The 72,089-nt window shown below is 40.9% G+C and overlaps 2 protein-coding genes across 8 annotated transcripts; both read left to right on the top strand.

Annotated features, from left to right (window-relative positions):
* Positions 1–25,289: 25,289 nt before the first annotated feature.
* Positions 25,290–33,851, top strand: LOC125902182 (phospholipid hydroperoxide glutathione peroxidase-like). Of its 2 annotated transcripts, none has more exons than XM_049598345.1 (7): positions 25,290–25,387; positions 27,874–27,968; positions 28,154–28,298; positions 28,385–28,536; positions 31,307–31,331; positions 31,456–31,515; positions 33,288–33,851. In XM_049598345.1, the coding sequence occupies exons 1-7, from the start codon at positions 25,295–25,297 to the stop codon at positions 33,324–33,326; spliced, it is 609 nt and encodes a 202-aa protein (XP_049454302.1). In that variant the 5' UTR covers positions 25,290–25,294; the 3' UTR covers positions 33,327–33,851. The 2 variants fall into 2 exon arrangements, with proteins under 2 accessions (XP_049454302.1, XP_049454303.1); XM_049598346.1 differs by having other exon boundaries at positions 25,305–25,387; positions 27,856–27,968.
* A 1,890-nt stretch (positions 33,852–35,741) lies between these two features.
* On the top strand, positions 35,742–62,087 carry LOC125902616 (phosphatidylinositol 4-phosphate 5-kinase type-1 gamma-like). Of its 6 annotated transcripts, XM_049599100.1 has the most exons (18): positions 35,742–36,541; positions 40,851–40,879; positions 41,066–41,149; positions 42,761–42,891; positions 43,002–43,119; positions 47,401–47,553; positions 48,726–49,025; positions 49,335–49,546; positions 49,629–49,712; positions 51,976–52,024; positions 53,360–53,444; positions 53,538–53,711; positions 56,454–56,610; positions 56,738–56,806; positions 56,897–57,437; positions 58,257–58,331; positions 60,528–60,614; positions 60,747–62,087. In XM_049599100.1, exons 1-18 carry the CDS (start codon positions 36,448–36,450, stop codon positions 60,747–60,749), a joined length of 2,445 nt encoding a protein of 814 aa, XP_049455057.1. In that variant the 5' UTR covers positions 35,742–36,447; the 3' UTR covers positions 60,750–62,087. The 6 variants fall into 6 exon arrangements, with proteins under 6 accessions (XP_049455057.1, XP_049455059.1, XP_049455058.1 ...); XM_049599102.1 differs by lacking the exon at positions 58,257–58,331 and having other exon boundaries at positions 60,531–60,614; XM_049599101.1 differs by lacking the exon at positions 58,257–58,331.
* The last annotated feature ends 10,002 nt before the right edge of the window (positions 62,088–72,089 follow it).

The raw sequence follows: 72,089 nt of genomic DNA, 5'->3' as shown, positions 1-72,089 counted from the left end.
CATTCATGGCCAGTCTCAGCTGAGTTGGGCAACCCAATGTGGCCTAGCTTATTTCTTCTGGTGTGCCAAGTTTGGACCGATACTGAGCCAGATCAAATCTGACATTGGACCAGTGTTGGCTATGTGGGCAGCTGGAATTGGGCCAGTTTATTTGGCCCAAATCTGGGTCGTCATTCATGCTGAGTCAGGAAACTGGACATGGCCCAACTTATTTCTTTCGGTGTGCTACGTTTTTGCTGATGCTGGGCCAGGTCAGATTTGACATCGAATCAGTGATGGCCATGTCAGCAGCTGGAATCGGGCCAGCTTGTTTGGCCCAAATCTGGGGCGTCATTCATGCTGAGTCTCAGCTGAGTCAGGCAACGAAACGCACCTGGCTTATTTTTTCCAGTGTGCCAAGTTTGGGCTGATGCTGGGCCAGATTAAATTTGACATTGGACCAGTGACGATCATGTCTGTAACTGGAATTGGGCCAGTTTATTTATTTGGCCTGAGTTCAGCCACATCAGGCAACTGGATACAGCCTGATTTATTTCTTCTTGTAGCGTCCCAGTCAAAATAATGCAAGTCTGGACTGATGGTTTAATGCAGTTATTTCAGTTTTCAGTTTACTCCACTGATTAACGTAAGAGCTGAACAGAAATTAAATAAACAGAAGACAAAACAATGCATTAGACTTAGCTTTGGAAGTAAGCAAATATACCAAAATCTCAAAACTGAATATTGGGGTCATTTACACTTCTGGGCTGATGCTGGGCCAGGTCATTTTGGCTACCTGGGCAGACAAGTTGAATAAAGTGACTTTAAGGAAATCTCACTATACACACATATACAACCATTTAACATTTTTTATCCCTCCCCTAAGCTAGTTCCCCAGTGCTTAAAAAATATCTAACATGCCTCCCACGCTTTGCATCACCCCCTTCAAACAGTCCCTAATTAAAAAAGGGAATAAAGGGATATTTTACCACGAGAAGAAGAGTAGGAGATGCTTCTCCCTGTTGCTAAAGCAACAAGGAGAAGTCATGCCTATATACAGTCTACTGAGCTGAAACTGAGGAGAAAAGAGAAGAAGATCTCATTTACATTCACTGTATCTACTGTGTCTGTTCAAACCTGACATCTCCACCTGTCAGAGTGCTCCATCCTTCCACACTAGTCTTTAATATAATGTCAACTCCGGACAGTTACAGAGAGAGAAGACTGTTTGATTAGCACTCTTCTCCAAACATTTCAAAAGTCTGACAATACCGTCAGAGGAGGGCCTGTTTTAATGCATGCACTTGTATTTGTTCGCTGTGATGAAACTCCCTGCCAAACAATTATCCCTTCAATCAAATTTTATTTATAGCATGGAAAATATATGCCACCTTGTTATGCTTCATAGCCACAGGAGCGTGTAATTACTCATGTCTCGTGGTGGTATGTGTCTAATAGTTTCTGCAGTAGTCCTCATTTCAGTCTGAGCAGATGACAAGTAAGAAACATCTTTCTTATGGAATTATAATAAAGCCATGAGTGCAACAGACACATCGGCTCATTGTGGTCACTGAAATGGAGAAATGTGATCCTGTGTGACCCTTAAATAATGGGCTTCGATCTCTCTTTGATGGAACAGCAAAGGTGGAAGAGAACAGATACTTTTTACTCAAGTAAAGGTACGGCTTGAAGAAAGCTCATGTAAGGACACTCACAACAAAAAATATAGAAATTAAATATTTTGGAGATTTGAAAACAAAATTAGCAAACAGTTTTGTCATTGGGTCATGGAATTTCCACGTCGAGATACAACATGCATGAAACCCTGGGTGCACTGGGTATTGACGTTCTGGGGCGCCGTGTAAAGTTTTGCCTGTTACATGCGTTGTGTTTTCAAAATACACTTTTGTTTTTACAGGGAATGTACAGTTTGCATACTGTCTCTTTCAAAATAAATGCATTACATCGGTAAAACACGCAAATTGACACGTGGTTATGTTTTGTAAACACGCACATGGCTGGGTTTAGTAAAAACAAGAGGTTGGCTTTACAATATTACGGAACGTGAACACCGGCCTCCCGGGTGAAAGTTGGTGGTCGTTGGACTGATCCACCACCCCTCAGACCCGCTCTATTCGTACTTCCACAATCTTAACTTTCATCGTTGTCCCACTGTGTTTGCCCCTGATGCCACCAAGTGCTGTTAATCAATGACGGATCATGCCAACGTAAAGGACGGCTTTTTCCTTGAAATCTGACGCCGGAAGTCACTAACTAATCACCACATTTCGACGACTTCGGAGTGAGATTGGATTGCCCTTCCACTTAGGTTTTAATTCTCTCTTTGGCATGTTCACATCTCGGGGTAGGGTGTCATGATTCTTGCTGGGATAGAGGGGGTTGATGTGTTTGGGCTATGGTCCTCCAAATGTAGGTTTTTCAGGGACGCACATGAAACTGAGTACTATGGGAAATTTTCAGCAAGATGGCTCCATAAGCAACTAAAGAAACCCACAAAATGTGTTTTGTTGTTGTGTTGTGTTAACAAAGATGTAAAAATTATGATAGCTATTGTATTATCTTACATTATGTTGTTTCAATGTGTTATGGTCCATTACTTTATAACAAGCATAACAAAAGAAATCACTAGTATGTCAATGTCTCGGTAGCTAAGTGGATTGTGCATGACAGTCCCACATTTTGACATATATCCATGTTACATTCTCCCTTTTGACGGCATATGACACTCGAAATTTAACTTACCTAGAGCAGTGAAGTTGTTGCATTTGTTCCGACCTCTCAAATATCAGCGCAGACTGGCAGGATTGGAGCATGGGTTGCTAACGAAGCAATGTTCTTTTTATTTGATGTTTGATCGACTGATAGCGTGAAACTAAAATGTGAATGAATCACGAGCATCCTGACAACCGCAAAACGATACCTATAGTCCACACAAGAGACATCAGCACAGCAGAAGACGGCATATTTCCACTGTCCAGCAACACTCGTCAATTGTTTATGTAAACAGCAGCATTGACGACTGCTGATGACCTATCAGGGTCCTCAAGGGTTCTCCCATCTTATAGGAGAATATTTCGACCCCTAGCCCTTGGAACGGTTCTGAGGGGTATGGTAGCCCTTGAAAATGGTTGTAGGGGTAAATATACGAAATGGGATTGGGCCTTAGTTTTCAGAATAAACTTCCTCAATAACTGTGATCATCTACATCTGCATTACATTATATAGACAGACAATGTGTCAGTCATGGTTCTAGCTTTCTCTTGTCTTTATCTTTCCGCCATAGTGAGCACAAGGGAACCTTCTCTACATAAAGGAGCTTGAGGACCTTTAAGCCACAGAATGATAAAAGTCACAGCTGGTTATGTGTTGAAAAGGCCTCACGGGTCTTTTTGATATTTACCAAGTTAATTCCTGTAGGAATATCCAGAAAGGTCTTAGATGATTGCAGACGATGAGGAGAGGTGGAATTTACTGAGATTACTTTTCCCTGCTATGTGTCAGTATATCATCTAAGTCTGTGTGAAGGAGCCAGTCTATATTACAAAGAAAAGGAGCATTTCTCCTGTACCTATTATATTCATCAGCTATTTTTTTCAGTCTGAAGTACATATTAATGTTCTGTTGTGTGTTGGCAGGCAACAGAATAAAGGAAGTCTTGCAATAGATCAACGTCGGGTACACTGCTTATAAGTTGTTGGGTTTTTGTTTTTGCACATCACAGGAAATCACAGTGTTTTATCACATTCTTGCAGGGTGATATGAGCTGATGAAACAAACAAACACACACACGGGCGTCGTGGCAGTTCCTCGCACAAAAGCTAATTAAGCATTTCTTTGCGCATGTGTTTTTGCACTTGTGTATGCGACTTGTGTGCAGGTGAGGAAGAGGAACCATTACAGAGAAACTAATTTGCTTGAGGGAAAGACAGGAAACACAGCAGGGTGTGGACTGCGAACGAGAGAAAGTGGGAAGGGGGAGGGAGCAGAAAAGACAGGCGCAGGGAAAGAGAGAAAAAAAGACGAGGGACTATAATAAGAGAAGCTAAGGCAGAATAATAGACGGACATGAAAGAGAAAGGTCCCTTTTAAAGACAGCTGCAGAGGTCAGGCTTGCTGTGAGGGAGGAGGTGAACAGATGTACTCTCCCCTTTGTGATACTGCTGATACACTCATTCCCCTTTTGAAAGCACATCTAGAGCAGAGGTGCCGTCCTGTGTCAGCCAGCAGGACATCACGCGCCTTGATAGTCCTAAAATCACATGAATCCAAACTAGTACATTTCCAACTGAGGCACTTTTCACGATTGTTTATCCGCATGACTCATGTTCCCTCTTTGAACCAGTAATACTGTTGCTCTTCAGACTACAAAACCTTTGTGAGTAGCCAATTCATTTATTTATTGACTGTTAGGAAGTAGATGCAGCCTCTGTTCCTTGAAGTCAATTTTCTATAACAAGCTGTAGCAGAGCTGCTGTTCTGCAGCAGCTTGTTCTATGCAGCAGTGTGTCAGTTTCATTGTGTGAATGTAAGAAGTGGAGCCTGGAGAGTGATCTGCCAATCAGCTGAGATCCAAAATTACCATCCTGCCTTCACCTTTAGCCAAAGTAAAAATGAGAATCAAACGCAGCTCATTTGGCTTGTTCCATAACAGTGCAGTTACTGCCTGTTTGAGATTTTGTGAAAAACCTCCACAGGATCACAGATTCATTTTTACACTCAGCTGAAGCAGAACCTTTTTAGAAGCCTTTGATAAAATTTTAAAAAGGCATGACATTTTACGGTCCTGTCAAATGGCTCTTTTTCATTGCCTAACAGCTGAGAAGTGACTGTAGACATTTTGAAATGTTATCTACCTTACCTCGGTCTCCAGAAATGCCATACCCGTCGCTCAGGTACGAGTAGAGTGCCTCCAGAAGACTTTTGTGCTTGTCAGGGACATTTCCTCAAATTAAAACAGATCACCCAAGATTTTTGTTAAAATGTGATGAAAAAAATCCAACATATCCTCATACAAGTTTGTATGATATCTTACGAAAATGCATATTCACTGGTTTAAATGATATTTAACCAATTAGTGCCCACAAATAATGGTACGTACTTTAAGTGCTTTTTGTGATCACATTTTTATTTAGTTTCTTTGCAAAATATTAATAATAAATCCTATATACATAGGAGCATTTCTTCCGCATGTATTCATATGTTCCATAAATTTTGCGGTTGTTGAAACTCAACCTATTGTCTAACCCTTCCCTCCCCTCCCCAGCCAGCTGGCTTAGGATGACCTGTGATGGTAACAGGAGAAGGAAAAATAAATAATAAATACATGCAGCAATAAATAAGACAAAAAAAAAAATCAAATAACTACAAAAAACTAAAAAAAATATATCCATACATATATGCACATATCACCACATTCAGCAAAGTGAACCACAGAATAATGACCAACCTGATCCATATGTGTAAATGTTGCCTGACCTTTTCCATTGCCTCAGCCTGAGCTCCGATGTTATTTACCATGGCCCTATTTGACCAGGCAGTAGAGAGTTCCAGAGATGTTATGTCATTCAGTAGGTTAACCCATTGAGTAATGTGGAGTGTATGGGGGACTTCCACCTCTGTATTAGCATTTTCTTTACAGCTGTTTCTGAAAAAGTTTAAGAGATAATGAAAAATCAACATTTAAGAGTAAAAGAAGAACAGTTATGTAGGTAAGGTTTAGGAAAAGAAACATGGTGATGACCTGCCTAAACGTAACTCAGATTTCACTTGGTTATAACACAGGACACAAACAGAGGTCTCTTTGGGAAAGTCCTATGTTGTTTGACCCATCCACCATACTAACCTGCCGTCTTACATGGGCTTTTCTTTTTTATACTACTTCCTTCTTTACTCCAGTCAGTGCATTGGTTGTATGATTGCAGCCTTCCCAATTACACAGGTTATACGCCAACTGTTTTACATTAGTTTTCGTGTGTAGATGTATGAACAGTGCATGAGAACAGCCTGAAAAATCATGTATTAGGAGGGGAGGTAGATGAATCCAACAAACACTGGACCGAGGTTAGCGTTGTTAGAAAACAACAAAACATTGGTTATGGTGTTTCTTAGCACAACCCGGTCTCACCCAGAAAAAGCCGTCCTATAACGTCAGCATGATATTGCCGTATAGTCGGGGGATACACGTCGAGACAAGAATGAAAATTAAAGTGGCGAAAGTCCAAGTAGAGCAGGTGGGATTTGTTGTGGATGGGGGAAACAAACATTGACTTTCACCCAGGAGAATGGTGTTTGCGTCCTGTAAGATTATAAAGCCAACCTTGTTTTTTTTCCCTAAACCCAACCACGTCACGACAAAAAAAAAAAAAACAGTCAATTTGCGGTGTTCTCAGGATGAAGTCCTGTTGGGCAACAGCATGCCGTCTCAGTCAAGTCTTCAGCACTTTAAGTCAGCTTCTCCCAAAGACTTTTCTCACATGTATTACCATTTATATTTCGCCTCCCATTCAGGAGTCCCAGTCCCTGCAGCTCTCAGCACCAGCTGCCTCTCAGGTTCATATTAAATGGTTAATGAGCTGTGCCTGCTTTCTTCCAGACCTAGCACTTTGAGTTACAGCTGAAGAGTTCAGCTCTTGTTTTTTCATCAGAACACAGAGTTTCTTACTGTTTGTGCCAACTCCAGGCATGCTGTTTCTGAATGTAGTACAGCAGAGTTATAAAGTACTTCACAGACTTTTGTTTTTCCACAAAGATCTGCCATCACAACCAAGTTAATCTGTAAAATACATTTTAGTTTTTGACATTGATAAAGGAGATCTCTCTTTAGTTACTGACCAGTTTGGTCCAGTAATGACCTCAAGGAACAGTCCCGACAGTTTTATATACTGTACGTTCATTTCCAACCCAATTGTCAGAGTAAATGTTGGCATTTTTCTGCAAACCATGAATACATTACATTTGTATATTATTATGTAGCGGATACGTGGAAAGTTTGTGTCTTTATGTTGCAGCTGCACTGTGGTTAATGTGTGGTTAGGTGTAGACACAAAAACACTTGGTTATGATTAAAAAAAGATCATGTTTTAACCCGTTTTGGTGGCCCAATCCTAACTAGGAACACAGCGATGTCTTGGTGAAAACCACCCACCTTTCGAGGCACCATCCCAGCAGGAAACACAGCAACAGGTTGCTAAGAAACACCCTCATTGGCTAAAACCCCATCTGAAACATAGTGATTCACAAAACCAACCAGTGTTGTTTTTTGTTGGTCTCTAACAGTGGTCTGTAACTTGGCAGGCATCTTGTCAATATGATGTGTATGTAACGTACAAATGTAACGTATCCTTGGCCGGTGACTTGCGGTGTCAGACACTGACAAAAAAAAGCTGTCTTTTAACATTAGCATGATTTGTGGCCAGTTGCCATTATAGTTTAAGGAGCCGTACACATGCTGCGCTTTTTTGTGCCTTCAAATTCATAGTTCTCAATGTAGCTGCGCGGCAGGCATGCTCAAACCCCAGAATGACGCCATCACAGTGCCCACGTGTTCCCAAGCGCCCATTTTTCAGGGCGTGACGCCTGTGCTTTAAAATAAACCAAGTTCAGCTTCTGGAATGCGGCAGCGTGCACCGCATGTCATCTGACAAGGAACAACCAATCACAGCCGTCAGATATCTTTCCCTTCTTCCATAAATGTCAGTTGGGATAGATATGGAGGAGAAGTTGATCATTTTAGTGCAGAGCTGCCAGAACTTTACATCTGTCCCACGGATGATAGACCTACACACGTATAAACAGCACCTGGAAGAAGATCAGCTTTGTACTCAGGATTTCAGGTAAATGGGATATCGTACCGTGCTTGTTAAGGTTGCTTAGCAATCTCAGACGCTACCTGCCACCGCGCTCTTGAAAGCTGGCACAAAAAAGCAGTTTAAGATGCAGCATATGTACAGCCCCTAACGGTGCTCGGCAGCATCATGGAGAAACATGGCAGGACAAGAATTAAAGTAAAGGTGGCGAAAGTCCAAGTAGGGTTGCTGAGGGTTGCGGTGGATGAGTCCAACAAACATCGACTTTCACCCAGTAGAGCAGTGTTCACGTCCCATAACTTTTCAAAGCCAGACACTGTTCTTTTTTCCTAAACCCAACCAAGTGTTGTTTGAGGAAAAACATCAATTCCTGTTGATGTACTGATGTAGTGCATTTATTTTGAAAGAGCCTGTCTGTCAATAGTACATTTCCTGTGGAAACGGAAGTGTTTTTTGAAAGAAGACACTGCATGTAACAGGCAGAACTTGACACAGCGTCCCAGAACATCGACAACCAATGCTCCCAGGATACCTTTCATGTCGTATCTGGACGTGGAAAGTCCATGACCAAACGTCAATATGTGACAAGGTAGTGGTGTGAAAATGTTGCTTTCTGCGACTAAAGTAAATGGGGTAAAAAATCATCTAGCTACTGCCAGATCACTGAAGTGGGCACCAGTCATACACACTGCCCTGTGTCTGTATCTGGCATTTGGCATTTTTTCCCACGGTACAAATACATCATATGTAACACAGTAAGGAGACATTCTCATTTCTGTAAGATATCTAAAGTTTGGGTCATATTTTTGGTGTGATAGACCATGCATCTGCAAAAACATCAAATTTCCATGAGCTGAGAAAAACAGCTCTGTTTGCTTAATGATGCTTTTCTGAGAATCCAGTGGGTTTAAATGGATTATTTAGCTTAAGAAGTAGAAAAACTGTCTCAAGTCTTGAAGGAATAATCCGTCTGTTTTCTTGGAAAAGTTGAAAATCACCAGAGAGATGATATGTAACTCCACATAGAAACATTTCTCATGTATCAGAGTGCATTTTACCCCCACTGATTATTTAAAATAAGGCTTTAGGAAACATCTGTGGAACAGGAACATAATACTTGGGAGGCAGGTTGAGATTTCTAACTAACCTCAAATATATTTGATTTATTTAAGGCTCAACGGTGGCGGGCAGGTCAGGCAGTATTAAATTGATCTCGGGGATGGATTTGAGAGATATGGGTGTAGGATGTAGTGAGCTGCCAATTGCCTGTCAGCACAACACTGAAGCTTTGCTGTTACTCAAGGAAGATGGAGGGATAAGGAGGCAGATCTGGACTATTGAGATGCAGTCATGGGAAACAGGCTGCAGAATCTGTTGCCTTGCCAACCAAGCCCCTCAGAGCGAGAGGGTTAAATGTAAAAGATTCTCTGCCAATGCAAATATAGGTTGCCATCTGTTTTCATTACTCTCCTTTTGTTTTATATTCTAAAACATGCAGGAATGTGGTGGAGGTGTTTGGATAAGTGGTGCTTTTTGGACTGATCCTGATTTTGTTTTAATGTGAGAGCAATATGCACACCTGGATAGTGATTACAAGACATCGGTATGCCTCCAGGGGTGTTGGGATATGATGGCAGACATATGTAGGCTCCTCATTTTGTATGCCATCACTGCAAGTAATACAGTATAATATTTAAAATATGTGCTGACGGTTTCTTAAATCTGTTGAACTTTTTAATTCAGGAGCAATAGTTTGCACTTGTTGCACTGATTCTTGGACACTTTCAACAACTCTACAGTAAAAAAAAACAAAAAAAACCCTAAACATTTAATGTAAAATGGAGAATTTCTCTGTCCTCAAGTGATCACATGTGGCTCCACATAATCAGAATGTCACAGAGCATATTTATCCTGAAATAAAAGTCACACATCTTTTTTTTAACCACCAGTGGTCCAAACCAGGTGATGCCAATTTTAACTCTGCTCTGAAATCTAAACACAAACTTTTCGGAAAATTGAAAAGTTTTGTGGTCGACTTAATTTCTGCCTCTGACTATTAATCTCCAGCGGCGCCGACAGAGATATGGCGAAGGCAAAGCAAACTTGTTGCTTAGGAACAGTGAGAAATAACCCTAACTTTTCTCCAAGCATCTGATCTTATCTCCCATGGTGCGCATAGCTCCGTATGCGAGTGTGTGTATTTGCGTGTGTGTGTTGTGGGGGGTGGCGGTGGTGGGGGGAGTCAGGTTTAGCAGAGGCTGTTTCTAGGCAACTGTTTTTTTTCTTTTAATATGACACTTGTTTGTTATTCTGTGTTTTCCATCTGCTCCTATTCATTATAGCCTGCTTTTTCATAAATACGATTTCTCATCATTTAGACAGGGTTAACTGGCTCTCTGGTGTATGACCCAGCATAACTCTCTGATGGAAAAAAAAGCCACAATAAAGCTGCTTTCTGCAGTTCGGAACAGGTCCCAACATTCATTAGTATGATAAATGTATTTGTCAGTAATACAGATCAGAGGTAGCCATGTGCTGTATGCAGACTTTCATATTAACCACGCGCTGCACCAGCTGTGTGTGGATGGAATAAGAACACTCATACTCTTAACTCTGAGTTTTGTCTTCTAATTTTTTGGTCTTAAACTTAAGCTGAATATGTATTTTGTTTCATCACACCAGTGACATGTGGGAAAGTGACCAAACAAACCTTATTAGACCTTATTAGATTTTCCAGTGATATCAAACCTGTTGTACAGCTGTTAAGATGACATACGTGTGTCATGCAGCAGTTTGAAATGTCATCCTGTGACCTTAATATCCTCGTCTTTTAATTAAAAATACATTCGTGAATTTGTGCGCGACCTCGAAAGGTCTACTTTCCCTTGATACGCTGCTCTCCTCTGCAGGTTCACTGTGTCCTCTCACCTATTTTAAACATGCTGTACACTTACGGCTGCAGAAGTTCCCGTCCTGGCAGATACATTTTGAAGTTCACACATGACTCACTCGTAGTGAGCCTGTTACAGAAGAGTGATTCTGCTCTTGGTAATGTGGTCGGCCACTTTGTCAAGTGGTGTGATAACTTTTAAAACTGAATTTCACTAAAACTAAAGATGCTGTAAAGTTTAGAAGAAAACCCCACACACCCATTCAGACAGTTATTAAAGGGTCACTTTGGTAGTTTTCAATCTGGACCCTATTTTGCCACGTCTTTGTGTCTAAATGACTAATGATCAACAATTGACCTATGGCTAAGCCCCGCCCTCAAACGCGATGAGCCAATCACAGTGTGTACCGCCATTCCCATACACTCGGACATTTTCTGCCTGGATCTTCATTGAAATGCATTACAGAAAGTCAGTTTTGTTCCGTTTTATGACCTTTTCCTGAGTTTCCTAGTTTCCCGGCGCGGCGCAGGTTGGCGAACCCCGCGCAGAGCTAGTTTCGAGCAGCGCAACCCGAGGTGCGCTCAGTTTGATAGTTTGGCAGACCGAGGTGCGCTGAGATGGGTGTGGCAGCGCAGCAGGTGGAGGTGTCGACAGATCTAGCTTGGCGCAGTGACATTTTCGTGCCAAAAGGCTTCGCCGAAGGTGCGCTAAAAGCTCGCCAGCTGGAACCAAGTCTACTGTCAGCCAACCACCATGAGAGATCGAGCGCGCACGAGAGAAACGCAACATTGATTTACAATTGTGGTGACTTCCTCCCAGGCTACCTTTGCATCATCAGCCCGTGGAGGTCTGCTCGCAGTTCCGTATATTCGGACACTGCGAGCTTGGACCTCCCGGACCAAAACATCAGTTTCCTCATGGGAGAAGTCTGGCCGTCTGACGCTGCTGCTCTCTTCTGCCATGGCAAATTGAGTAAACTCTCATTACACCTTTGTGCAGCGCATTTAAGGGCGAGAAAAGGGGCACATTTGATTGGTGTGATGTGTGTAAAACCCACTCCACGCTTTCTCTCCTCCCTCTTTCCGACTTGCACGGGTAGGAGGGATAGAGGTGGGAAAGAGGAGTAACTGCACCAGGGCGACAGGTGTGCCAAACTTGCAAAATCTGCCTGGCCACACCCACACCCGGTCTGCGAAACTAGAGCCCTTTAAGTTTAAAAATGGTCAAACGGTGTGCATGAGGTACATGCAACTCCGACACAAGGTATCCTGAGAGGCTGGGCGACGGGGTGTATTTTTTACCCTTTCCTAAACCACATCTCAACCGAGAAAAGTGTCTCCTTTGGATAAAGTTGTGCGGTAACGTTAGACAACAACATCAACTCAACATGAGTAAGATTAACAAGGATGTGTACATCTGTTCTAAGGTAAGTCAACATCAGGGCAACATATTGTCACTTTGCTGGAAAGAAGTATAAAGTTATCTTTAACATCTCTAGCTAACTAGTTAGCTACAGTTGGCCTAACATAATTTTAGAGTCTATAGAAGTGGGTGGATTAAGGGTTTATTTGAACCAAACCAGAGCTGGTGATTGTCAAAAGAGTGGAAAGACTTTTTAGAGCCAGCACTCTTTTGTGATTTTGGTTTTGTGTCCGTTGACTTTGAATGAAGTGTGTTTTATGATGATAAAATTGTTATTTATTTAAATAGTGTTTGGTGGGTTTAGCAATAGCCACTTCAGGGCTGTTTCTCCACCAAGCACCAGACCTGGGGCGACAGAGCCTTCTCCATAGCTGCCACCTCCCACTGGAACTCTCTCCTCAAACACATTCGAGGCTGCACCGACCTCTCCCAATTCAAAAGACTCATCAAAACTCATCTTTTCAAAACAGCGTATTATATTGTGTCTTTTACTGTATTCTATTTTATGATTGTTTTTAACTCATGTGAAATGTCTTTGACCAAGAAAAGCACTCTGTCAATAAAATGTATTATTATTAATAACAAATGACAAAAAAAGCACTTTTAGTGGACATGATTGCCCATTAATGTTACATTGAAGCCTGTTGCATGCAGGCTGGCTGCAGCGTTTTTTTGCGCCCTCAGATTTGCATGTCATGTGCTGAGGACCAACCAATCACAGCTGACAGGTATCTTTCCCTTCCTCTGTTAATATCAGCCTGTGATAAATATGGTGAAGTTGATCATTTTAGTGCAGAGCCGCCAGCTGCCAGAGTTTTTCTTCTGTCCCACAGATGATAGGCCTACACACAAACAGCGCCTTGCAGAAGATCAGCTCTGCACTCAAGATTTCAGGTAAGTAGGCTATAATGTGATGCTTGTCAAGGTTGCTTAGCAACCTCATATGCAACCTGCTGCTGCGCTCTTAAAAGCTGGCACAGAAAAAGCACAAGAGTAGCACTGAGTGCCTGACCTAGGCGGTTTTGTGGGTATGGCTCTTAAGACTTCCAAAGTTCTAACAGGCTGAATAATTCCTTTATTTCTCAGGTCACCAAACTCTTAAATGCTCATAGTGACCTGACTGATGATTAGTTCACCATTTACCTACTGGGGGCCGATGATGATGGTTTTAGGCATACTCTAGATTTCCTGTTGTCAAAAACTGCAATTCCCCTAACGGCCACTTGAGGCTGTCTCCAGGAACCAGTCAATCCCTGTAGACCTTTGTGTTAAAGTTCCCAAATAAACATGTTTACTGCCTGGTTCCAAAAGACAGTTTCCTCTCTACAACTTATGTAACCCTTCATGACAACTTTACAGGAGGTCAATTTTATATAACGCACCTGTTTACATTTTATTAAGGCTTAAAGTTACACATAATTAAGGGCGTGGTCGCTTTGAGTAACAAGCTGTCTGCCAATTGTGTCCTCGGTTTCTCAGTCAGATCCACCCCTTGCTCCGCCACAGCTCCATCTTCTCGTTTATATGGTCACTTCTGGCTCCAAAAAACAAGACAGCGACGGATAAAAAAACAAACTTGAGGCTTCAGGACGGGAGTCCACATCCAGTGGGCAAAATCACAGTAGCTATGTCAATTGTTTACAACGTCTATGACATTTTATTATGTTTTAATTTTGTTGTTGTTGTATTTTTTGCGGCAACATCTTCACATGTGCCACATTTTTTACCTGGACGCAAGACAAATTCTCCCTCAGGGAAGGATAAAGTTAAAGTTGAAGTTGAATGGGTGCACGTACCTTTTAACATTATTTTCAGGGTAATTGTACAGCTTTGCATGACTCATTTAGAATAAATGTCCCCAGTTTCATGAAGTATTAATAATAAGTGAGGAGCTGCTCTGCACAGTTCATATGAGAACTTACTGCATTATACCATATATACACTCTGACAGTACAGGCAGAGCAGAAACTAATTACAGCGTCTACCTCCTCCTCACACACACACACACGCACACACACAAACACACAAACACACACACACGCACACACACAGTGCATCGATGGTGCTGATATCTTTTGCAGTAGACCCCCTTTCATTTGAGTTTTAATTGGCGATGTGTGAGGCTTTTAATTAGGGTCTTTGAACTGGATGTTTCAGCTGGAAACCTGTGGCAGTTCCTCTGTTTTCTCAAACCCTAATTAAAAGCCTCTTCCTCAAATGACATGACCCCCACATCACAGAGGACAGACAACCCGCTGCTTCCACTAACAGCGAGTTCACGTGGAGCTTCCATTTAATTATCTCAGGCAGTCGGTGGCCCTCGTGATCCCGACGGTGCGGTGCTTTGCTGCATGTTGGTTTGGTCAAATCACTGTTTGTAAACCTCAGAGATGATGGCGTCCTACAGCATGACATGTAAAACTCTACTTAACAAGCTCATGTAAATCATAAGCAGAGACACGACAGGTGAAAACACTTTTTCATGCACTAATTAGTTTTGAAATTTTGTTGCTGTTGTGCTTCCACAATGTCTTCACTCAGATTAGTGGACAGAAAGGGTCTAAAATGGGCATTTGCGAGTGCATTTTAGTCTAGATTTCTGTATTAAAGTATTTAAAAAGCACATTTTTAATTAGATAGTGCCTGATTTGCATATTTAAACAAACAAATTCAGAAAGTCTGTAAAACTAAATTATTTGTACTCAAGGAAGTAATAAACTGTGGATAATATCAGTTATAAATTGACCCTGTTCACCAGTAGTGTCTTATTTTTGGTCTGTAAATGACAATATACATAAATAGGGGGTTTATTTCTATTTTCTATTTCCTCACATACACCAGACTCTCTGTGTTTATTCCTGTGCCTGTTCTGAAGGTTTTTTACAGAGGGATTTGTCCATATATCATTCATAGCCTGATTTATGGAACAATTTATTCTTAAAAACATGTCGAAAATTGATTTTTTTTTTAAACAGCTGGTGACTAGTGGAGCTAGTGGAGGGGGGCCAAAGATCCACATGTGGCTCATGATGTGATTGCTTTGATATTGTCTACCTTATCTGATTTCCTTTAAAAAACGTATTGATTGATCATATGTTTCATATTTCTAGCTTTTTGTTCCTATTTTAAAATGTTACTTTAATCTTTTTGCAGTCATGATAAAGTTTGATAAACTGTGTTTACACCACAGACAATAATGGCAATAAATCCAGGACGTTACAGTTAGATCCTTGTCAGAGTCTGATTTGTTACACGTTCTAAATACATTACACTGTCAACCTCTAGCAGTAATAAAGTAAGTGCACTCTCAAAAATAATCCATTGGTTCAACTTAAACTTAAGGTAACAATTTGCATGCATCTTTTTAAGCAGTTCCAACTCTCACATTATTGAGTAAATCCTATGAATCTTTTGTATCTGACAAACTCAATTAGTTTAGTACAACCAATATGATTTGCTTTGGCCTCAAAAAGCTGAATTAAGTTGAACCAACTTATATTTATCCAAAAGTTGTGTTGATGTTTAGTGGTCAAACCATTTATTTAAGACATTCTAACTTATTTATTTTGATTTCATCTGACTCAAAAATGTTTTTGATTTTGACAAACTTAAAAGAAGTTGTCACCTGACTGAAACACGTTATGCTGAAAAAGTTCTTTATTTTCAGAGTTATCCATTAACCCCATTAATCATTTTTAGAGTGTGTGATACACCCATTTATTTATTCCCTCTGGACACTTAAACTCGCCTTACTACAGAACGTATCAGCGGAAAACCGCTTGATTTACACTTTGGAGTGATTCCTCTGTGTGTTATGTCCCACTCCAGTCTCCAGTTTCAGCAGGGAATACATCCAATTAAAGAAGCAAAATGCTGTTTCATGGGGACTTTAATTGTGGCACCAGCCTGACGTCAGACCACTGGAGTCTATTTCCAAGCAACGTCCCAGAACAAGGACGAAAGAAGGAATAAGTCCTTGTCCTAATTTACAGTATGTGCAGTAAAAAGAAAAAAGATACTATGGTTCTGATGAATGTGAATAAAGATGTGTCGCCTGGCATCACTGTTGACTCATATCTGTCTTTAAGTCACATTTTGGTAAAAGTTGTGAAGTATGTTAGATAGAATCTGGCTATTTTTCACAAGGCATGTCCACTAACGCAGCCAATTGTTCATGATTACAATATCTTTCCCACACAACACATACTGTCTGACAAGTCAATAAAATCACAGTAAAGCCAAAAGAATCCCTGCACAAACAAACAATAAAAACCCAAGAGGCACAAGGATACCATCATTACAATACTTTAAAAAAGCACAGCTCACTAAGCTGGGAAAACATGTTTAATTACAGTACACTGTGTCTCATTTTATTACACAATATGGCTCCTCCACCACTTCACACTTATATTAAAAACATGCCCGACTACTGGAGCAACAATTAGAGGAAACTGTCTTATTCCAATAAGACAATCTTGGCCTTCTGCTTTTTCTGTCAGAGACTCTCAAGAGAAAGAGAAACTGTGTCGACTCCCATTCTTTCTCCACCACATTAAGAGCCTGGGTTATTAGAAATCAAAGATGTGATGAACCCAAAAAAACTGTAGATCCATTTCAATATATGCCATAGGACACAGTGGACTCCTCGAAAGAAGTATGTGGCCTGGTGCCAGTTTACAGTTTATGGATTACCCCTCTACCCCCTACCAATAAAACGTAAATATGAATTAAGAGCAATTTAAAGATAACTAAGAGTAATTTAAAAGTAATTTAAAAAGTGTTTAAGAAGTAATTTAACAGACTAACAGCACCAACTCCAACTTACAGAGCCCTAGGACTCTAAAACGGCTTGCAGGTTCTTTTAAAATCAGAGGTGAGCAGGCTTAAAAAAACAAGACAGAGGGTAAATGTTAACAGATTTATTACGATAAAACCATAATAATTAAAAAACACAGATGATGTCTGAAAGGTCCATTAAGTCCTGAGGTACCCCTCTGCCAGTCCTTTGCCCTTCCTCTTTTCAGTCGAGCCACTCACTCACGTGAAACGCCAGCAGCTGCAGCATCCTCAACAGCCTTCTCCTCCCTAATCCGTGGCAGCTCCCCGCCTTCCTTGTCCCGCGGCACTTCCTCTGCTGCTCCGGTCACTGGGTTTGGTGGACGGTTGCCAAACTACCAACCCAGGCTGGAGTATTCTCACCGAGCTGCTGCACTTCAGGCTCCGTTGTCTTTGTCATCTAGGCTTTGGATTTCGGTGTGTCGCTGTGTCAAGGGCCTGCTCTCATGATCAAGAGGCCTTTAGCAATACCAATGGTATAACATGGAAACAACAATCATTTATCGTTCCTGTTATATGGCCGTTGATTTTGTCCTCTGCTCGGAGGGCAAGAGCCTCCGGACGACATTGTCTCCCCAGGTTGCAGACATTTTTGGCTGCTGTTCACTTTCTTTGAGTTAGCTGCTAACTGCTTTCAGCTGCCTTTGAAGGGCACATTCAGTTCAATTGGGTGGGGAATACCGAAAAATTTCACACCTTCAGTTGGTTCAGTTCACGTTTTAAAGTGGACCAAACCGCCTGGACAACGTCACGCAGTTACAACAGCTGCTCGTTTGGGGGCGGTGTTGCCTGAAACGACCGCTGACCAGAAAAAAAGCATGAGGAGGAAGAAAACCTGGCTCACTGATTGGCCAGGGCCGAAAACGGAAATCCATCCCTTTCAGCCAGCTTGGTCACCACAAAAGCAATGGTCCAATATGACCATATATCAGTAAGCACCTGCACCTCCTTACTACTCCACATCTGCCCACGAGACATTTTCCAACTTTTCTTTTGTTTTTTTTTACCTCTGTTTCTCTTGGTTTGCGTTGTTGCCTTTGTTTTTTTTCTGCCCAAAATGCACTGTGCTCTACGTCACTTCCTCTCTTTGGTTCGCTGGATAGTATGTTTGCATTTGCCACTATAAGGGAACTGCACCAGGGTTCACTTGCAAGTGATCCGAGACCCCCAGTTTTCAAGCGGACCAGGGTTCGCTCGTTTGGTCCACACCAGAGTTTGAATAAGCGTTCACACCACTCCAAACAAATTTACCTGTGGAAGCGGACCAGGATTCATTTAAAGCAAACCAAATAGCACCAGTGTGAATGCGTCCTAAATCTCCCTGTGGTGGGTCATAGGCATCACATCCGTTGCGTCCTGCCAGCTGTCTCTTTTACAGCCTGTCCCTTTTGGTTCACGGCTGTTACTCCGTCTGCTGTTGGCTTAACAGCAACAACAGATTCTGCGATTGTACCTTTTATAAAGAATGGCGAGGCAGAATAACAGGCGGTGCAAAAGGCGCTTTAGTTAATGATGATTCTAAAACATCTTTGAAAAGCAGAGGAAAATTTGTCTGGCTGAACCGCAACAAGGAATATGACAGCCCAAAGCTGTCTCCCTCCTTATGCGCTTAGCATTCATCAGTGGTTAGCCTTTTTTCATCAAATAATGATGCTTGAACTATCCACAGGAAGGATCAACCAAGCAAAGTCCTCAACTCTCAGCTTTCGGAGAGATGCAGCATCACAGACTGCAACCTAATAATCTCAGCGCCTCAGGAGTCAGTGCTTCAGTAGTAATGTGTGATATGTTTGATTTGAATAGAGACCACGGTAGGGGGGTTTGCGGGGCATTATGTGGGTGGGTATGTTTGTGTGGAGGGTGATAGCTTCTCTGTATCAGCAATACAGCTGTACTGAATGAATGGTACCAATTAAAAATGATCACAAATCAAGAGAAGAAAATCAAATCTGTGAACTCTTGAACAGTGAAATGTGGTTTGCTGTCGTAGTTTTCATTATTTTTGTCTCGATTTTTGGGTCATAACAACCGTCTTCCTTGTCTCTGTAGAGCAGACTCAGTTTGTGTGTGTATATTTTTACCGCTTTTATCACTGATTGTATTTTTAATGCTTTTATTCTAAATGTTTGTGCTTTCATATTGCCTGCTTCTCAACAACAGATAAAAATGAACCAACTCTGGCATGTTTTCATACCCAGTGTCCCTGTTAAATAAATAAACAAAGTGAGTAAAGACTTTATATGGCCCCTATCTTCTCGTCAAAAATCAACTCTAAAACAACTGACCCATAACACAGAACTTGGTAAACAAGACAGTGATCAGCTAATCCCTGTTAGAATTTACATATTTCTATCAGAATGTGCATTGTATCAATAAAAGTGTCTTCAGACTTCATCAGTCTGTAGGCACAGCTTTCTCAAATCTCAATCTCGTCCTCTGATCGTAACTTTTATGTTCCATTCAAAGACATGAATGTGATGAACACTGCACGTGCAGTCTCTCCTACAGTTAGATAGTGCCCTCTGTTGGAAGAAGGATACAACTACAGCTTTGATAACTGATTTCCAGCTGGTTGTGAGCAAGCCATTTTCACACGGCTCAGTTTTGATTTATTTATACCATTTTTTCTTTAAATGAGGTATTTTTATTGATAATTCAATAAAGATATACAGAAGGAAGGGAAAATGAGGACACATTCATTTCCTTGTGTGACATACTGTAAGTAGGGGAGTATAATGCGTTTCATTACAGTTTTTCAGCTTCCATATTTGCCACAAAAGTTTAAAATGGGTGCCAGGTGGCAAAGAAGTGTGCAGTTAATCCTTTAATAAAACAATGGATTTTCTCCAATTGTAAATAATACATTACAGCCTTAATCCGATGTCCATATGTTGGAGGTGAAGAGTCCTTCCATTTACACAGGATGAGCCTTCTAGCCAGAAGTGAGCAGAAAGAGACATGTCTGCTTGGGCTCTACTTAATTTGACATCTAAAGGAGTTACTTCAAATATTGCCATGGACATAGATGGAGCAACCAGCCATCCTAACATTGTTGAAAAAGTTTTAAATATTAAATCCCAGGAATGAAATACTTTGAGACATAAAGTGGCTGAAGGCTGTTTCCACCTGTTGCACGTAGGATCATTATCACTGCTAATCTTAGCCAACTGAGCTCTGGACCAGTGGAGTCGGAGTACAATCTTAAATTGAACAAAAATATGTCTCAGACAAATAGAGGATGCATATATTTTTTGAATAGCTTTATGCCACACCTTGTCTGATATCTGCTCTCCAGTATCCTCCTCCCATCTCTGCTTTAAAGAGTCCCAAGCTGCAAAATTATGACCATTGAATAATTTGTAGATTTGACTTATGGACAAGGACAGGAAGGGAAACACCCAAAAAAATGAGAAGCCACAAAGCCTGTAAAATCGTACTCAGGGAATGTCACATTTTTTAACCATATGTACCAAATTTATTGTTAAAACACACCTTAGAAAACAGTGAAACTACAGTACCATTATACTTTGTTAACTCTGGCAAATCAGAACTGTACTTTCAACCTTTGGATGCAAATGTACACAAAACCAAAAGTCAAAAAAAATATTCTTGTGTGTGTGTATATACCAGCTGAGTAGATATCTAGTAGTCCAGACGATGCTGAATTCCCATTACATGAGATAAGACATAATTTAATGTGTTTATGAACATAAATGTGCTAACCCATGAGGGTGAACTTGGTCACTGCAGCAACACATTACAATATGTACCATTACTGTATATTCCAGAGATTTGATACACTCAATTCCATATAGGCAGAATGAACACATTTAATACAGTATTACTGTACGTCCCTCCGTCTCAGCCTCTCTTCCACCCCCAGGCCTATTTAAACCAGCCTTACCCTGGTGCATAAAATATAACCAGATTGTGGGGAATTAATTGTTTGATGTCCAAAATTCTCAGGTGGAGAACCCGAAAACCCAGTTTTACATGTGTCCCCAATGTTACAATGAAAATAATGCCCTATTACCCATCATTAACCTTGCAATAAAAATCAGTGTATACACCTGCTCTCTGTTGCTGTCCAGTGTCACCAAGGCAAACTCCTTCCCATGGCACAATATAGTCAAATTTAGAAGTCAGATGTCATATTCCCCATGTAATCCTACCACATGGGATACTCAGTATAGTGCGTATGGGAATGGGTCAGCACAAACATCACACTCAGGCTGTTACAGGAAGGAATAAAGTCTGTCATTGTGTCCTTTCATTGTCCTGTTGCTTACAGCGCTACCAGATCAGCACCAAACAGCAGAGAGACAAAGTTATCAACCAGTTTGTGAACATAGCACAGTGTTGAGCAGCTAGAGAGCCAGATATTTCCCTCAGTTGGAGGTGGTGGAGACCAAAAACAGAGCTAAAAGCAGAGTATGTGTTGTTCTACCTAAATGCACCCACCTACTGTATCACCACACAGAAGGAAGCGTGCATCTACTCATGGACAAGAGACTCATGCTCGTTACAGTGTTAGATGCAAACGTTAATGGCGTCCTCCTTGACTGAGCTTTGACATTAGCTAGCTCAGTAGTGCTAGGTGAGCTGGCAGCAGATGCACACTTTCTTCTGCATTGTGATTCTACTGATGTATTGAGAATCACATACAGCCTTGGATGGGGCACTTAAGCTAATAAAGCTCAATTTCCACAGTATGAAAGTACCTGGATCCTCCCTATTGTGGGGCTAACTTTGGGTTCATCCTTATGTTTCCCGGGTTCTATGTTCCCCACTTAACCCTGCAAAAAAGGTTCTATGTTCCCCGCTTACACAAAAAAGGTTGTATGTTTCCCAGGTTCTATGGTCCCGGGTCAACCAAGCAGGAAACATAGAACCCTTTTTTGTGGAAGCGGGGAACATATAACCTTTTTTTGCAGGGTTAAGTGGGGAACATAGAACCCGGGGAACATAGATACGCTCCCTTAACTTCCACTGGACGAGTGGCTAATTTACGGTTTAGCGCTCCGCTAACTTGAATAGGGATGACAATTATTTAATCATGCAGTTCTTCGAGACTTAAGAAATGATATCAGACCAAATGGATCAAGTCCCGATAGTGAGGCACTTCACTTCACGAGGGTTGTGGTGCTCAAAGTAATGTATCCACTGATTTTTAGACATCTCTTTCACAGTCTTTTTGGGCTCCACTGCATCACAGACTCAGATGTTGTAATTCCAAGTTTGGTTGCTATGTAAAATTGGCTTTAAAGCCCAGGGATGTTGGGGGCTTGGGTAATACAGTCAGCAGGTGAAGTTCGGCAGAAAGAAAACAATTCCTACATGAAACTGCTCACAACAAGATCTGTGGATTATCTTGAATAACTGGGTCAGGATTTCAGGAAAGAGACTTACTGTTGAGTTTTTCAAATGTATTTTTTGGGTGCTTTGAGCACCACAAGCTGAGTGCCATTTAGATCCATCATATTCCAGAGAAGGCAGACATCTCTACGGCTGATATCTGCAACACTCTCTGCAACTCACACCAAAACAGTTTAGATCAGTGGTTCTCAACCTTTTTCGTGTTAAGTATCCCAAAATTGATTTGGTCATGGCCAGATGATAAGATTCTGCTTCAGGGACTTCCATCTGGTTGGATGGTTGTTGGATATGGTTAAGACCAGGACTCTATAGCTGCCATCTATAGTTGAGGAAAAACACACTGAGGAAGTGAAACTTGTGATCAGAGTCGTCACTCTCATGACTCTTACTCACTCTTCTACAGGCCTAGTGAATTAAATAGTGAAAATGACCTATTCCCCATTTCTCTGAGGGCCCCCTGAAACTTCCTCAAGCTCCTTTGGTCGTACCTTGACCCTTGGTTGAGAACCACTGATATAGACTGTTAAATAGCTCTACAGGTAAGAGGAAAAATATGTATTTTTGGCTTTCAGGTGAACTGTCCCTTTTGATGACACAGATGAGTCTAAGTGCACTGAGCAAAGGAGCAACGCTAACTTCCTCGCCTTTCATCTCCTTTGTTTGATTCATCTTCTAAATGTCATAGACTCACACTGACTTTTGCCCTTTGGCTTGCCTCATGGACTTCAGCCCTGACAGCTGTCTTACTCAGTCACACACTCTCACCTATTAACAATTTCCATTCTTCTCCTCTACGAGCTGTGCTCACATTGAAGACTGACAAAATACCAAGTTAATCTATAAATTCTCTGCCAGTTATATTGGTAATAACATTACTCTTGAGAAATACAGGTAAAATATCATGGATATTTGCTGTCTAATAAAGGAATTAATGACTTTCACAGATTTTGAAGTAACAGCAGTATAGAGTGGAATACTTCTTACAGTTATCATATTTAGATTTCACAGATAGCAAGAATGCATGCGTCCTATGCTGAGAAAGGTTTATGCATGACATTCCTCCTTGGCAACCAGTTTGGAGGACATGCTACAAGTATGAATTGATGACAACACAGCATTTGTTTATCTCCTTTATTTTGTTGTAGGCCATATCCTCAGTGTTGCTAAAAATACAAAACATGACCCATTAACTGATTCATTACTGGCTGTTTATCTTAAACATTTCATCCAGCTCATCATTTGCATGAAATGATCTGACAGGATGGAAGTCAGTTGCATTTTAAGATAGGGTGAATACCGGTACTTTCTAGTAAGAAGAAAGAGGAAGAAGATATACTTAACTAATCTACGAGGGAAAATTCAAATTTTTCACTCTGTTATCATAAACACACAGACCCGAAATACACACACATGCACAAACAGGACCTATGCATGCATTAAATGGAGAGATGTCAATGCGAGGTGGCTGCCCATAGACGTTTTCATGATTGTTGTTATTTAATAGGGGAGGTACCTTCATGAGCCATTTTTGGCTTCTAACCTCTCCTGCACAGTGTTTAAACTTTTTATTTTCTTTTTCCTGTATTTTCTATACATGTATGTGCAACTAAACTAAACTAAACTTAGACTGATGTTGAGTTAACTCATTTCTGCTGTCCCCAAGATACCAAAAATAAAAATAAAATGTTATTCACATCCAAAGCTTGATTGCAAAAACTAAAACAGCTGTTTTTGGTAAAATAAAAAAGAAAAGTGGAAAAGAGGAGATCCGTTAACCCTTTGAAACCTGGAGCGACATCATTTTTCTTGTGCAGCTTTCAGACACCTTTCACAAATATTTAAACCTTTGGTACCTGAGCAAGTTGGTTTGATTACTTGATAATAAAAAAGGCAATCAGCAATTTTGCAAGGAATTATTCAATTTATATATATATATATATATATATATATATATATATATATTATATTTTCAATATGTGTGTGTGTGTGTGTGTGTGTGTGTGTGTGTGTGTGTAATTTCTATTTCTATTTTTATATTATTTTAGCCCCTTTTCACATCATTTCCTGTTTTGTATTTAACTTTTTTGTGTCAACTTTTTTTTTGTTTTGCATTAGTAATAATACATTGTTGTTAATTGTTTTTGAATATTTTCTTTTAGTTTTCACTGTCTTAAATTGTAGTTGTGCTTTGGCAACACATAATAAATGTCATGCCAATGATGCTTTTTTAATGTAATTAAATCTAATATATATTACTGCATTAATTGTATTATTATAAATAAAAAACATTTTTATTATTTTTATTTCTTATTTTATTTTCATTTTATCTTAGACTCTTTCAGGTCATTTCCTGTGTAACTTTTTTGTGTCAACTTTCACTTTTTTTGGTAACTTTTTTACTAATTTTTTTTTTACTTTTTTGTTTTGTTTTGCATTTGTAATAATACATTGTTGTTTATTGTTTTTGAATTTTTTTTTTTGTAATTTTCACTGTCTTAAATTGTAGTTGTGCTTTGGCAGCACATAATAAATGTCATTCCAATAAAGCTTTTTTATTTAATTTAATTTAATTTAATATAACATATTTATTATTGCAGTAACTGTATTATTAAAATTGTTATTTCTATTTTTTGCCACTCCTCTTTTGCTACTCCTCTTTTCATTTATTTTCTATTCTTATTTTATTTTTATTTTATTTTAGCCCCTTCCGGTCATTTCCTGTTAACTTTTTTGTGTCAACTTTAACATTTTTGTGACTTTTTTACTAATATTTTGCTGATATTTAAGTCATTTCTCATTAGTTTGCTCGCTTCCTTCTTTCTATGTTTTTGAGAGACATTAAACCAGTTTGCTGAGGTTTCAAAGTGTTTAGCAAATTGGAAAATGAAAAGTCTAGGAGAGGCAGGCCCGGTGGGTGTGCAGCAGTCAGTGCGGTCCCTCAGTGGGCGGGGCCTAACAGGTCATATGACCGCTGTCGTCAATATAGCCGCCATGAGGCTCTGGAGACCGAAACTGTTGTTAGGTTTGGTCGGCAGCAGAGGAGTACTGAGAAGTATGGTAAGCAGGATAACATATCTGTCACTGTATTTGTGCTGTGGTTAAAACATTTATGTTTCCGCTGCTTCGTGTGTGCTGTGAACAAAATGTCGGTCACATTTCGCTTGTCTATTTTTAACCGCGGTGTAACGGTCTAAGGGGACCGGAATGACGCAACCAGTAACGCTAGCTTCGTGTCAAAACCAGAGGCGTTATGGCAGCGTTTGAATGGCGCGTTAATGTTCACCCCTCCAGATAGACTCAGCTGCTGAGTCACGCAAATTAAACCCGACTTTAATTTGTTCCTGTTAATAAATGTTACGGTAATTGTTAGCTAGCTGTGTCGCAGCGTTAGCTAACAATCTGTGCTAACAGTCTTCAAGCCATGTGATGTTATTGGCATCAAATCAGGAGAAGCTCTTCATGTGTAACTCGTTATTTCCTTGTTTTTATGCACTGCGACAGTTCACCAGCGATTTAACATCATCGTATCTTTCAGGTTTTTTGTTCTTGCTGTGTTGTCTGTCCTGCTCTTGAGTGAGATACACATGCATGCAGGTCACTCACTGTGGAGTTTTCATCCTTAATCTGTTGTGTATGTAACTACAAGGGTGGGGACATGGGTGACACAGTGGGCCAAAGTGCACCATGTATTAAAGGAATACTTCAGCCCCCAGTGGACTGCTTTACTCCCTGTGTTAGATTGAATTTGTTTATGTTAAATGGTAAATGGACTTGTATACCACCTTTCTAGTCACCCATTCACACGCTGGTGGCAGAGGCTACCATACAAGGTGCCCCCTGCTAAACAGCCATCAAGAGCAATTTTGGGTTCAGTATGTTGCTCGGGGGATTGAACCACTGATCTTCCAATTAGTGGATGACTTGCTTTACCTCTGAGCCACAGCCACCCCATAGAAAGCCCCTGAGAAGTCGTTTTCTTGCATGCCTCTGGTGAACGAAGAATCCAAAATGGGAAGAAATCTTGATGGATTGAAGTCAGTATTCTCAAAACTCTCACACAACTCCTGCAGTAATTTCCAAGGGTCAACGTAACCCAAGGTAAGACTTAAACAATGCTCGAGTGAAAGCCAGACTCCATTGAGAAAAACGGTATTTTACCTCACTACCGCTACCTTGATTTGTTAGTCTAATTGTGTTATTGATTTTGGTGTTTGGTGAATTTGAACTAAACCTGTCAAAATCACACTAAAACACATACCACAGATCGAGGCAGTGGTAGATCAGCAACTCCTGTGTTCAAGGTAAAATCACTTTTTGTCAATGCTGTCTAACTTTGAAGAAGAAGCACAGGTTAAGTTTCACTTCCAGTTCCCAGTCGGAACAACTGGATAAATGAGACTTGGATTATACTGCACGAGAGGCCTGTACCACAAAGCAGGATTTGGAATTGGAGAAGTAACTTCAGGGTTAACTCTGGGTTTTCAGTGCTACGAAGCTGGTTCTCTCTCTCGGGTATGAAAAGAGAGTTACCTATATATTGTTAGAGGTCAGTAGTAAGAGGGGGTCATTTCATTGTTCCAGGGCTCTATTTCCACTGGTTTAAAACAGACCTGACAAATGGAGAGCTGGTTTACAAAACTAAACACAGTATTTTATGCAAAGTTTATTTTAGTCTGCAGTGATTGTGTGTTGCTAGTTTACACTCTGATTCCACCACTGCAGCTCAAAATAACGACACCTGTGTCCTGAGGACTGGGAAAAAAAGATAATATTTTATCATAAAAATAATCCACGCAATGTTCATTGGCTCCCATTATTATAAATGCAACATTTCGGTCAGATAGACCTCATAAGTCATTACCTAGACAGTGACTTTTTGGACAGTAGTCTCACAGTCGCAGACACTTCTGGTACCGTTCACCTCATTTACCATGGTTCCGATGATGTTGTAATTAATATGTCCGCTTCGTTCATGAGCTTTCAGCTTGACAGGAAAAGCCAGAGTTGACTGAACTAGCTGATAACCAGCTTTGTAGTACTGGTTATCCAGACGACCAATGTTAGGGTTAGTCAAACCAGATAACAAAAAGATATCCTGGGTAAGTTGACCTGGTTTTGTTGTACAGGCTTCAGTTGTGTGAGAGCTTAGAAGCGGGTGTTTAAAATATTTCTGATGTTTAACACGGTTGCCTGTGATTAACCTCATCAAATATTCTCAGTTTATGAATTCATTACTCACTGTGGAGGCATTAAAGAGAAACTGTTTTCACAAATTCAATGTAACACAAGGCGATTAATTGATTCACAAATGGTTACTTTGGGGGTGAAGTATTCCCATAAGAGCCCTGGTTAACTGACATGCCTTTTCTTGTCTTGACTGGTTTCCTTTCCTCCCGTTTATCTGAATCATCTTGTTTATCTTTCAGACACTTAGTTTTGCCCTTTTGTTTGCCTTTATGGACTTTAGCCTCAATAAACCTACCTGCAGCTGTCTTGCTCAATGCCATGCACTCACCTGTAAACAGTTTCCATGTTTCACGCAGTGCGCACAGGTGGGAGACTGGCAGAGTGCCAAATCCATCTACGAGTTCTCTGCCAAGGACATTGATGGCGAGGTGGTGTCTCTGGATAAATATCGGTAAAATATATACATAACATAATATCATGTATCCTTGTGGTCTCATAAAGGAATTAATGACTTCCATAGAGTTTGAAAGTGACAGTATAGAGTGGAATATTTCTTGAAGTTGTCGTGTTCAGACTTGTAGTTTGCACAATTGTTTTCTCAGTTTAATCTCTCGTTTGTTTTGTTTTTCCTGCCAGAGGCTACGTGTGCATCATTGTAAATGTAGCCTCTAAATGAGGAAAGACCAAGGTAAACTACACTCAGCTAGTGGATATGTACGCCCGCTACGCTGAGAAAGGTTTACGCATCTTGGGCTTCCCATGCAACCAGTTTGGAGGACAGGTATGATGACGAACTGATGGCAACACTTTTCAATTTATAGCTTTATATTTAAAATTTTCTGACTTTAATTTTGTTGTATAATGCAGGAGCCAGGGACCGATGCAGAGATTAAAGAGTTCGCCAAAGGTTACAACGTTGAGTTTGACCTCTTCAGTAAGATTGATGTGAATGGAGACGACGCTCATCCTCTGTGGAAGTGGATGAAGGCACAGCCCAAAGGCAAGGGAACCTTCGGAAAGTGAGTTATCGTCCTATTTTTTTTTTTTTTGTTTGTTTGTTTACCTTTGGAAAAATCTCATGACATTGGACCTTGTTCCTAATAAGTGTGTAGAAATGTCCATACTTTGTGCATAAAATAAGTGCGCATGCAGATTCATGACGTGCACACCGGCTGATTTTGTTCTTACCACAGTTCGTACCTTAGTGAATCAGAATCCTTCTGGACTGACAGGTTGTGCCTTGTTATCTGCGGTTGGCATACTGCCATACCCCAATGTCTCTACATAAGAAAACATGTTTGCCTAGAGTTGTATCATGGCAAAAGCCAGGAGAAGGGTGTTTTTATGGTGATATCAAAGCTGACTCACCCGTGTTGGACCATGGGAACCGCTCAAATCTCTTCAGACATGTTTAAACATGTCGATCTCTGGTGTGCTCTCTCCTGAAGGACTACAGTATTTTCTAGAAAAGTTAGATATGCCATCTTAACCTCTGCTCAGAGGAAAGTCAGACTCCTTAGAGACCCTGTTAGTAATAATAATAATAATGATGATGATAATGTAATTTCGTGGCACTACAGATTGGTGGGAGCAGCTATCGTTAGCTGACAGGCGGATTCAATAGACGACAACACTGAGAACCAAAACAGTTACATTTTAATGTAGACATTCTCATATACTCCTCTGTAAGACGGTTGGTACATATTATTAATCGTGGTATATATTAATTATAACAATTAATGAGGTTAAAGGGCCAAGGCTGAAATAAGAGCATGCATTAGTAAATTAATTTTTAAACATTGTCTGTTAGGTTTTTCTTAATGAATGCAGTTTTAAAATGTTACGTTAAAGGTTAAAATGTGTGAGTTTACACTTTCTAAGACAGCCGGGCCGTCATTATTTGTGCTTGTGCATGGTTTTAGGCAGTTCTGAATTTGTTCACGAAGTACAAAAGATTCAGCTAAGAAAATATTTATGAATCCTGGATTTTTACTAAAACGTTTGTGCGCACTGTGTCAGCACAGATTGTTCCGTACGTACTGTTTGTGAAATGAGGCCCATTGTGTACGCAGCCTTTTAACGCTGAGACCGTTAGAATATCTGCTTAGACCCTGCGCACTATATCATGAATGAGTTTTGTTGACAGCACTTTAGTAATGAGTATTATTTGTTCGGTCTCATTTCTTAGGTGACATGCTCTGTTGTACAGTTATGTGTGAGAAGTTTCATGTATTTCTGTTTTTCAAGAGTGTGGGCGGTGTGTTTGTATTCACGTCTCTGTGCAAGAAAAGCAACATAGTTAAAGGAGAAAACTTGGAGGAGAAATTCATAGTAATGGCCATAATTCCTGTTATATTTTACTCAGCAATTTCATCAGTGTGTGAGGACTTTTGTAAAGCTGGGGGTTCCTCATATCTCTGCCATTAATTTGGTGATTAAAATATAAAATCTGAGGGCTGCTGTGAAACTGCACCTTGTACATGGGGCGCCTGCTGTACCACTAAGCCACCAACGCTCCAAGGTGTAGAAGTACTTTTATAATTTCCTTAGTCATCTTCTTCTAGAATTCAGTAAGCATGAAGTGATAATTATGTCACATTTACCCTGGAGTAGGTACACTGTCATACACACCCTGTTGAGTTTCTGTTACCTCATCACACCACTTTCTTCCTTGTTTCTCATTCTTTTTGGGTGGGGTTGTAAAATGTTTCAGTTTTCACAGCTTTAAAGATTATTTTATTAAAATGACTGACTCTGAGGTTGTGGTAAAAAGAGCGTTTTCATAATATTAGAACTTGCATGCTCGAAAAACCATACAATTTTTGTTGTAAATAAAGTACCCTCTGTGACCTACTGTAGCTGTGAACAATCAGTATTTGTGATGTCTTTAGTATCAAACATTTACTTTATGAAAACTTAAAATGTGTTTATGGTGCAGCTGCTTGAGAGCTGAGTCTGAAGCACCATATTTTGGTTAAAAAAATATGTTGTCACATACTGAGCATGCACATGGATAGCGAAGTATCGTCCTGCATCAGACTGAGCAGTTATTCTGTAAATTACATAACTGTCGGGGTGCCTGGTAGCTCACTGGGGAGAGTGCGTACCGTAAAAGCTGCTGTCGCATGATAACAAATCAGCCTCTTGCCAGAAGCAACAAGCAAGAGAGGTTGAGAGTGATGGAAGAAAAATGAATCTGCTGTGTTTCATATTTCCAACACAACACACAGAATTAAAAACCTACACGATGTTGCCAGGAAAAGTAATCTGTAGTCAGACGGGGCGACCAGGGTGTGTAAGGCACACACTTTACAGAACTTTGATTACTTTTGTGATGACATAAACGTGCATGACACTTTGCCTCTGTAAATAGGGTCTTTCAAGATGAATTGTGCAGGGGGTGGTGACAGAAAGCTGCAGTCAAGTCGGACAGTTTCCAGCAGCCAAGTCGGAGAAACCCATCCTGTCCGATATGATGCCGATTTGTTAAAATATTGTCGGACTTGTATATCACTTAATTCTCAGTCTCCAGTTGTTTCAATTATGATAGCCTGTAAGGTAGCCTAGGCCCTAGTCTGACCGCAGCCCTTTGCTGCTTGTTAATCCTAACTTTCTTATCACTATCAAATAAATCAGAAATGCTAAAAAAAAATAAACGGAAACTGTTCACTATTGTAATCCATTGTAACCAACTTGAACTGAGACGATGCTCATGTGAATAAATAGAGCAGTCCTGGTGGTCTTGCTCGCAGGTTGCATTGTAATCAGTATTTTTCTTTCTCTCCACAGTAACATCAAATGGAACTTCACAAAGGTAAGTGCTAAATTAGCTCACACTATCTCCTTTAAGAAGCATTTTCAGTGAAATGTCTGAATTTTCTTCCTTAAATGCATGAAAAATACACATGCTAACATTCTGATGTCTTGTTCCCTAATAGTTTCTGATAGATAAAGACGGACATGTGGCGAAGAGATACGGGCCAAATGAGGATCCCTCTGTGAGTGATGCTCGCTGTGTTTATTGAGGCTTTTTTGTGCATTGTGTTTGTCATACTTTTAGATTTAGAGAGTGAAAAAAGACAACAGCACAGAGTAAAAAGGTTGGGGAAAACTGGTGATCAGTTTTTCAGATTATTTGGCTTTAATTGCGGCTCTCAAACTGAATTTTTTTTCAATTGCGATTAATTGCTGAATTTTAATAGTTAATCGCAACTCATCAGTTATTACTGGGGGGTCTTTTGGGGGGAGAGGGCAGGTCAGCAGTATATGCCACACAGAAGTGGTGTACATCATCTGAAAGCTGGAAACGATTACTACGAAAAGATTACTTTGAAATGCTGCAGCTCAGCACTGTCAAGTTTTTCTAGTCATAAATCTGCAATAATGAACGTTGTGTTTTGGCAAAATAAACTTTACAAGTTCAGAGTGTCTGAGAACATTTATAATGATGGTCATTCCCATGCTCAATTATGTTTCATAACTTGTTGCAACAGTTTTTGTGGTATATACCATTTGTTTCACATTTTTCATGCAAAATTTAACCATTTATGATCACTTGGGAACAGATAAAAATTGTCAAATTCCTCAAATACCACATTAGGACTTAGATTAGATTTCTGTAAAAATTGCATTTTTTTTGGCAATTTGTTTTCAAAGAAATTCTCACTACAATAAAATGACCACTATGGTGGCTAACATGTCCACACATCAATAAAATGGGGCTCATCGAATACACAAGAGTCTTGGCTTTCCGGTCACACCAGAGCTACACAATTCCAACACTGTTTAGGGACTTCGGTATGCAGAAATATTCAAATACACCCATTTGAGAATAGGCAAAAATAACGTTCATTCTGCATGGAAACAAACTGCATGGTTTTTGCCCCAAACTGCATTTGATTGGCATAAAGATGGTGTGTCTATAGAGGGGAGACTTGTGGATACCTGTAGATCCCTTTGAAAATGGCCATGCCAGTTTTTCCCTCACCAAAATTTAGCCTAAATTTGAGCGATATTTACTGCCCTTCCCAACAAGCTAGCATGACGTGGTTGGTACCAATGGATGACTTATGTTGTCTAGTTTTACATGATGCCTTCGTGTTGGCTTAAAAAAATTAGTGCAGCCCTTTCAAAGACCGTAATATTTGCTAAGATCACCAGCAATCCTGTGCGTGAGGGTTAACTTTCCCCGTTCTGTCCATCCTAAACTGGTAGAGATCTGAGTTGGTGACCTTTTTTTAATGTAAGGATAAACATTAAAATGAAAATAAACAATAGTTTGTGCCCAAAACTGTACTGGACTAACAAAGTGGATATGTCTGTGAAGGGGAGACTCGTGGGTGCCCACAGAACCCATTTTCACTTGGATATTTGAGAGGGTGAGACCTCTGAAAATGGCCATGCTGTTTTTCACTTGCCAATTTAGCCTAACTTTGGAGCATCATTTAGCCCCCTTCCTAAGAAGCTAGTATAACATGGTACCACTGGATTCCTTCAGTCTTCTAGTTTCATATGATACCTGTATCGCCACTCTACCTTTAAAACTCAGCCTTCTTTAGCCTCTGAAGTCAGGCGGCAGCGAAAATAGCAGCACGTGATTTTAAAATAAGAAAAAAAGTTGTCAAGTTATGTTGGGACTTTAATCACATCACGATTAACGATGACAGCCCTACTTTTTATATATACACTTTATGAAGTGTTTACTACTAAACTGAATATCTGGTGCCATTCGTCATCACTGTCATAATAATCTTTCTTATTTCTGTTGCAGGCGGTGGAGAAGGACCTGCCCTCATACCTGCCTCCATAGCTGCAATACTACTGTCTCCTGTGTGTTTGTGTGACCCCTGACCTCTCACATGGACCTCATGGTGTTTGTGTGTGTGTCTGGACCAGTGACGGCCTGTCTGTAAACCCATCTTTGGGGGGGGCAGGCCTGATGACCCTCAGCGTGCAACTAACCCCCAGAACACACACATGCCAGACCCTGAGACCATATGAGAGGACATTTGTTAGTTATACACAGTATTGTCCTTCACATCTTACTCCAACCTCAGCCATTCCTCTTTCCAGTACAAATACCTTCTAGTCCTTTCTGAAAGTTAAGTGACAAGTTAGTTGTCATGTCTCTGTGTCAGTTTTATGTACGGACATGAGATGCCATATATTTAACAGATTTCTGAAAAGCTACTGATATTATTTGCAGTTAACTTGACGAAGGGTCCATTATTGTATCTGTAACTCATGGATGCCATGTGATCAAATTGGAAAGTAAATGCTGTCTAGGACTTTTGTCAATTTACATGTACTGAATAAAAAATACGAGCTATAATCACCTGCTGGCTTTGGGAATGGTCACTATATTATGTTTATTATTCATATGGCGGATTGTTTTAGGCCAGGTTTTATATTATAAAATGTTAAGCACTCAAAGGTCAGTGTGGAAGATTGAGTGGCATCAAGCGGCGAGGGTGCAGATTGCAACCAACTGAGTAACCCTTCCCTCACCTCTGTTTCCACGTTTACGAGGGCCTACAGTGGCCTTCACTTCAATGTAAAAATGCAAACAGCCCTTTTTGGAGTCAGTGGGTGTGTTCCGAATCACCTACTTTATATTTTTAGTAGGTACTGCTGCTGCCCTTGAGTACGTACTGTTGCATGCAGTACGCACACAAACGGGATGTACGACTTTCTCATAACATTAGGACCTAAACTTTGACCTTCTTACTGAAATATCAGTTACCATGGAGACAAAGAAAGAAAGCTGTTGACTAATGGTGCATTCGTTTTGTACTTGGTCGGAAGTGGGAATGATGTCACCTCCAAGTTGACAACAGTTTTTGCGTTCTAGTTGACAATGGTGGACAAGTCGGGGGGAAAAAAACATGGACGCCCGCAAGAAAGCCTTTGTTGCCCTTGTACTTTTGGAGTATAGATAGCTTCAAAACCATCATGCACTTCAACTGATGAATGTCGCAGATGAGGCTGACCTAATGTAAAACAGATAAGATAAAATTGCTATAAACAGTACTTCAGCAGAGTGTTTAGTCACCAGTATGTGACTGGCAGCCATCTTGAATTTGTAAGTCAGGGTTGATGCAGTTGCTCCAAGTTTCCGAGTTGGAAATCTCATCTCAGGGTGCGTTCGAATTTGAACTTCCGACTGGGAACTGGGAATTTCCGACCTCAGAGTACAAAATGAACGCACCATAAGCTCGCCAGAGATGGTGATCAACCCAGACAGCTCTGCTGTTCGTATTTTGCAATAAGTGATAACTGCATACATTGTAGACTCTAACATTATATTCACAATAGTAAAATTACAGAGGTTATACATTTCTCTGTCACTTTCATTAAAAACTTACACCCTTTTGTTGTAAACAAAATATTCCTATCATTACTATTTGACTGCTCATCAGTTACTTAAATGCACTGTCGTCGGTTATCGTGACTTCTGTCATCTGTTTGTAGCTCAGGTCAATGTGGTGAATCGTCCACTGCGCAGAGGAACAGCCAGAAAAGCATGCTGGCTTGCAAACTGCAAAATCAGACTGAATGTAGTAGAACATCCTGGTATTTTTGGCATACTAACATTGACATACTGTGTATTGGAACATACTAAATCTTTTTGCAGCATATTATAAAGTATGGCAGTATGGGGATTACGTTTGGTTTGTCTGTCCTGGGCTACTGTAGAAACATGGTGGGCTGAGGTCCTGCTCCCTATGTAGGTATGAAGGGCTCATTCTAAGCTAATAAAAACATAAACACAAGTATTGTGTTTGATTGCCCCCACACATTTTCCCATGCTACATGCTAATGTTTTTAGCACAAGCCTATGGCATTTTACATTGTATAAATTAGCCTAGCGACAAAGGGAGATTTCCTCTACTCATATGAAACTAGGATAAATACCCGAGAGATAAATCGCACACAAGACTTGAAATGTTATTTTGTGGAGGCTTTATTGTCTTAAGGATTTATTGTCTCTTATCTGTGAAGCTTCGTTTACACTGAGGGAAATGGTTTTAGTATACAAAAATAGACTGGAAATCCCTGTCAACGTGTAGTTACATGTCTGGGGAGGTGCACTTCAACATAGAGCCTACATAGATGCAGTGTCCATTCAGGAGAGAAGTATAAATTCTGCTTTACTCCAACAGCTTGTGGGACCATCACAAAGGGCGGGGCTTAGCGAAAGGGCAATTCCAGACCATGGTCCTTTGCTGCATGGCATCCCTTCTCTTGAACTTGAACTGTCCTATCAAATGAAGGCGAAAGCCAAAAAAAAAAAAAAAAAACTGTGTGTGAACCCTGCATAACCCTTTAACTTTATCTAACTGCTACACTGTGGGAGAAACAAAAATGGATGGAAATATTGGACGTGATAAAACAATTAAAATTCAACAATTTTTTTAGTTCATTTTATAACTGTGGTCGTGAGAAATGTTTCGAGCAAGTTTTGTTTCTTTTTGAGGCGTCAATGGGACTCCCTACATCACTGCCCCCATTAAACGCACAGCCTTATTAAATGTACAATTAAAATGTATAAAATGGCTTCTCCCCTCCAGATGTATCACTTAAAACCAACATCAGTCCATATGACACCGCTGTAATGATGCTCCGGTCAGACGGTCACTCCTGTCAGCTTAGTAAGATGATGCTGTGGCGGCACGCGCATCAGCGTGAGCATGAGGATGATGACGCACAGTCGCGGCAGAGATGATCAGCACCGCTGGCTCTGGACGTGTCGCTGCGTTTTCCCTCTATAACGCGACAGATACACATTAGTGGAGCCATGTAAATGTGTGTGATTGTAGCAGTGGATATTGTAGAGGGTGAAATGACAGGATTTCTGCAGCACACCGCCTCATCTGCGTCTCACTGAGGAAGGATACGGCTGCGCGTCGTCGTCAGGAACCGTCCGGGAGATGGACAGGAGGACTGCGGAAACCGGGGATGACGGGAGGACGAGTGAGGAAGCGGCCGCCGGCCCCTGTCTGCAGCTTGACCTGGGGGACACCGGTTCGTATGTCTTTCATTTTAGCCTTAGAGTCATTTGTTGTCTGTTCCAGAGTCAAATCATTTTGGTGGTCCTGTTGAAACCACCGGTAACAGCAGGTGCAGTGATGGGAAGTTGGACACAAGTGGGAAGCATCTTACCATTGAATCATATCTGGATGTAGCTACACTGCCTTAAAACACCACACTACAGAGGAAAAAAAATATTTTGCCACTAAAGCAGATAGGAAATTTGTCGTTAGAGGAACCTAAGCTGTGAGAATAAATAATAAATTGCTTGGTTAGATAACAGTGTCAAGATTCAAGGGCCCATAGTGTCACTGCAGGCTGGCACAGACACAAGGTGCACACACACTCCCACTGGACCTGATAAAGACCAGCTGCTGCTGCTGGATGAATGTTGGGACACACATGCAGATGTCATTTGGCTCCTCTTTCAGCCTCTATCTTCATAATTCTTCCCATCTCTCGCTTCCTCTTCCTCGCTAAATCTGAAGAGTGCTTTACATAATCTGATATGGAATTATAAACCACGCGCTAATCCCTTGTGGGTATCAATTTTAGGCATCGCTGTGGATATCATGGCTATGAATACATCACAACATGTGGGACAGGTTTATGATATTTATGTGCAAATGTTAATGAAGTGGAGCATATGTGAGCATCCGTTTAGCACATCCAACAAGTTGTCTTTGGATGTGCACGCTCATGCGGTTACATCGGATGTTTGTGCACACATGATTATTAATAAAGCCACCAGATTATGCTCGTGTGCAGAGAGCCTCGGGGCATAGAAATCTCCTCTGTGTTTAGTGTCACATTAATGTACAGCAACAGGCCACCACTTTCTCAGCTGATAAGGGAGAGATCTAATCCTCTTTGCTATGACACACACACACACACACACACACACACACAGAGGCCTTAAGGCATACTTCCCTTAACATAAAAACAAAACGTCTCATTATGAGAATACCTAAATGCGGGTTTAGTAAATGTGTTTCAGCACCAGCACATTCAAAGCAACCTGTCGTAGAGGTAGCCCGTGTCTCACATAGTGATGCTACAATGTGTTTGTCCTGTTTGTTGCTGGCAGCTCAGTGGCACATTATTCTGGCCTGACCCTAATCCCACAGAGACTCTGTGTGTGCGCGCCTGCCCCAGGATACTCCTTCTCATTGTTCTGCCTGACAGGCTTTGATGTGGCGATAAGCTGCAGGTTACAGGTGTGGCCAGCCGCGTGTGTCCCGTCACCGCATGACAGGGCCCACAGGGAAACAAGGAAATCAATGAAACTATGAGGGTCCATTTATTTTTGTTCGGGTAGTTGCATGCTGTGGCCTAATTTGTTACTATGGTGTTATTTTCACGCAGTTTGCCCATCCCAATTTGTCAACCCCATTGTGAAGTTTGTTCGGTGCACCAGAAACTAATTAAATTTAGCACAGACGTTCATAGTGATGATGTTAGTGATCCTCTTGACTGTTCCTCTAGTGCCACAATGAGCTTTGCATTTGTGGTTTTAAAGCTCCAGTGTATCAGATTTAGTTTGTTTAATTTGTTTTCATTAGAGTTTAACCCTATGGGCCCTAGGCGTTTTTGGGGTATTTTTACTGCCTTTACTTTTAAGCTCATATCACAGTCATTATAAAGGCTACATACACATGCTATATCTTGTTTTGTTTTGTTTTGTTTTTTTTCAGGACAATCTAGACTAACCAGATTTGCCATCATTCCATGTCCTTCTATGTGCCTGTATTGTATATTAATTTTTATATCAATGAAAAAAACAAATCCATGTGACTAAATTCTTACATTGTTACATGTATCTCAGCATAGCAAGTTGAAAAAAGACATATTCTGCCATATATGAAGAGGGGAGACTCTCTGGAATCTGTCAATATAAGGACCATGATGGTGGGACATTCTGTAACTTCACAGCTGTCCAAAACATGTGGTTTGTGCCAGGTGGACATGAGTGCCAGTATTTTTTCATCATTGCAAGAAATTCCACTGACTCATTCACAAGTCAAAAATGTGTTATATCTGAAAGAAACATGCAATATTTACATCTAAGATCATAGAAAAATAGTCAACCAAGTGCAATGAGATAATATTTGTTTTTCAGTTTCAGTTATATATTGGGGGAACATTTTGGGCATTGGGAGGGGCAAGTGTCCCCCTCAATGTATATGGTGACTACGGCCCTGTCAGGCATGCATAATTAGGCTACAGTTGTCTGGGTGCACAAAGGTGAAGTGGCTGGTCTTGTGCCACTAAGACGTGGTAAGATACGATATTCCTCACTATATGAAGTGACTGATAACAAGATGTGTATAATGGATTGTAAAGAAATTCGTCAGGTTTTTATTTTGCGTGGCATTTCTGTGTGAGCCTGCGTTCGCGAGTAATCCATCCAAGAGTAATGTGTGTGCAGAGCTGTATGAAAGCTCTGTTATACATAATTTTAGTGTAACTTTATCATTTTTTTTTTCGCTGTTTCACGTGATATGTGTGGCTTCTCGCTATGACGCACGGGCGCGGAGAAAATCAATAGAAAACAGGTGTGAATTTGGATGCACTATGCGTTGTTCGGGCCCATAGGGTTAATCACCTGAAACTAAGAACCATTTTGTTCTTGTTACATTAGAATGAGCTGTTTATATCTACACACAGAGTGGGCCCTCTTCCTCAGAGCCATGTTTTTCTACAGTAGCCCAGAGTGGACAAATACTGTCTCCAGACGGAGCCATTCAAATTTTCGTAACATCCACAACAGTTTATTCTACATGCTTGGTACACAGGAGAGGTTTCAGTGGGTTGCAATCTACAACCTCACCACTAGATGCCACTAAATCCTACACAATACACCCTTAAATGAAATTTGGTAAATATATTCATGCCCCCCTTAACTTTTCATTTAGCACCATCATAAGGTCAAAATTTTGATTTGTCCAGTATTTTTGGTTTTATGACCAAATGCCCTGCAAAACTAATTTCTACATCTTCATTTCAGAGCAACAGCAAGCCATTGTTTCGGCTCACTCTGTGCCCGTCCGATACGTCCCTTGAATGTTGTTGCTGCTTGTAGTATCTGGACACTTTATCGTGCGTCATCCAACAGACTTTGCACTCGCTGTATGTTATGTTATGACTTGTGTACCTGCAGACTCTCAGTCTTGTCATTGCCATTGCAAAGCAGTTAGAGTCAGAGTAGTGGTACATGTGTACAAGGTTCCAGAAGACCATACCTTACTGTCGTCAGGATTTTTAATCATAATATGCTGCATATTTTTTATTAATTTCAATGGATTTTGTTTGCATGTCCTGACCCACCAATGGCATCTCATTATGTTGTTTATAAACTGTTGTTGTGCTCTGTTGTGCCTCAGTGTTAACAAACTCTGCCGCAGCGAGTACTGTACTTTAACATGGCTTAAAGATTCATTATCCCTGCTCTGTCAGCTGTACTTCCCTAATCTTCACTCTCACACGACCTGAAATTTAGCAAGATGGTGTAAACCATGTAGTCTGCAGCACTGTGACCTGCTGTGAACTCTTTTTTTTTTTTTTTTTTTAACCATTCTCATCCGTCATTCCTGCTGTGTCTTCTTCTTTTGTAAACAGACACAAACATACACTGTCTGGTCTCATCCTTCATGTCACTGGGAAAGATTCTTCTTAATCCTCGTGTGTGATTGGCTGGTGACGTGATCTGGAGACCTTAGCCAATGACAGCACTCAGATTAGGGAGGAAGTCAATCCAATAGAGTTTTTACCTTCTCGGGACAAATCTCACTGATCCAGGAATAGTAAACACTGGCTGCACTTTGCTGTGGGTTGACTGCTGGATGTGAGGTTTTGATTTAGCCAGGGATTTCGCTGCATGTCTTTCTGGATTACCAAGCAGTTGGTAACTTGTAGGTACTGAACTCCTCTGCCGGTGAGTCGACCACAAATTTATTTAGAACAAGGCTGATGAAGTTATATCTGTATGAAAGCTGCTATCATACGGAATGCATCGACAGCTTCTATGTTTGTCTTGACGCTGGAGGGTAGATTGGCTAACTTGGTGTATAAATGTAACGTTGATAAATAAAATGACAATGTATGCCCTGATAAAAGGTAGAGCTGAGTGTGCTGAATGTCACATTGTCCTTGTGATGGCTACGATCACCAAACCTTGTGTTAGTCTGATACCAAAGTTTGCATTCCCTGTTAAATCATTAATTGCTAAATCATGCTAAATAATGTAACGATGTGGACATTTCTCAGCCTAACTCTCCTGCACCTTCTCTGTCTCTGTCCACAGATTCAGCCAGGAAGGCTCAGATAACAGAGGTGAGAGGCCACTTCACACTATACACCTGTCTGTCTCACCTGTCCCTGTTGGTTTCTTCTTCTCTTACCCTTCTTTCATCTGCACTTCTTTGCTGCATGGTTCAATTCCATATGACCTCTGATGGGACAATATACTATGTAGTACCAAAATCACACATACGTTTACCTTGTCTCTCCTTGTGGCAGATGCCGTCCCCATTCGGAGCAACCCATGAGAAAAAGATTGGCCACAGGAGGATCGATGCCTCTGGACAGACGACGTACAAGAAGGTAGGCTTCTCCTCTTCATCTTTTGCCTTAAAGGGAAACTTTGGTATTTGTCAGCCTGGATCCTATTTTGCCATGTTTTTGTGTCTGATGGAGACAACTATTTTTGAAAACGGTCCAATGCTAAGAGACACCGCTGTAGCTACATCAGTAAAACAGGCTGCAATGTTATCCCTATGGGCAACTGTGCGCCACTGATTAGCCTCCACTTAAAGTGCTTGTTTTTGCCTCTGACCAACACATTCTCACTCCAACCTCGTCACATATCGATGTTTGGTCATGGACTTTCCACGTCCAGATACAACTTGCAAGGTTGGTTGTAAAAATACACTTCTGTTTTCACAGGAAATTTAACGTTTACATACAGTCTCTTTCAAAATAAATGCAGTGCATCGGTACAACAATGCAAACTGACGTTTTCTTTCCTTCAACAACAAAAGCACGTGGTCAGGTTTAGGAAGGAAGAAAGAACAGGGTTTGGCAATCTTACAGGATGTGAGCATCGCTCTCCTGGGTGAAGGTCAGGTGTTTGTTAGACCCATTCACCACGCCTCCCACCAGCTCCACTCGCACTTTGGCTGCCTTATTTTTGTTCTTGTCCCGCTGCGTTACCTGCCCCACTGCCCAAGCGCCAGATTTTAACGACTTCAGAGTGAGACCCTGTTGCTCAGACAGGTTCAGATTGTCATTAGAAGTGTTTGACAACATGACTAAAAGGACCCTACACTGAAATTAAAAGTTTTCTGTACCTTCAACTGGTCTGTTTGTTATTGTGACCATGTCTCACTTAAGTCTTGTTCTGAAATTTCCCGAGAGGTGACTCGTTGCAGAAAAAACACTAGTGTAAACATATGTTTACAGAGTGCCAGGACGAGTGTGTTGTTTTGGAGTACAGACAGCCTATCTTCATGTTATCTAAAAAAAAAATGTAATGTTATGATTAAATATTTAGCTGATTTTGACAATGTGGAAAAGTCTGCACCATTTCAGAATGAGACCTTTCTTTGAATAAAATTTAGTCAAGAAAAACATGTCTCTCTCAATAGGGTCCTTTCCACTTATAATAACAACCTGGGGATCAACTGGAGGGCAATCCAGGCCCCCCGAAAAAATATTGAAAAACGAGGAAGGAAATATTAGAAAGCCTTTATCGGGGGCGTCAGTAGCGTAATGGATAGTGCTGGCGCCCCATGTACAGAGGCATTGCCTCGCTACAGCAGCCGCGAGTTTGAATGCGGCTTGTGGCCCTTAGCTGCATGTCAGCCCCCACTCTCTCTCTGTCTCCCCATTTCACTCTCTGTCCTGTCATTAAAGGCCAAAAAAACACAAAAAATAGTCTTTAAAAGAAAAAAGCCTTTATTGTAGTGGCTTGATTAAGTTTCTGTATTCTGTATTCTACGTGACACCTGGGGCTTTCACTGGCAAAAACAAGCACTTTTATTGGACGTAAATTGACAGTGCACAGTTGCCCATAGGGATGACAGTGCAGCCTGTTCTGCTGCTGTGACTGCATCGGTATGTCCTGTTTGTAGGTTTGATTGGTGTCACGATCTCATCAACCACGTTCCACCCACACCTCACTCTGTTGTTCTCTTCTCTTTTCTCCGCCTCCAGACCACCTCCTCTGCCTTGCAAGGGGCCATCCAGCTGGGTATTGGATACACTGTTGGCAACCTCAGCTCCAAGCCTGAGAGAGATGTGCTGATGCAGGACTTCTATGTGGTGGAGAGCATCTTTTTCCCAAGGTGTGTTTGTATATGCGGAGGTGTGTTTGTGTGCATGTCTGTGGCAAATATCTCATATAATCTTTGTTCATCTTTGACTCTTCCTGTTGGTTCCTTCTTGCTCCGTATAGTGAAGGCAGTAACCTCACTCCGGCCCACCACTTCCCAGACTTTCGGTTTAAAACCTACGCCCCTGTGGCCTTCCGCTACTTCCGAGAGCTGTTTGGGATCCGACCAGATGACTACCTGGTGAGATATTTATTTTATCTGATGACTGGTGTTGCATTCACAGGTGAAATGAACATTTACACATTATGAATTTGCTGCAGAACACCTGTCTAATGCTCATAACTGAACTTGTCAGCACCTGCCAGTCCATAATATTAATTATATCGTTGGAGTAGAACCACACTCGGGCAACTATTATATATTTCCAACAATTACAGTCCCCTTTCCATGACCACAAAAAGAAAGCTCTACTAATATTTAAATATTTTATATTGAACATTACATACTTAAATACTGTTATATTACATTTGTGATGTATATTGGGGTGAAAAACACTGTGTAATTCATTATTGAATGTAGCAAAGCCATAATGAAAATAGCATTAATAGCTGACTAAATATAGATTTATATGTGAAGTCTCCTGTGAAAGTGTTCAATTGATGATAAGCGGAGTTATCAAAGACAACATGCCCCCTGCTCCATCAGACCTCCACCGCTCTGAGGATTAATATTTAACAGCAACACACATAAAAAGAAAACTGTGTCTACAGTGAACAGAAAACTTGCACATGGTGAGGGTGCATGCATACAGTATATACACACACACAGACATGCTGTGATCTCAGCAACACGTTTAAGCTCACGTTCTACCTGTGCCAGAGGAAGATTAGCGGACTAAAGCTGTCTTTTTTAAACTCTGAGTAGTGGCAGCAGACAGAGAGTAGTTTGTGTCTGCATGTGTTTGTGTTGGTGGCGGAGGGGTGGAGCACCAGTATAATTGCATTGTGTTGACTAAGCCTCAGGAAATTAAATTACTTTGTTGGACAAATTAACTCGGAGCACTTCCTCTTACTTTCCATCTTAAGTCTCCAGATTCTAACCAACTTCATTAAAACTGATTTAATTATTTACAAAGTCTTAATGGTCCCACGTCCCTGGAAGATATTGAGCTGCTACATATGCAGTTTAATATGGTTTGCCCCATTTTGGTATTCAGCACCAGCAAGAAGTGGATAAAAAAATAATATTTCCACAATTTAGTCATTGATTTAAAGGTACACGTTGCCAATTTTTAACCAGCTTTGTATCCTTACAATGTGGGTAGTGTGTGTAAATAAACTGTGGTAAACTTCCCTCCATCTTACCAGCACCCGAAGGCTGTTGTTCAAACTACAGATCGTAATTCCTAACAAGGACAACAAGAGTGTAGAGGCAGATTGAGACAGAGAGCCACCAGTATACGTAGGCAGTGCTGATCAAATCTAAACTAAAATTATGTTACTACATTGCCTATTTCCTGACTAAAATGCCTTTAGAAACACATTTTAGTGCACTGTTTAGCAGTATTACAAGAGTTTATGAACAGAAAGTAGGCACCATACTGTTTCCTGCACTGTGTAAACTGTGATCAAATGGTAAATCTAGGCAGTGCTGATGAAATATTGTGATTGTGATAGTGTTCCTGTGTCACCCGTTTCTCACCTTAAATGTTTTCAAAAACATATTTTAGCTCACTGTTCAACTTTAATACAAGATCATTTGTTCACAGCCGGCCACCATATTGTTTCCAGACGGGAAACTCACATTATGTCATCCACCAGCAGGAGTGTTTATTGGTCTGTTGTGGTGCAGTGCATTTTGGTAGTTGTAGGTTTTTTACCTCTTGAGTAAAAGCAAATACCGCTGCCCTTTTTGTCTTTGTTACACTAGACTCACAAGTCAGTCTTTAGACGCTTTGCTTAACTAAAGACTGATGACTTTCTCCCTGATTTTGTCTTTAGATGGGCGGATACAATTTCAGAGTTTAAAAAAACTCCCTACGTTGCAGAACCAACAGTAAATCCGCAGGGCGGTCCTTCGGTGGCTCGCTGAACTCTTGTGCTTGTAAACATAGTCCCACTAGAAACACGTGTAGCGGCTCAGCCGTGCTCGCAGAAAACGCCGTCAAAGTTAGTGGATGTTTGTTGTGTTTGCGGCGACACATTCTCGCCAACTAAAAGAAACAAACATAATCTTTTACAAGGCCACGACTCATCCGTCCGGCCGGACTATAGTGGGAATCGCCTTGTTGTTTACAAATACTTCCGGGTAGAAAACCAGCAGAGCTTTTAGCTATATATATATATATATATATATATATATATATATATATATAGCCTATATATCACATTTTTCACATCACTGTATCACCGTTTGGACTAATCCGATGTTTGTAAAGTCTATAAACACAATGATTGAACAAACATTACTATTTCTGTGTGCACGTTTAGCTGGGCTAACCGTTAGCTGTTAGCCCTGTTAGCCATTAGCAGTGTCTTTAATAGGTAATAACTCATTAAACGGTCCGTGAAAAAAAGATCTTTTCCAGCGGATATCTTAGTTACAACATGATTGAGCTAGCAAAGCAGTTTTGTGTTGCTATGTGTGGTATGTATTCAGTTTTGGGAAATCACAATGTCTAGAAAGCATCAGTGGCTGCAGCTGACAGGGACAGCTAACACTAGCAGCAAAGCTAACATCAGGACGTCATCTGTTAAAAGCCTCTACTACTACTACTCCAGTTAGCTCAATAATGTTGTAACTAAGACATCCGCTGGAAAAAATATTTTCTTCACGGATGAGCACACGTTTGATAAAACGGAGTTAAATCTCTCGGCATCCATTTTCAAGCTCTGTGTGTTTGTTTCCTTGCGAACGAGAAAAGGGGGAGTGCACATTTCCGAGAAGGCGTGTCCTTTTCAAAAATGCAAGAGGCATTGCTTTGTTTCCGGCCGTTTTCGCCGGTGTGTTAAACACACTTTAGAAAGGAGTGTCCCCAGACTATCAGAAGGCGGAGATCTCTGATTGTCTGGTGGCAAGACTATTGTTACACCCACTACAGGTAGCATAAGAAATGACAGGAAATGAGGTGAGAAGTTCGACATACAATTTATATTCTCCCACCTCACCCTCCTCAGGATTGGCCCCCCAGCTATCACTTACAAGACAGGGTTTAAGTTCCAGTGTCACACCGCAAAGAATGTGTCTTGCATTCAAAGTGCTAACACATTTACACAGTTTCCAAAGTGACCACAGCACACCTGAAGCCTGCCCTGATTGTCTGACTGGGTTTGACCTGAGCAAGTCGGTAATTTGTGGGGGAAGCAGGCAGATAAAAAACCGAAACAAACATAAACAAACAAAAATCAAAGAAAGAATACTAGTCCACCCCAAAGGTAACACCCATATCTTTGTGCCCGTTACCGGCTCATGTGCCATCGTGGACTAGTCAAAGAAAAAGACCAAACCAAACAACGTAAATGGTCCCACAGCAAAAGCAGCTAATGATGCTCTGGTACGTCGATCCAATTTCCTACCGACACACAGCAGTGAAGCAGGTCATTTTTTCTGCATTTTACTGCCCCAGTCTTCCCATCACACCAGCATAGGGTGAGATGTGCACCTGTCTTACACCACCGGCCTAAACCAACATCACAGCCTTCGTTTCACCTGCCACATCTGTATTCTCTGGTCACGTAGCACCAGTTTGAAAAGTCTTTGCATATGTTTACTGCATAGACAGCCCAGTTTAGTGGAAAGACCATCTTTCCAGGAGTAAAATACTTATTTAATGTTTATTTTTGTACAGGGTCAAGTATGTAGCATAAACTGATGCCACACATCACAGCTAATTTGCTGGTCCCCAGATGGGCCTTTGAAATACATAAAACTTACCAACAAATATACAACAGACAGTACAAAACACAAACTCAGCCATAAATATGTACATTGAGAATACAAAGAAAATACAGACAAACAATACAAGACAGCAGGCACCATAAAAACAGGAGACATCTGTAAAGGGAGTAACTTCACTGTAGATACTAATACTGCACTAAGGTGTTAACAGCTGACACTTAGCTTACACTCCGCTAGATGTGTAATTCTTCTCACCCACATCCATAACGCCATTTTGCACACGTGCACTTCAACACAAAGTTCCCTCTTTGCTGCTGGTGAGCGATGCCATGTGAGTGGGTGGATGTATTAGTCTTTTGGTTGGCTGTTTGGAAGCTGTGTTGGATCCAACATGAACAGAGCTGTGCAGCCCTGCAGTGCACATGAAGTGTTAAAGTTAGGATGAAATTACAAACTGTGGTGAGACAAACATCTCACATATAATGACCGTTTGAAAAATCTTTGGACCAGATGGACAGAGGGTTTCTTTGTATTTTAAAGCAGTCTTATCAGAGACTGTGAATCTGATTGTCAGACTTGAGGATTGTATCTTTATTTGTTCCTCTGTGTCTGTGCTCTGTGTAGTATTCTCTATGTAACGAGCCACTGATCGAGTTGACGAATCCAGGAGCTAGTGGGTCCATATTCTACGTCACCCGCGATGACGAGTTCATCATCAAAACTGTTCAGCACAAAGAGGCGGAGTTTCTACAGAAACTTCTTCCTGGATACTACATGGTAAGTCAAGCTGAGCTCCTCCCTTATCAGAATCAATTCAATCAACACGTTCTCACTCCCAGCTCACCGAATACTGAAGCTTGGCTAGCGGCCCTGCACATCATGTCGGTTTTGGATGTTCAGGGACGACATGTCAATTCACACTCGTTACTTGCATCGTCTCTTTTCAAAGTAAACTTTCATTATCACAGGAAATGTACAGTTTCTGCACATTAAATGAATACAGGTTTTCAAAATAAACTTAGAACGTAAGTTTTACCATTTTGTTTTTAGGTTTACTTCCTTAGGTAACAAAAGGTTAGGTTTAGAAAAAAAGTGGTTTTGCTTAAAATAAGTACATTTGTTACTAGCGTAATAATACTTCATGTCATTAGCATAGCATGCTACACATACTAGCACACTACGTTGTTATAAAAATAACTCCCATTGTATGCAGATTTTCCTGCTCTTTCTTCTACAGTAGTTCCCCGAAATGTCAAGAATGCTGCCGCCCAGTGTGTCTCATACTGCGTCGCTGTCTTACACTGAGGGCCACTAACCAAATGTTGGCATTTGACGAGTTGGAAGTGAGACCGGGTTGATTAAATAGCCATTTTCAAATTGTATGTAGTCATTGTTATTATCAATGATATGTTATTAGGATATATTGCATACTGTTTGTGTGTGCAATTCAGTGTGCAGCATAGACAGATTTGTTTATGAAACAATAGACATACTGAAACTTTATAAATTATCTTGGGGAGGAAAATCTGAGAGGAGTTGGAAACTTGAAACCTTGCAATAGTTTTTGTAATGGTAAATCTGTTCAGAGATTTGGATGTGAGTGCATGCTTGAGAGCAACACAGCTCCTGAAACTTCTAGTCATCTTAATCCTCTTTATCCTGCCTGGTGTTGGCCCCGATCAGCGGTGACGCCAGTAGGTGACTTTGTAATAGATATGAACTGAGGGCTTGTCCCTGACTGAGACCCAGGCTAAGCACTCCTTAACAGGTTAAGCATGAGGTTAAGCATGCAAACAGTAGAGACACCTGTGGATTGGTCACGCTGTCTAACAGGTGCATGGGGCAGAAACACATGAAACTACATGCCTTATTACCAAAGACTGTACTATGTTTTCTTAATTCTCCCTATGTCTTTCCCTTTCTCTGCTGCATGAACCGTGTCTCTCCAGAACTTGAACCAGAACCCCCGAACTTTGCTGCCAAAGTTTTTTGGCCTCTACTGCGTCCAGTGTGGGGGCAAGAACATCAGACTTATTGTGATGAACAATATTTTACCACGTTCTGTACGCATGCACCTCAAGTTTGATCTGAAGGGCTCCACATACAAGAGGCGAGCGTCGAAGAAGGAAAGAGAGAAGTCCAAACCCACCTTTAAAGACCTGGATTTTCTGAGTGACATTCCTGAAGGCCTCACGCTGGACCAGGACACGTACAGCGCTCTGGTCAAAACTCTGCAGAGAGACTGTCTGGTGAGAAAGAGAAGAGGGAAGGACGGATGAACAATATTGTGTAAAATTAGATTAACTGGACATTTTATTTCATTTTAAAAAGCAGCACAGCCAACCCTACATTAAGTATTTAACTGTTTGCTCAGTATTTGAGGAATAGAGGAAGAGAAGGGAGAGAAAGTGGCTTATGTATTTTTAATGCATGTTTTAATTTATGCCATGCCGCAGGCTGTGGAATCAACCATACATAAAAAAATGTAAATTTCCCCAGAAGCTTGGAGAATATTATAATATATCATTTCAAAATATTATGTATGTGTTTCACGTCAGGTTCTGGAAAGTTTTAAGATCATGGACTACAGTTTGCTGCTGGGGATCCACAACAAGACCCAAGCACAGCGAGAGCATCAGTCTCAGGGCTCACCTGCAGGAGGAGGTGGGGATGAAAAGAAGCGCGCAGCTCAGAGATCCTTGTATTCCACTGCGATGGAGTCTATACAGGGAGGCTCCACATGCAGGGACACACTGGACCATGATGACACGTAAGTCACTGTTTTATTATGTTTGCCCTTGTCTACACATCACGTTAACAAATGATGGTAATACTCTCCTATCTGTCTCCAGTATGGGTGGTATTCCAGCTGTGGGTAGCAAAGGAGAGCGCCTCCTGCTGTTCATTGGGATCATCGACATCCTGCAGTCCTACAGGTAGGCAACAGATGAATTCAGAAGTTAAGGGTGACATTCATTATCAGTAAAGTAATGCAGTATTACAGTAGTATATTTGTATTTTTCTGCAGAAACTCCACCCTCTGCCTGTATATTCGTATTTTCTTTTTTTTCTGTCTTGGCGTGTACCTGTACAGTGCTCAGGTGGTAGGGACCAGGTGCCAGAGGCATCCAAGCGACGCAGCACAGAAAAAACACAAGTGTAGCAAGGCGAAACACTAAACGAGAGTGAATCTGGAGTTGGCTTTTACTTTCACTTTTGCTGGCAGGCATGTTTACAAACAGTAACTGACAATCCTGCATAGTATACCTTTAACTTTAAAGGAGCTCAGTCAGGAAAACATTAGTCAAAGACAACTTTATGTCCATTTGCAGTATTATAATTGACAATATGGCTCTGTTGGGGGCCTCTCTGCCTTTCCTAGGCCTATGCAGAAAGCCTAAGGTGGAGAGAGCGCACCTCTCTGCCCTTCCACGTGCACATGAGGAAGGCCTGAGGCAGAGAGAGCACACCACTCTGCCCTTCCACACCCATGTGAAAGCTTTAAGCCAGATAGCACACACCCCTCTGCCCTTCCATGCGCCTACATGGAAAGCCTAAGGCAGAGAGAGCACACCTCTCTGCCCTTCCACGTGCAAACAAGGACAAACAGAAATGACACTGATAAGTCAGACACATCATAAAAAGGAGGAGCTGGGGTGGAGGCAGGTTGCAAAGTGGCTTGCAGAGGAAGCAGCAACAGTAGGCAGGTCAGAGCAGTTTATATAGGGCGCCCTGAATGAAATTCGCCAATTGGTTGCATAGAAATGAATCATGTGATCTATCAGCTGACTCCCTGCCATCAATCAGCTGCTCCATCAGTTGATTAGGCTGTTTGAGATCAGCTGATGTAGCTGGGATGTGAGCTCAGCTCGACATTGTGTCCTACCTGAACTAACGCCTTGCTCAATTTGTATATGACATTCAGAGCCTATCTATGATTCAGAGCCTGAGCTGGAATTTTCTGCACAAGGCTCTCAACATGGAGGTGGCTGCACTGTTAGCAGCGAATGGTGCTAACAGCGTGAACAGTGCTAACAACGGCAACAGTGCTGACAGAGCTAATGGTGTTAAACTAAGGTGGAACTGCAGGGTGGGCATGGCACTTTCATAATGTTATCTACCTGTAACAGCTGTATGAGTGCAGTGCAAAGCTGCAGTGATCAGCTAGCTAGTGGGATACACACTTAGAGACTCCAATGCACTAACATACATGGGCAGCCAGACCATCCACCACAACAAAGAAGAGAGAAGCACCGAACACAACACACTGAGGGAGTGTGACCTTATTCCCTGCTCAGGACACCATTACTTCCCTACATCTGTACACACAGTAGCAAATACTTGTTTCTTGCTATATTAATGCTCTGAATGTCGTATATGGGACCTTTAATGATACACTTAATATCAACATTCACAATTGCAAAAAAACAGCTGCAATCAGTTGGCTCAGCTAAGAACTGTATTTAAATGATGTGCCGCTGGACCAGATTTCCTAGGAAATTTACTCGGTTGCTTTAGAAATCAAAATTTTAAATAATGCTTCTGTTCTCCGAGCAGAAACTGAGCTTTCAGATGTCTTCCAAGTTGTAATATCCTCCTTACCTCACTAAGCATCAGGATTTATAAGTCTAAAGTGACGCACAAACCGCTAATGCCTGGTCATTTATATTTTCATGGTAATTATCCAAAGTTGATTTAATAATGATATACTGGTTTTTGAAGTGCTCTACATTTCACCCTAAACCTCTACTGCCGTCTTAGTCTGATGTGCGGTGTAAGGTTACACTTGTCACTTCAGTCTGCCTTTCATCGTACACTTCAGGACACATTAAATGACAAGGATTTTTCTCTGGCTTCAAAGTCAGGAATTGATTAAGCTCAGACTGACAGTAATCCAGGCATTATGTGTCTGCGGGGAATATTAAAAGATGGAGAGAGATCACTGAGAAAAAGCAATCCCAGGCTTGTCGTACTGTTTTTATTGAAATACTAATGGAGGAGTAAATGTTACTGTCAGGACAAGTGTGAACGTAAGACATGTGTGTTTTGTCCAGAGTAAAATCCAGTCTTTGAAAAGAGATCCTGAAATGCACATCAACAATGTAAGTGGGACTATAGCCTCTGATTCAGAGTTGCCAGGTAACCAAAGCAGGTCACAGAATGAGCGGAAATAAATAATTCAATTGTCTTGTCTGACAGGATGATCAAGAAACTGGAGCACTCTTGGAAGTCCCTCATCCATGACGGGGTGAGTAGCTTTCACATAACTCTTATGTAATGTAATGCGATCATCTGTTTCCAGGCAAAACAACCTTCACAAAAATGTATTCTTGGCTTGTCTTTTGTTTAACAGGTTAGGCACCTTCACTGGTTTTATATATGAAAGGTGCAATATCATTAAAGGGATAGTCCGTAACAAAATCAAAAATACATATTTTTTCTCTTACCTGTAGTGCTTTTTATCAATCCAGATTGTTTTTTGTTTTTTTCTTATGGGCATTTTTTGCCTTTAATTGATAGGATAGCAAAGTATGAAAGGGAGAGAGAGAGGGAGGGACATGCAGCAAAGGGCCACAGGCTGGAGTCGAACACGGGCCGCTGCTGCAACAGCCTTGTACATGGGGCGCCTGCTCTACCACTAAGTCACCGACGCCACAATCTAGATTGTTTTGATGTGAGTTGCCGAGTATTGGAGATATCAGCTGTAGAGATGTCTGCCTTCTCTCCAATATAATAAAAGAAGATGGTACTCGGCTTGTGGTGCTCAAAGCACCAAAAAATACATTTGAAAAACTCAGTAGCAATGTCTCTTTCCAGAAATCATGACCCAGGTCACTCAAGGTAATCCACAGACCTTGTTGTGGACAGACAGACAGACAAACAGACAGACAGATGGTTAGTGTTAGGTAGGAGCAGTAAGTTGTATAACTAGTAAATGAGAGAACATCTTATTAAAACAAGTGGAGAGAGAAGCACAGGGTCAGCAGCCCAGCCGTGCCCCCCCAGAAAGCTTTTCTCTCTACCGAGTTAACCCCACTAATTGTATCACAAGGCAGAAGGAAGTGTGCATCGACTCATGGACAAGAGACTCTGACAACATAAGGTGTAATCATCAATGCTTTCCCCCTCTGCTGAGCTGTAACATTAGCTAACTCAGTGGTGCTAGGTGAGCTAGCAGTACATGCACACTTCCTTTTGCGTGGTGATGCAGTTGTGGGTATAGTTCAGTAGAAGATAAACACTTCGTATATGACTACTCATCAAAAAGTCTGTGGATTATCTTGAGTAACCAGGTCATGATTTCTGGAAAGAGACTCTGCTGTTGAGTTTTCAAATGTATTTCTTATTTATTTTATTTTTTTGGACTTCGAGCACCACAAGCCGAGTGCCATCTAGTTCCATTATATTTGAGAGAAAGTAGACATCTCTATATACGATATCTCCAACACTCGTCAGCTCACACCAAAACAATCTCGACTGGTGAAAGGCACTAGATGTCAGAGGAAAAATACGTATGTTTTATATTGGGGTGAAGTGTCCCTTTAAAATTGTCCTGACTCTGTGTCCTTTCACTGTCCCACAGGACACAGTGTCCGTCCACAGACCTGGTTTCTATGCCGAGAGGTTCTTCAAATTCTGTAGCACCACCGTCTTCAAGAAGAGCAGCTGTGAGTTAACAGATGTGCATGAGCCATTCACTCCTGTTACGTTTGATGACAACTGTACTAAGAGTACATGTAAACTATCACCTGCTTTCACAGCATTGCGTTCGTCACCGTCTAAGAGAGGGCGAGGGGCTCTCTCCATGTCCAAGTCCAGTGCTGGGACGGGTTCGGGTGGGCAGCGTCCCTCACTGACCGATGAGAGGCAGGAAAACCTGGACAACTTGGAGAACCTACGAGGAGCTCGCAGCTTCCCCATGCTGGAAGACAACGGTAGTTCACTCTTGTATACTCAGTTAGTCCACAATGACATACACTGTAAACATGTTACACACAGGGCTCATTAAATGTCTTCTCATTCCAAGTGAAAATGGGATGTTAATACACCTAAACCCAGTGGTATGAGATTACATGGTCATGTCTGCCCTCATCAGAACTAGTGAGGAAATGCCTGGGCGACATACTAATGCTGCTGCAATAAAGAAGTAGAAAATAAAGGGTGAACCGGTGAGCTCTGGTTTTCCCTTGTTACACTGTGCCTCTCTGAACTTGGCACGCTATTAGCTTCAATTGTCTGCAGCCGAGAGCTCCATTTCTCTTTAAATGAAATGAAGTGAGCCTTTATTGATCCCTGTGGAGAAACAGAGGTGCAGCAGCAGCACAGCAGCAACAGAATCAAAGTAAAAGTAAAACTGCAGCAAACCAAGACCAGATATTCAGGGATACTTAGAAGATGTGTGTTGGAGCATTTACTGCCTATATAAAAATCACAAGTGCAGAATGTGACCATATGAGGTCAAGTCATGCAAGCAATCTGAACCTTTTAAATGTCCACAACTTAATGTAAAGGTCCTGATCACTAGTGCAGTACCAGATGTATTAAGTGACTACAGAAAGTAAACCATGAAAGGCCAGCCATTGGGAGTTACAGCGAGTTAGGAGACAACATTTTCCGAGCTGGTCCCCTCATTCACATCTATTCCAGCAACACCACCACCCACCCTCTGTTAGCTCTCATACCAACACAGCAATTTCAAATACGTTCTCGGCCGTTAGCCTTGTAGTGACAGAGATGGAGTCTCTAACAACTATTTCCAAATCCAGTGTTACTGGCCATGCTCTGTTTTGCATACACATACTCAATATGATTACAAAACAATATAGATCAAGTTAGATCTTTCCAAATGGCAAAAAATGTATCTGAAATAAGACTGACACTTACTGTGAAACTTCAATTAGTAACCTAAGTTATTTGCTTAAATCACTGAACTCAACAGGCCTATATTTGGGACAGGCCTTTAATTGCAAAGATGGGAAATATGATCAAATAAATTGTTTATTTGAACCAGTATGGATATTAATTGAATAAAAATTAGGCTTTGAAAACATATCAATTGTGTTATGACGCTCGTTTTATGGCACCTGAGGATAACGGCACGCAACGTACTGACACAACACCACTTTATCCTGCTAAAACACTCTTGCAAACACTCTTGATTCTTTTGATCGGTGGACCTTTATGGAATAAAGGAATATAAATAACTTACTGAATAATCCACGCAACGTACTGACACAACACCACTTTATCCTGCTAAAACACTCTTGCAAACACTCTTGATTCTTTTGATCGGTGGACCTTTATGGAATAAAGGAATATAAATAACTTACTGAATAATCCAGGAATGGACAAGTACTCTGACTTCATGACAGCTTCAGAAGAAGGGAGTCGCCATGCTTTTTTTCGTCTTGCCCGTAAATCTGAATGACTTGGGGTCTCCTCTGGTGCTCATGGTTTCAGTTAAATGAAATCAACTGAGCTAACAAAGTGAAGCATCTCCACATTGACTAAAGTTAAAATACTGTATTTATATTTGTATGCACAATCTAAGCAGCTAACCAACTCGAATGGGTCATCAACAATCTGGTTTTACACATCCAAACATCTTGGTAACCAAACCAGGCTTCTAATTCAGACAGGTGGGGGTTTTTTTCAATATGTAGTATATAAACAAACTTTAAACTTGAACATTAACATTAAATAAAAAATATAGCTGGTTTGCTTTGGCTGCTTTGGCCCCTTAATAAATAGAAAATAAATCAACACAAGAAATCTTTAAAATGTCTAACATTGAAAATAAAATAGCAGCAAGACTCCACACACTTGTGCTTTGGCCCCCTAATAAATAAAAAAAAAGATTAACACCACAAGACATTGTTGGCATTTAACAAACAATGCAGCCTTTCCTTCTCAGTTATTTTAGTAGTGTCAGTGCCAGCCTGGTGCTGCTGTTTCCTGTGTGTCTGCATGCTGGCCTGGTGGACTGATAGTAAGTGCTGGAGCGGATTACTGGAATGGACTGCTTGACTCGCGGAGTGCTGGGCTGGCTGGAAAACCTGGATCAGATTCCATAAAAAACTGGATCGGAGTTCTTTGATCGGCATTTTTCCATGCAGTCCGATCCGATGCCGATGCACGTTTTTTGCCAATATCGCCGGCGATACCAATCTGAATATCGTATCGGGACATCCCTACCTTTTACCATAAAACAAAACAAGGACAGGAAAAATTTCCGTGATAACTATTTTCAAAGATATCTTGAGGTGAGAGAGGAAATCGCCAGTTTTTCCCTTGCAGAAATTCAGCCTAACTTTGGAGCATTATTCGTTCCCTTTCCCAACAAGCTAGTATGACATGGTTGGTGCCAATGGATGCCTTAGTTTGTCTAGGTTCACAAGTTAACAATATCTTTGTGCTATCTTAAAAAAAAAAGCATCCCACAGCTTCATAAAGACAACAGTGTCAGCCTCCAGTTAATAACACAGTGACAATCAGATGGCATTTTGCTTGAATGAAAGGCTTGAAGAACACTGCGGTACAAACACACATCCCAGTCTTTATATATTATTTATGTAATCTTTTTTAAAGTAATTAAATTCTGTTTTTGTAGTATGTTTTCATCTCTTGCATCTATTTCATGTCTATTTTTACACCTCTTTGTTAACGATGTATCTCAGGGAGAGAGCCACCCTGCACTCCTCCCTCCTTTGAAGACGCTACCACTGCTTCTATCGCCACCACGCTCTCCTCCAATAACTCCTTACCCACCACCCCCTTCGATACACCAGAGCACCCACGCTACAGGAGGCAAATGCTCTCCCCGAGCGTGGCGAGGTGGGAATAATTACATGAATATGCAATGATGTATCTTTAATGATGATATTCAGTGAAAACAATGTGCTGCGTGTGTGTGCTGTCCTTCCTCACTGATATCACACCATGTATCACTGTGTGCTTTCAGGGCGCAGAGAGAGGTGGTGGAGGTTCATGGGGAGAAACAGGACACCATTACAGTGGAGGTGGAGCTCAGGTACATGTATATACAGCTATATAATACTAGTACAATGTCTACAGCTCCCTGTGTAACAGTATATTAACAGTTTTCTTTGTCTTCATGCAGTAAAATCCCAAAAAGCACGGAGCTCACGCAGATGACAGAGATGACCTCTCCCAGCCATCTGTCACCTGTACGCCCGCCCCGTGCCATCGCCTCACCCACCCATATTAGTCCATCCTCTGCATATTCCTCCTCCACTCTTCCTCCTTCCTTTGTTCCTCCCTCCTCCGCAGCTCAATCAGCTGCACAGTCATCCTCCACACTTACTTCATCCATCCGTCCGTCCACCAAACCACTCACCTCTCCCGCTGCCGCTGCTGCTCAGTCTTCCACTCTCTCCTCTCCAGTCTCTCCTTCAGCCGCGCGTTCAACACATCTCACCTCCACCCTTCCGCCCGGCTCAGCATTCACTCCCATCTGCCCCTCATCTTCTAACTACTCCACCCAGAGCTCCACTCACCATCTCCCCACGACCCCGCCCTCCTCCCACCCCTCGAGCCCTCAGGTGCCTCGGCAGGCGCAGCGTCCGTCGTGCAATCAGCTGTCTGTGTCCAGCAGCCATAACTCATTGGACGGGGAGGTGCAGGTGTCTGACATCTACTTTGTAAGTCCCCATCATCATGTCTTGCGTCTTTTATTTGTGGCAAGGATGTTAAAAATGAGATAATCAGACAGTTTCAAAGTAGAAAAGGAAACAAAATGAGCTGAAAGTTGAGCCTAGTGAACAGACAAAATGAGATGTAAAATTCTCACCTGTTCTTAAGAGGCTTTTTACAATGGAAAATAATTTTAACTCAATCTACTGCATCAGTACACACTTTTATAACCCAGCCAGCACACTGGAGAAAGCTCTCCTTGGTTTGTTGACAGTCCTCTTCCAGAGAGTAGAGATAATTTCTCTTCTCCTGTTTTTCTTTGATCTACCGGGTCTCTTGCAGTGGCCCAGTCAGGACAGCGTGATAGAGTTATGATGGTGAGGGGGAGGGTGTGTGTGTGTGTGTGTGTGTGTGTGTGTGTGTGTATTGCAGTGTGCATGTACTACGGGGTTGCTTTTGCTGTCCAACATGCTTTTTTCCCAAAGCACGAGGCTGCCACTGGTCATGCTTTTGAATGTACCTGCAAAACACTGGGGTTGTCTTTACCGCACAGCATGACGTATTTATATCTGTCAATCTGCAGTCGTGTGTCCGGTCCATGTTATGCACATCTCTTCATATTCTCTCTCTTTGTTTTAATGTGTTTTTAACATCAGAGCATTCATTCTCCTTTTTCCACCATCTTTAATTTCTCTTCTCTTTCATAACTGCTTCTCTCATCCTTTACTTTCATTGTGTATTAATTCATACATTCCCTTTGTTTCCTTTTGCACACGTCATATGCATTTGTGTGTTCATCTCTGTGTGTGTGTCCCTCCATCCATCAGTACGCAGACGGCAGATATTGGGTGTATTCTCCAGTTCTTGGTCGCCGTAAGCTAAACTCTAGCTCAAGTTACAATGTAAGTCACCACCACAGTAGCTAGAGTCATTCGCTCCACGTACCATGGCATTGCTGGTTGGGGCTGTGGAAAACACACAGCTGCTTATGGATCTTCAGAAGTGCTTAAAACTAAAGCCGCAGTGCATTTCACATGACTTATTCAGTGTTTAAGTCTGCAAAAAGAAGACATTGCATATTAATAACTGCTGCTTCTGAAGGGCCATCATGTGCATTTAAATGGAGCATGCATCTTTATGTAACAGTAGTTTAAATGTTTGAAGATCCCGGCTCTTCGGTTACCTAACTGTGGTTAGCTTGTGTCGGCTTTAGCTTGTGTTGGCTTTGTGCTTTTGGTGACCTCTCAAGCTTCTGCCCTGCAGCGCTCAGGTTGCACAGAGGAGCTGACAAGCTGATTAGTGTTGTCAGTGATTGGCTAGAAGGGAATCTGTCCTTGTGACGCTGAAAATCACCTGTTTATTAAAGCTGCACTTTTTACATTTTAAAGCCCCTGAAAAGATGGTTTCAGATATTTCTGTAAGCATTAATTATTCATTACTAAATGAGCAGCAATGTTGTTAAATTTGGGGGGTAAAAAACAGTCTTACAAATAATTTCTGAAGAGTCTTACTGTCAAAAACATACCTGCTTCACTGGGACTGTGTGGATGTGGCTTGACCATATGGCGACCAGAAAAAAATCAACCACAAGCTGACGTCAGATTTTGATTTGAATGATTGTGAACTGATTTTGCTGCAATTCATGGCTCTCAGAACTTAGAAAAAAAGACTGTTGACGCAGAAAAGTGCGCGAAACAGTCATTTAAGTGTTGTGCTCTTATGACGACAGGACTCTGTCTTCTGTTCGGCAACTTTATTCTCTCTGGTACTGCGTATATTTTTTTTAACAGTTTGCTCGGAGTAACCACGTCTCACATGACAACACAACATGTCTCCTGAGAGATGATAAAAAAGAGGCAACAACAAAAGGCGCCCCTCATGACATTTGTTGCCCACAGATGATCACACACTCTGTCTGTATAAACAGTGAACCAACGCAGAATAATAAACAAAATATTTAACCAAGGGACAGAAAATGAAATTTAAGTTTGTTCTGCTGGAGACAGCTTATGTATGATATTTTGTTGAATATTTTTAGGGTGCAACAAAAGTCGGAATTTTGAGTCGAGTCGGAAACTCGAGCAAGATCGATCAAGCCCGAGTCTGCCGACATAAACTCAACGTTATAGCAGTGTGTTGGAGCATAGAGTGAGCCAAGCAGAGTTACATTTTCATCTTTTAATTTACTTTATGTAGTGTTTGTGTTGTGAAACGTGCTGTAACATGCTGCTAGCTGCCATTTCCATTTAGTTTATTTGTGCTTGGTAGACGTCTTTACGAACATCTACGTCTGAGTCGACACAAAATAATGTGGCTGTGGTGGTTTTCACTGCTACACTTGGCACCCGTTTACAAAATTTTCAGCTGTTGTACATTATTTTATTGAGTAGTGACAAGGAAGACAGTCAATTTATTTCATACGCAGTTTTCCTCTGCGAATGGGGGTTGTGGCAATTGATGTAGGGTCTTCTGTAGATGCTTGTGAAGCTCAGACACTTGACATATGAACTTCAGTTTGCTGCGGGCATCCACATTTTCCTGAAAAGATGCACTTAGATGTAATTTATCAGAAATCGTGTCACAATCACTGACTTCTGATTTGCAATGGATTGCAGCATAAGTGCACAACGTGTGTGGTATCACCTATTTTCGGTTTTGTCCAGCCCACTTGAAATCTATGAGAGAAGGCAAACCAAAAATATAATGACAATTATGATGTGAGATAACCAAAACAATTCTGACTTTGGCAGAAGAAATCTGATTGAGAAAATATGATTTTGGGGTCTTTAAAGTGAAGTTGCACTTGCCTTAGAGTATATAGATTGTATCATCTTGTCTAACTGAGACCCTGGAGATTTTCCTCAGCATACCATCCTCTAATCAGTAATGAGCAATCTTAGAATGACCGTGAGCAAACTGTGCAGTTAGAAAATTTATCTTGGTGTCCCCAACATGCAAAAGTGCACCTGGCAGCTTTAAACCATTGAGTGTCTACAGGATGTCTTTATCTATATGTCTTACCCCACCTCCCCTCTCATTTGTCTCCTCTTCTCTCCTGTCTTCCTGTGCTGCCCTCTGCTGGCTGTGTTTGATAACAGCAGACTCAGGAGGATCGGGGCTGGGTGTACTCTCCTCTGCACTACAGCCCAGAGTCCAGAAGGGGCTCAGATGGGGAGAGTGAGACAGTGAGTGTGCAGTTCATTCAGTACTTATCATTAATTCACACAACAGAGATGAGTACATACACATTTTTTGCTGTTCTCCTGTTTACGTTTCTCCTACTTATCCTCTCTTCATTTGTGTCTCTGCTCTCTCAGTAACTCACAGCAGAGACAGCAGTGATGGGTGGAGCCTGAGGCTGTCTCCATATACAGAAGCTGTGAGGGTTTAATAACAAAGCCACCAGGACACTATGAGAATTAATGCCGGTTGCCCGAGCTGCATGTGGGAGCTTGCTTTGCCAGCAGAGACTGAAGGAATGAACTTGGAAGCATTCAAGTATACAACAAAACAATCATGCATACACTCACATATATTCAAACATGAAACTTTTAAAATATTATGCAACAGAAATTAAAATAAATAACCATTTTCCAGGACAATCTGACTGACATCACGCAGAGAAATAAAGTTATATCACACGGTACAATCAGCTGAGTGGCACTGTGAGAGATCTGGGTGGTGTAGCTGCGGCCCCGCTGCCTGCTGTGGAGGTTTTTAGTGTTGATGAGTCACGCTGTGCTACACCGTGCCAGCTCTGGCTATGCAATATGGACATATGTGTTATTGATTTCTCTTTTTGACTAACTACTTCAGAGTTTATTTTTCACTAGGGGCATGTCAAAGCTGTACATAATTTTATTTCTAGCACTTTATCGATGTACATGTGGCTGAGGTCTTTTGAAATCGTACATGTTTTGTTATTTTGTCATCAGTTATTGTTTCTCAAACACAATAAATGTTGTGTCAGCTGTGTGTTTACGCAGTGTTCTAGTTGACCAGCGGTGTGTGATGGTCCATTTAAGAAACTTTGATCTGACGATGAATGGTTGTGTTTAAAATGCCTTATTGACAAACTCACTTTCATAACTGTTTTTGATATTTTGGTCACATGTAATATATAAGAAAAATCAAAAATATATAAACATGAGTCTTTTATTGAAGAGTAAATACCAAATATTTGAAGCAGAGTTAAAATAATACAGCAGCCATGCATTTACACTTTTTTCCAGAGTCAAGCTCCAAGAGATCAAAGAAAAAAAATCATGTTTTGTAAATTGTAGATAAACTGTGTGTGCTGAAGCACATGCATGTAAGTCTGTCCGTGCCCTCATGTCTCTGTGTGTGCATGTGTTTGCATGCATATTAATGTGTGACTGGAAGGTTTTTCTGTCCTGCCTATTTGTCAGATTGTCAAAAGGTGTAACTTCCATTTGTTGTATCGGCCCTGAAAGTCTGAACCAGCCGTAAGCATGTTGGCTGTATGAGAAAAACGTCTTTATTGACGGTGGATTAAACAGAATTGACCAAATGAGACAAACTGAGCTAAACTGAAATAACCTCAGATTTGTATACAGTTTAGCAGGAAAATAAATCTGCTACTTCCCTTCTCTTCCATACATGGTGATACTAGACTTCCTGACTGTGTCGATAAGCACTGCTGTAACATGTTACTGTGTTATTAGTCTGCTGATGTTAACCTGCCTGTTTGTAGGCAACAGTGTTTGTAGCTGATCACTGTGTAAAAGAAAATAAAGATTATATTGTGTAAAAAAAAAAAAAAAAAAAAGAAGTGGATTCATGATAATTTTTCCAAAATAACCACATTGACAAACCAGCTGACAAGAATGAAGTCTCTATTTGTAAAATGATGTTATTTGCATTATTAGGCCACTAGATGGCACCACAGTGTCTCAGAAAGAAAGTATAGTCCTGAACGCTGCCACATCCTGTGTGACATCTCATACAGTATTTCTGCTCCCTGAACATCCAAGACTCTTAGTTGCTCTGTCACATTAAATTACACACAGACATATGTCAGTATATGAGCGGCCCATAGGGTATTATTATTTTTACTGTGCTCATGATAGACCATAAAATTTATTTTCTATTTATATTTAAAGCCTCACACCTCAGCCATCCCCCCCCCCATCACACTGACATTTTAACACACGCAAACATAATGATATGAAATCTTGATTGCTGTACCGAGACTGGCATTTTGTTTATCTGTGCAGGCTTTGCTGCTAAAAATACACTGGAATAAAACAGACAAGGATCAATATGGCTTCAACCGAAAGAGCCCGTTGGGATCTTCGCAGGCTATCTGCACTAACACACACTCTGTCTGCATACACTCACACAGAGAGAAAAGAAATAGAAAAAAGACAAATTAAAAAGTAAATCAAGTGCAAGCAACATGCGCTGTAGTGTCCCCATGAAGACGTGACAGTGTGTGCAGTGTGTGTGTACTGTATTCCTCAACATGTGCATGTATGTGTGGGTACACATCAGACAGATCGAAGGAGTGGCTTGTGGGGCTCCTGCCCCAAATGTTTTCTCAAAGGTATAGGCGTAGATTTTGGAGGAATACAGGGGACATTCCTCCCTCAATATTTAGAAAATGTACATTGCCCCCAACCCCCAATACCAATCAACACATTCTCACTCTGACCTCGTCACATATTAACATTTGGTCATGGACTTTCCACGTCCACATACGACGTCCAAAGGTACCCTGGGTGTGTTGGTTGATGACGTTCTTGGACACTGTGTCAAGTTCTGCCTGTTACATGCACTGTCATTCATCAAAATACACTTCTGTTTTACCATTGACACACAGTCTCTTTCAAAATAAATGCACTACGCTGGTACCACACAGTTCATTGACGTTATTTTTCCTTCGACAACAAACAACAAAAAACATGGTTAGGTTTAGGAAATAAGAACAGGGTTTGGCTTTAGTATCTTACGGGACACAAACACAGCTCTCTAGGGTGAAAGTCGGTGTTTGTTTGACCCATCCAACAAGCCTCCCACCCACCCTAGTCGGACTTTTGCTGTCCTAACTTTCGTCTTTGTCCCACCGTGTTTCCCCCTGATGCTGCCTGGCGCCATTAAACTGTCATGGCTGTATATATCATGCCGACGTTAAAGGACACCTTTTTTTGTTGGTTTCTAATGCCGAAGTCACTGCCCAAGTCCTCTACCAACTAAGAAGTAGCAGCGGACTTTTATTTTTGACAGAATTAAAGACCTTGCTACTGTGAATTGATGCAGAAAAAGCAAAAAGTGATGCATAAATATTCATCAGAGTGCAGGAATTGAACTGTTTGACGCTTGAAATTTCCTGGGAGACGACCCCCAAACTCCCAGCTTGGTATGTGGTCACCCCACGAAACCTGCACCCTTGCTCAAAAACCCACATTCTTGTTTTGTATTTTTTAAAATACCTTCAACTTTGTGTCGATCAGATGATACTATATGCCCATGTTAAAAGTATTTATCTTTCTGTGCTAGTTCCTAAAGAAATGTAATATAATTCAATAATATGTCGGCCTAATATTAAATTCAGAAAACTGAAGACTACATTTATTTGGCCTTGTTGGGGATCCTTGATTTGTTATTAGAGCAGCCTAGGTTATTATGGCATGGATTCAAATGTGGCAACTTTGTCAGCTAAACCTTCATTCTGTGAGTCTACTCCAGCCTAGTATAACAAAAAAGGTTTCATGATTAGCAATGCTGTGTACACCAAATTCCAACACTGCCTATGTTACGCAACTTTAAAATAGTAATATCACACAGTTGTTGTCTCTTTTTAGTGGCAGGAGTGAAAATGAGTCATCATCATCATTTGTTTTGTTATCGTTTCAGAATGATTAAGATGGTTAGATCACAAAATATGATGTAGGCTCCACAGGAAAAAAAAATCCCATCGTTTTCTCAAATGTTGCACAGATTTTTATGCATTCTATTACCTCAAATGTTTTTTTAAAAAAGAAGCATGCCCCTGGACCCCCTATGTTTGAGCTGCATCCCCAGTGTCCAGCATCCGGCTCCGTCTGTGGTACACATGCTTTGCTGTGTGCATGCGAGTGCTTTATGTGAAAGCCAGAGTTGTGAATGTAACTCAGGGTGACAAGTCAGCCATGTCGGGCCATGATGGAATGTGTGATGGACAAGGATCAGCTACCTGACCGATTGTCCTGGAATGAAATTGCCCCTCTCCTTGGTTCCCCCTCTCTTTTTGTCCTTCCATTTTCAGAAACACACACACACACACAGACACACGCACCTTTTCCTTTTACTCCTGCCTCAGTTCCTTTTCCCTGACATTCAGCCAGGAGGACGGTATTCCTTCAGGAGTCCAGCGGTGCGGCTGATTGACTGAGGTAAAGAACTGACTAAGGATATTTCTAGTGGTACTGAATTATTTTTCTTATTGTCAACAAATCAAATGAAAAGATGTGTGTACACAAAGCTCGATGTACAGTAGATTATTCCTCCTCTGTGCCAGAGACTCCCACTGTTGTCTAAAAACAACCCTGAATAAATGTTGGCATTGCACATTTCTGCAAATCTTGGATATGTTATGTTATGTTATATTTCACGTGTTAAATGTGTTCATTTCATATGTAGCAGATGTGTTGAAACTTAAGGTTTCAATTTTCATTTTATGTTGTGACAACATTGTGGTTAATGTGTGGTTAGATTTAGGCACAAAAACCTCTTGGGTAAGGTTAGGAAAAGATCATGTTTTGGCCGATAGTTGACAGTTTGGTTGATACAAACACAGCAAGATATGGCCAAAAGTCTTGTTAAAAATAGCTGATTTTGTTGCAACGAACCATCTGGAAATGTCCCAAAACACTGTCAAAAAATATCCAGTTTTCATCAACTGGAAATGTCCCGACCTGTCATTAAAAAGTACCTAACAAACTGACCGAAAATGTCCCAACATGTTGTTAAAAAAATATCCAGTTGTGTAATTGTTGATCTTGAACAGTGGTCTGCTGCTGTCTGCTCGGCAGCCATCATGCTCCATCCCCTCCACCTCCTGATGAGAAACTGAACTAGGTCACATTAGAAACATTGATATCATGTGTATGAAACATATAAATGTAACATAATTATTGTCTGCAGAAATGTATAGTTCCAACATTTTAATCTGGCAACTGGGCTCCTAAACGCTATTAAAATCACATCATGTAAATGGACTTGCACTTGTATAGCACCTCTCTAGTCTTCTGGCCAGTCAAGGCACTTTTACAGAGTCACATTCATACACTGGTGGCCGAGGCTACAATACAAGGTGTGACCTGCTACTCAGGGACATGCGCCTGGATCAACACCCCATGTTGTGTTCCTGGACCAACATTGTGATCGACCAATCACAGCTCACTGACATTTTCCAAATTTTTAAAAACTAGTCCATATCCATTGGTAGCTTTGTCACCTTCTACCTATGCCAATCCTCAATGCCTATGTGCAGTTTCACATAGATTGACCACGTCAGTGAGTAGAAAAATGTGGGACAGACAGAATGACTGACTGACAGAATGACACACTGACAGTTTCCGTGATTATGTACAGCATACCATGCCATGACTTAGTCGTACCAAAAATTAGAAAAAAACCAACAACATTCCACCACAGGGGGAGCCACAGCGATCAGTCGCATTTTAGCCATTTTCCAGCATTTTTCTGTTGTTATAGCGCCACCCAGTTGCCAATTAGAGTTAAATTTCTCCAGTCACCTTGAGGCGTCCTGTTCTACATATCTACCAAGTTTAGTAAAAATCGATTTGGCAGTTAGGCCTAGATAGAAAATTAGCTCTCTAGCGCCCCCATTTTGTTTGATGGGGTCAATAATGGAGGGGTCCCCTCAGATTATGTGTGGTCATATGCCTACAAAGTTGCGTGGTGATCGGTGAAACCCGTGATGTTATACACCTTTATGTGATGAGCCACGCCCTCCGCAATATTCATTGCCTTATAGAAGCTCAGTTTTAGTAAGTTTTCCAACTTTTGCCAAGAGGGAACTTCAGATATTGATCTCTAGATTATGTTCACCGAGTTTCATGCAGATCGGTCAAACTTCCTAGGAAGAGATCGATTTGAAGTGTTTTTCAAAAAATTCAAAATGGTCGAAAATCTATATAACCAGAAGTTATGGGCTCTTGAGGCAAATGTGTTCCTCATGAGGAGAGGCATCTCTGTGCAAAGTTTCATGTCTCTACGACATACGGGGCATGAGATATGCCCATTCAAAGTTTGCAATTTCAATCGGTTGCTATAGCGCCCCCCTTTGGCCAATTGATGTTATATTGCCTCATTCACATCCTCCCATGACCCTCTACCACTGTGCCAAATTTCACATGGATTGACCAAGTCAGTGAGGAGAAAAACGTGGAACAGACACACAGACAGAGTTTTCGTCATTATATAGTAAGAATCCTCACTAACAGTGAACAAAAACCTTTTCAGCAACTGCAGGGTTAGCGAGTTAGCTTGCTAAGTAGGTAGGCTATGCTAACAAGTAGGCTAACAAAGAGTTGCAAATTCCTACAATTAACACATTTACAAGGTTTTTGTTCAATTTTATTGAAGATTTTGTTAAATTGTATTAACTTCAATTTGTGAAACTAGCTTAGCTCTGAAGAAACACAGGAATTTTGACAGAAGCACAGGAGCAGCACACTGATGATGTCAGAGGGCTGTGATTGGTAATATTGGTCCTGGAATGTGATGCGGGATGTTGACCAGGAACATGTCCTACTTTGCAAAATCACGTTGTGCAACATCCCTCTGTCCATGAACCCTCACAGCGGATAAGGAAAAACTCCCCAAATAAACCCTTTAACGGGGGAAAATGGTAGAAACCCTCAGGAAGAGCAACTGCGGAGGGATCCCTCTTCCAGGACGCACAGACTTGCAATAGATGTCGTACAGAACAGATCAACATGATAAATTTACAGTGATCCATATGACAAATTTACACAAACTACCGATGTTCTGATGCATGGACAAACCACTCTGAATGTCCGCCGCAGTCTGGAAGTAACATATCTCGCTTGTTAATTGATACAATGAACGTGGGCACTGTAGTTTATTTGAATTCTCTTTCACAAATGCAACATTTTGCTGCCAGAAATTCTCACCAGAGCACCAAATGTGTTTTAATCCGCAGGTGAAAATGGTCCCCAACAAATGCCACTCCTGACTGATAACAGTTGCTAAAAATTACAGTGACCAGCTGTTTTAGCAAACTGATTAGTCTTTCTACCTCAAAGAAAGTATAAAGAGATGGACTGACACATTCTCCAAACACTGATGGGGAATCAGGGTGTCATAGTGGCATCCGATCTGCTCCGTCCTTTTAATGGTGGAGTTTGTGTGTCCTCCCAGCATCCACTTAAGGCTGCTCTGGTTTCCTCTCACAGTCCAAACTCATGCATTTAAGACAGATGGAGAACAATGAGAGATATGAGTGTCCTTTTTATGTTTCCACCATGCTGGGATAGACATCAGACACCTGTGACTCCGAACAGTACCCTCATGATTACCATAAAAAGCACACACACATAAAAAGAAATAAAATAAGAAAGTAGAAAATACAAATGACCATAAAGACACACTTCTGAAGTTCTCATTTGAAAAAGATTTCATGAGCTTGAGGACAAATCATGGCGCGGCGGCATCTGTACCTGCGGTGAAATGGGCCGTCGCAAAGCCGAGCTTTCATCTGCAGGACACATAAACAAATGCCTTTGTTCGTTCAAAGGAGAGAGGGGCGAAAGCCACAACAAACAGGGCGAGTGTGCAGAGTGTGTGTGTGTGTGTGTGTGTGTGTGTGTGTGTGTGTGAAAAGAAGAGACAGGGACGAGGAGCAAGCGAGAGAGGGAGAGAAAGAGAGAGCAAGGAGAGATCAAAGCAGGGGGTATGTTTTTTGAACGTGTGTGGGAGGTGAAGCCTCACCTACCCAGAATGCCTTGCCTTACTCCTTACAGCCCACTCAGGTTTTTAGGAGCATCACTTTGCAGCAAGCGTATTATGATAGTAGCTCTTCATCAATCATCTCCAGCTTTTCTCCGAGAAAGCTGTGACTCGGCGTGAACCAGCAGTCGACCTCTGATCTGTGATGGATAAACTCCATCTCCCACACACGGGTCAACATGTGTGTTTCAGCCAGAGTAACAGCGCAGGAAGTCTGTCTATCAACAGAGTCCTGGTTGCATTTCACAGCAGGAGATAGTACCACCAAACTGGATCAGAGCCCATCCCCCTTTCTCCGAATCCCATGAAGGGATCGAAGTATCTCTCTTTTAAACTCAGCGTGAGAAGCTGCAAACAGATGTCTGTCTGTCCGCACAGAGGGAACACCATGCCCTCTCACACACGGATGAAAAGCCATGAAAGTCTCTGTGTTGCGTTGTCAGTGTCTTAAGGCAGTGTTTATCTTTGGCAGGCTGAAGAAAACAAAGCCATCGATTTCTAATCCTAATCCCCTTCTACTGCTTCTCTCCTATTGATCATCTATCCATCCTTAATGAGATGGAGGGATAGAGGGATGGAGGGCTGATGAAGGACAAAACTTTCCCCGCTGTTGTCTTTTCCCTCCACCCATCTATTTTCAATCTCTCTCTCTCTAACTGTTTCTTTATGCTGGAATGGAAAATAAATGCAGCCTTGGTGTTTTTGTTGAGGTTTATCAAACCTTGAGGCTCGCAGAGCGGTGGAGGTTTGCGCTGAAATATTGAAATTGGATGACATGGATGAATGCACTCAACACGCAGAGGCACATGCATGCATACACACTATGAGGGGATTGAGATTCAGTCCAAACAACAGTGTAGTACCGTGTCTCTGAGTCGGGCTCTGATAATGACTGACTCCCTCTCTGCTCTGCTCATGTAGAATCTAAGAATCACTCCTCATCCACCTGATCTTAAAACAAATAGTGAAGCTGTGGAGTCGATGATCCACTCTTGCTGGTACCTACACATGATTATGCCCGCTGTCTCTGGCCTCTGTCCCAGTCTGATTCAGGGAAACTGGTTTTGATGCTTGTGTTGAGGGAACTCAGCTCTCATTAAGGGAATTTAAGTTAATTATCTTCTTTGCTTCGAACATTCATTGACTTATCTCTGTCTGTTGTTGGCTTATTGTGCTAATCTATGGAGTTCATTAGCCCAGGCACCACAAATAAAGTGTTGCCAAGGTCTGTGTCTGCAGCCAACAGATACGTTGAGAAGTATTTTAATACATCGTTCACTTGACTACAATTTGCAGTAGTTGGGTATATTTCAGTAGTTAACTGCTTTGGGTCAAGTAGTTTTATAGAGTTACAAACTACATATTCATAATATTCACAGGACATTTTTTGCCATACACTATGGCACAATACCACAGCCCATTGGACACAGTTGTCATGTAATGACAGTCACCTGCTATTTGAATAAAATCACCAAGGTTTGCAACCAAGATTTATGTGACATCTTTTCTGGATCGACCCCAACATTTGCTCCCCATCCTCTTCTTCAAAAACATCCTCAGTCTTCACAGGTAAGGACTGACCTGCCCTAGTTTTTATGACACTCAACACTATGACTTTTTTTATGACATACTATACTATGACATGTTTTCATGATTCTGGACAACATGCTATACTACGACTTCTTTTTCATGATTTTGGACAATAGACTATACAATGACTTCTTTTTCATGATTTTGGACAACATACTATACTATGACTTTTTTTCAGGATTTTGGACGACATACTATACTATGACTTTTTTTCATGATTTTGGACGACATACCATACTATGACTTTTTTTTCAAGATTTTGGACGACATACTATACTATGACTTTTTTTTCAAGATTTTGGACGACATACTATACTATGACTTTTTTTATGATTTTGGACAACATGCCATACTATGACTTTTTTTCATGATTATGGACGACATACTATTCTATCACTTTTTTCATGGTTTTGGACGACATACTATACTATGATTTTTTTTCATGGTTTTGGACAACATACTATACTATGATTTTTTTTCATGGTTTTGGACAACATACTATACTATGACTTTTTTCATGATTTTGGACAACATACTATACTGTGACTTTTTTATTGGTTTTGGACGACATGCTATACTGTGACTTTTTTATTGGTTTTGGACAACATACTATACTATGACTTTTTTTTTCAAGATTTTGGACGACATACTATACTATGACTTTTTTCATGATTTTGGACGACATACTATACTATGACTTTTTTTCATGATTTTGGACAACATACTATACTATGACTTTTTTTCATGATTTTGGACGACATACTATACTATGACTTTTTTTCATGATTTTGGACGACATACTATACTATGACTTTTTTTCATGATTTTGGACGACATACTATACTATGACTTTTTTTCATGATTTTGGACAACATACTATACTATGACTTTTTTTTCATGATTTTGGACAACATACTATACTATGACTTTTTTTCATGATTTTGGACGACATACCATACTATGACTTTTTTTCCAAGATTTTGGACAACATACTATACTATGACTTTTTTCATGATTTTGGACAACATACTATACTGTGACTTTTTTATTGGTTTTGGACGATATACTATACTATGACTTTTTTTCATGGTTTTGGACAACATACTATACTATGACTTTTTTCATGATTTTGGACAACATACTATACTGTGACTTTTTTATTGGTTTTGGACGATATACTATACTATGACTTTTTTTCATGGTTTTGGACAACATACTATACTATGACTTTTTTTCATGATTTTGGACGACATACCATACTATGACTTTTTTTCCAAGATTTTGGACAACATACTATACTATGACTTTTTTCATGATTTTGGACAACATACTATACTGTGACTTTTTTATTGGTTTTGGACGATATACTATACTATGATTTTTTTTCATGGTTTTGGACAACATACTATACTATGACTTTTTTCATGATTTTGGACAACATACTATACTGTGACTTTTTTATTGGTTTTGGACGATATACTATACTATGACTTTTTTTCATGGTTTTGGACAACATACTATACTATGACTTTTTTATTGGTTTTGGACGATATACTATACTATGACTTTTTTTCAGGATTTTGGACGACATACTATACTATGACTTTTTTATTGGTTTTGGACGATATACTATACTATGACTTTTTTCATGATTTTGGACGACATACTATACTATGACTTTTTTTCAGGATTTTGGACAACATACTATACTATGACTTTTTTATTGGTTTTGGACGATATACTATACTATGACTTTTTTCATGATTTTGGACGACATACTATACTATGAATTTTTTTCATGATTTTGGACGACATACTATACTATGACTTTTTTTCATGATTTTGGACGACATGCTATACTATGACTTTTTTTCATGATTTTGGACGACATACTATACTATGACTTTTTTTCAGGATTTTGGACGACATACTATACTATGACTTTTTTCATGATTTTGGACGACATACTATACTATGACTTTTTTTCATGATTTTGGACGACATACCATACTATGACTTTTTTTCCAAGATTTTGGACGACATACTATACTATGACTTTTTTTTTCATGATT

The sequence above is a fragment of the Epinephelus fuscoguttatus genome, linkage group LG15, assembly GCF_011397635.1.
Source record: "Epinephelus fuscoguttatus linkage group LG15, E.fuscoguttatus.final_Chr_v1".
NCBI classification, from domain to species: Eukaryota; Metazoa; Chordata; class Actinopteri; order Perciformes; family Serranidae; genus Epinephelus; species Epinephelus fuscoguttatus.
Note: the sequence above shows the minus strand (reverse complement) of the source record. Positions and strands in the feature narration are given on the sequence as shown.

What these genes read in the sequence shown, in the direction of transcription:
- LOC125902616 (XM_049599100.1), top strand. Translation starts at nt 36,448, where the DNA reads ATGGACAGGAGGACTGCGGAAACCGGGGATGACGGGAGGACGAGTGAG. An exon ending in CTCTGCAGAGAGACTGTCTG is followed by an intron (nt 49,026 to 49,334) that starts GTGAGAAAGAGA and finishes GTTTCACGTCAG; the next exon opens with GTTCTGGAAAGTTTTAAGAT. An exon ending in ACTCTAGCTCAAGTTACAAT is followed by an intron (nt 58,332 to 60,527) that starts GTAAGTCACCAC and finishes GTTTGATAACAG; the next exon opens with CAGACTCAGGAGGATCGGGG.